We start from the raw sequence: 63,199 nt of genomic DNA on the forward strand, positions 1-63,199 counted from the left end.
CTATGCCATGGCCATGGTCTTTGGACCAGGATCATTCGGGAGGTTCTTTGCAATTATAGTGCAGAATGCATGTCGACAATTTTGTAGTCTTTTGATGGTTCTCCGAAATCTAGATATTTGTGCATGTTTCCGTGTGTAGATCAGACATACGTGAGATCATCGTATAGATGATTATTTACCCATGATAACTATTCGCAGTTTCCCAATGCGGTCAAGTCTAGGTATTCCGATGTCCCAGTCATTGTGTGCACTATTGAGCTGGGTTTGTGGAGGTTACCCTTCCACTGGGTGTATATTACCCATTTGGTATCTATCAACGTGAAGTTGAATTGCATTTACTGATTTTTGAGAGTATACTCAGAAGTTTTCTTTGTTGCTTGCGAGGAGCTGAATCATGTGGTGTGGCCATACTTCTCCCGTGTATTAAATGGGGAGTTGTGTGGTTTTTTATTGGTATCTCCATTCTTTCAGGCACATTAATTGCATGATTTAAAGGATTTGTATGATACCTTTGTAGTCAGTAAATGAGTATGGCAGATTATTTGCAATGTGTTGCAAATGAATGATTTTCTGAACTAGAGGTTCAGATCCTTAAGTATGTGGATTTGAGGAGAAAATGTGTTGGACATTAATATTGATTTCCTGGCATTCTTTCTGGTACTTGAAATCTCCCCCTAATGCCTGGAAATACTCCTTGGTGAAATAGACAGTGTACTAGCTATAAATAACTCCCCCTTATTGGGGCTCAAGGTATTTGTAAATACCGGAAAATACAGTTATTCCTCACATAGATCGCGAATCTGTGAGGGGCCATTGATGTACGCTGGAGTGGTGATATCGGTATTTAACCGAATAATCGCAGATGGGAAATCTTTGGTAGATGTCCACGTATAAATAGGATAGGGGAATTATTACAATATGCAGTTGTTCACTTATGAATTAAGTCAGTAGTGTGTAGAACTGCGTGACCTAACATGAGGTTGATAAGTTGCAATTCATTAGTAAAAATCATGTGTAATGAGCTATATCCTTTGATCAGATATTCAAATCAAACCATTATGAGTTTGGACATATGGGACATAGTGTTGAGCTTCAACCCCCCAAAACCATGCAATAATCATTGAAAGCATGTAAGAAGAATTTTGCAACAATGTCAATTCGAATTGATTTAATTCAATATTCAGCATTATGAGCTTGTAGTTTACTATATTGACTCATTATTTAGCATATACGTGGTTTCGTGTGGATAGAAGACACACGTGAGACATCGTGTAGATGAACTTATTGAACCATGAAATACAGGGAAAGTCCAGACCATGGTTGTATGCAACCACAATTATCACTTTGAATGTGCTCAAGGAATTTGAGTGGTTTTGCTTGTATTTTGAGATATGAAGGTCTCAAAATTAACTTTCATGTAGCACAAATAGTGCACTTGAAATCTGAATATTGAGGAAATTTAGCAGTATTTAAGCCATGACTAACAGATTGGAATTGCTAGTAATTTTCCACATCATCCCTAATCCAGAGTGACAATGGCGACTATGCCATATTTGGAATGTAGTGACATTCTGAAAAATTACCTTATACGCAACATTTGCTACGGGTGTGGTGTATGTGTAGTACAATCCGGACGACAAAGAAATTTTTCAAGAATTTGGTTGCCATATCCGTTATATTTGTTGGAATGAGAAATTCCAATTTTTGTCATCGTGGGTTTCAATATGAATCCCATTTGGACGGATATCTCTATAACTTATTAAAGTATAGAGTTCATGGAGCCGTTGTCCACTAGGCAAAATTCTTCATCCATTTTGGATTGACTCCCGTAGAAAACTATATATTGAAGATGAAGAACTTTAATAGAAATTCTTAATAGATATATAGAATACATACAAACTTTATATAAGTATCAATGTGATGATACAATATCGTAATTTACAATACATATGTCAAATATGTAGGTACCAATATGTCGATACAATAATGTAATATTACAATATAGATGACAACATTTACTATAAATATTTACAACAATATTTGGACATAAATATAGATAATACCTATTTTGGAGATAGGTAAACTAGCTTAGGTCTCCATACATGTCATTTGAAGTAAATTCAACGATCATGTTCTCTGTGCTCATTGGATCCTCGGACGATCGAATTTTTGGGTTGTTGCTTGGTGATTCATTGACATCTTGCGAACAACCGACTTTCTTGGAATTGTCGGATTGGAAATTGAAATGTGATTCAAATCTTGGTCCTTGATGAGCAGGTCGCTTGCGTCCTACGGATTGTAGGTACAGATCTACCACATGACGAGGGGTACGGCATTTCGTTGTAATGTGCTTGTAGCACCCACATTTTTGACAAACTTTAGATTTGTCGTATTGTGATTTGGAATTGCCTTTCCCCTTTTCCTGTACACGTGGCTTGTTTTTGTTGTTATTGCCCTTTTGCTTGCCTTTGAAGTTGTTTGGTCGATTATTCGATCCATTGAACCTGTTATTCTTCTGAAAATTAGCATGTACTTCAGGTAAAGGTGCAGCGCCTACCGGACGCTGATGATGATTTCTCATTAGAAGTTCATCATGCTTTTCGGCCTGAAGTAAAGCATGGATAAAATCAGAATATGTAGTAAATTGGCGTGCATGATATTGTTGCTGGAGGATCCTATCGGCCGGAAGCATGGTGGATAAGGTCTTTTCGATCTTTTCCGCTTCAGTAGGTTCCTTCTCGCAAAATTGCAATCTTGAACAAATTTTATGAACGGCAAGATTGAACTCTCCAACAGATTTAAAATCTTGTAGGCATAGTTGAGTCCATTCATGTGTGGCTTCAGGAAAAATTACGGCCTTCTGTTGTTCATATCTAGTTTGAAGGGCAAGCCATAGTGTGTATGGATTTTCTTCCATGAGATACTCTAATTTGAGATCAACATGGATGTGGTTCCTTATAATGTATAAGGCATTATATTTGTGTAGATCTGTGATGGGCTCTTGTCCCTCTATAGGAGGTTGTATGGCCGCTGAAAGTCCACGTGACGCAAGGCTCACTTTTACGTCCATTGCCCAAGTTGGATAGTTTCGACCGTCGGGGGTGAGTTCATCAGACTCTTTCCCGGTCATTTTGTCCTACATGGGATTGAAAAACCATTCATTTTGTCAATTACTAGTAGGTAAAGCCAAAATATTGTGGTCATTGTTGTAAGTAAATTGCAATAAAATGCAAGAAATTCAATCAATGTTAAATTCATATAGTGTAGACCTCAAATAACACTTTGAAGATAATCACCGATTTATTGGTGTAGATCTCTCAGTTGTACGCGAAATAATTCGCTGCTTTCAATAAGGTGTATGTTCCCATGGAACATTCAACGCAATTATATCGTTTTACCGTTATTGAAAGGCTGTAGCACCTTGTGTTATTTAATATTAGAAGAGCACGGTGAAGATGGTCATTGTGCGTTTTTACACAATGTAGACCTCTCAGTACTACGCGAAATAATTCGCTGCTTTCAATAAGGTGTATGCTCCCACAGAACATTCAACACAATATATCGTTTTACCGTTATTGAAAGTCTATAGTACCTTGTGATTCGTATATATTAAATTGAGGTAGTCACATGGTGATAATTTTTGTTTATCGCTGATGGAGATTTTTCTTAAATCAAGTCTAGTTTGGGCATTTTTGGTGCCATTTTGGGACTTAATTGTTGAAGCAAAACTCTCAAAAAAAATGCAAGAAATAAAAATCTCAATTGCAAGGTGTAAATATCACATGTAAAAGGGAATGTATATTATACAAACACATTGAACACGACAATATTTACATTGACATTTACATAGGAATATGTCTTTAGTAGGAATATATCCTAAAAACCACTGAAATCTAAATAAATATAAGTGCAGGCTACTGTTCAATAGATACATGGACCAAATCGCAAATAGCCAAAACTTCTGGACTTTTCTGCAAAATGGCCTAAACAGTGGGGGGAGGCGCGCACGATATTGGGCCTCGGGCGTTCATGGGCCTAGGCCTTTTCGGCCGGCCCGTTAAGGACGGAAGGGGCGCGCGGTTAACAGGGGTGGGGGCGTGGGCGGTTAGGGTTAAACCCATCCCGCCGCCGCCGCCGCTGCCCGTCCGCCGCCATCCCTCCTCCGCGCATGCTCATTTGGGGGATGGCCCCCTTTCGACGGAGGGGAGACCAAGGGCGGCCGGGTTCCACCCGCCGGCGCCCGTCCCCGTGCGATGGGCGGCCATGGCGGCCGCGTACTGGCGGAGGATCCTCCGCGCTTCCGGGGGCACGGCTTCGAGCCCCCCGTCGTCGTCTCGTCCATCTTCAAGGTCGTCGCCGGCGGTGGTGTTGACGTCGACGCCTGGAGGAGTCGCCGACGGAGTTGGAGACGGAAGTCGTGGTGCCGTGCCGTCGCGCGTAGGGCATGGCCCATGGCCATGGATAGGGCAGTAGAGCGGCAGTGGAGGCGGCGCGAGGGCGAGGATGAAATCGTCTTCTTCTCCGATCATCGGCGCCGCCGGTCCGGCCATCATCCACTCCATGGTGGGTTCGTAGATTGGGGAGGCTGGGGGCGCTAGGTCAGTGGGTGCCGGGGCTGGCGACGCAAGGACCGGCGAGCCAACGGCCAGGGGCGCAAGAACCGGCGCGGCGGCCACGGATGCAAGGGGCCGGCGCTGCAGGCGCCAGGGGCGCACGCGGGCGTGGTGTGGGTGGCGAGGCCCCCACCGACAGGGCGAGGCCCACCAACGGGGCGGGGCCCACCGGCGGCGTGGGGCCAGATGGCGGCGTGGGGCCCACCGACGGCTGCTTCCTTGATGGCCAGGGAACTCAAGAACAGGAAGGAAAAATAGAGGCAGATCTTTAATTGCCATGATTCTAACCTTTTGATTGTAGAGCAAACGTGGCTGATGACGTGTTGTGAAATGAAATGAATAAGAATATGTATTCTATTACATTGATTGATGATGATATATATACAGGTTGAAGGGGCACCAATACATGCATTGGTGTTCCAAACTTTTGTGTTCGCGTCGCAAGTTTTGGGACACAAACGGTTACAGTAACTGGCTACTAATAATTAAACTAATTGATATATATTATTCTCAACAAAAAGCTTGACTCACCTCGTTCACTTAACGCTGTGAGTACAGGTACTCATCTGTCACCTCCTTTTTATTACTAGATGTTTTAGTTTTGTCTCAAGTCAAACATTTTAAAGCAGATTGAACAAATTTATAGAACAATTTACCTATATATACACATATACCTTCGTATTTCATACTATACTTCTTTGATATTGACCAGGTGCCTCGAAGATGGTGGTGGAGCATGGCGAACGCGGAGGACCTAGCATCAGATACCGGCCATAGAAATGATGTGTTACTTCCTATACTGAATTCAATGGGTTAAGCGGATGACAGGCTAGGCAGATACTTCATACATCGTTGCCATCAAATTTCCATAGAGGATTTGTGGCGGTGCCATTTCTGTACGGTTGATCCAATCCTATAATAAAAAAATCATTTTGCCTCTAGGACGCGATGAACATGTACAACATACCCATCGGATCGACCGGACCAGCGAGCGAGATCATTTATAAGAGATAAACAATGCGGATAATCCGATAATGTATGCAAACCTTAGCAGCAAAACGTAGTAACAGCTATAGGCTGTGAAGTGTTTACCGCATGGCAGGAAACAAGAGGCTGACAAAATTACTCGCATATATAAATAGTTCATTGCGTGCATCGTAGGTGACTGAACTAGTACGGATGTAACGTCGCCGTGTATACAAGCAACGTATTCACACCCAAAGTAACTACAGCTGCTGTAACGTATCATATGAGTCCTTCAAATAGAAGTTGCATAAATCGGATATTAAAATGAGAAGCAGTTGACCAACTCCACCATCAGACATTCTCTATGATCGTCTAGGTTATCCCTCTCCATCGGAGTCCTGAAAATGTGAGATACAATCAAATAAATATATTATAGAAAATTTTGTAAGAGAGATGGTAGAAAAAGATGTCACTTAATTTAAAATATATACCTCACTGATACTATCCCACATAAATGGGAACTCGCAATCCTCATGACCTCCAACATACAGACCTTCGCCAGCTGGATGTCTCAAGTTCACAGAACCTTGATTCTTACAACCGAAGCAGGGTCCTGTAAAAACATAAACAGACATTTGGACTTGACTTTCCAAATCATGATAAGAGAAAAAACTAGAGCCTACAAATCTCAATAATATCAATAACCCATACATAGTAAGTTTATGAATTGGTAACAAGTTGGAACTCTGAGCTACAATGGGTTAACTACCACGCTAATTGCTAAAGATACTGTTCACCCACAGATGATCCCGGCAAGCAGAAACCATGCATCTGCCGCCAAATGCAAAACATTGCTCCGATATCGTCGAGCTCACCCTCTCTCCCTACATCCTCCAATTGGTGACCCCACGCAACCTCGAGGCCACCTTCCCATCTTTCTCCATCAACGTCTTGACGGCCAACTTGAGGATATAACACCCAGCCACGGCCTCCCTCAACCATCCGCACCATCCTGATGGCCTCACACACTTATCGAAGAGATTCTAATTTACTACTCTCTCCATCCGGAAATATAAAACCAAATCCTAAATCTGATATTTCAAAAAATACAAGACCGTGAGTTAACTTGTTACTTGCCCTCTCGCATCCCCGTCATAAAAAACTCATCGTACTCGTATCTTAATTGCAGATTGGTGTGCGTGCATGCATGCATAATTTAATTGCTCATTGTTGCGAGAGAAAATCGAGCGGTTCCATTGGCTAAACCAAAAACCAAAAAATCTAATTGTCGCACGCTAGTCATGAGGATTTTCATTTTCCTTGGTCCGTTCATGTGATCATCAGAATGGGCCTTGTATTTTTGGATGGAGGGAGTATGTTCTATTGACCGAGATAATATGATGTCATCGAGTATATTTCAAGTTTGTACTAGAATTGAACTATTCTTATGTGGTTACATATAGTAGTCCAGAATAGATTGGAAAAATGACTAAAGGTCTTGAAAATTGTTACATAGTCAGGATGTGCTTTGCAAACACTGCAAGAATCAAATTCCATAAAGATGGCGACGGCAATGCAGTGGAGCTGGAGGCAGAGCCGAGACGTGGACAGATAGGGATGAAGGGAGGAGGATGACAACAATTTGTCCTCTAGCAGTGTAGGGGTGGACAAGGAGACATGCAGCAAGGAGGCGAGGGCCATGGGCGGAGCTAACGCACGGCAACCCCGGGCAAATGCCCAGGGCTCACGATCTCTATGCCTCTTACCATAGAAACATGAAAGCATGGGAAAAAAACTTCGAGCCATAATTAGCCCGGGCAAAATAGTATGGGCTCCCCTCAGTTCAGTAATGGGTTTCTTCTATTAGCAGATCAGGACTTCAGTTGTTAACTGGGCCAAAACTAGAAGCTCAACAGTCACAGCCCAATACGAGGACATACCATACAATTAACCATAGAGCAATTTAAGACATACCATTGTCATTGTAATCCGAAGGCTTGCAGCAGAGAACATCGCAAGTTTCTCCATCATCTGGGATCACTTCAGCAAAAAATAGAATTATGGAACCAGCCTGCTTAGCTGTAAAGTTGTAGTGTTCATAGAAATCCAAACCTCCTTCCACAATGAAGACAACTTCTTTGATTTCATCAAAGACAAAGCACATCTCCTGAAAATATTTCTCAGATTATAATATGAAAAAAAATGCTCAAAATAAAAAATTAACTGAAGGGAAAAGAACACAAACCCCGGCAAGATCTTCTTCACTATTATACTTCTGTAAGGCAGATTTCATGTATTGTTCCTTACAATCATTATCCAACTTTATCTTCTCTTCTTTAGAATATTTCTTCTTCTCTATACTTGGTTTACTTGCTTCATCTTCAAGGTGGTTTTCATATGCTGCCTCCAAATCATTTAACCTCCAATTTGTTAAATTTCCAAATCTGTCGGTAAGAAAAGGGTTACTGATGTCCTCATCATCCAAACTGAAACAGATTACAAATGATTTCAAACAAAATTCAGGAAACATAATTAGGCGACTATCAAGTGAAAACTCTCATTGAGTGCAAATTTGCAAACTAGCAATGTAGGCCATCGGATCGAGAACGTATGGTTCAGATCAAAGGTGGGAATCTAATCAGCCACTTAAAAACACTTTTATGTTCTCGATCCGATGGCCTACAACTTATTGGATATACATGAACTATATTAAAAATAGTCTCATTTAAATTTCCAATGGTAAAAATCTCATCCAAACACATTTCTAGTAAGAATATAACCAAGCCACCAAGGGTCATGCACATAAAAAGAGAGCTGTGCTGATTGTTTTTGTAAGTGCTTGGTCCATGTGCTGATATAATATTTCCAAAATGCAAAATGCCTGGAGCATCGCATTCTCTTTGCTCCATTATGCATGCAAATCCATGCAACGGAACCCAGGCATACCACGTAATGGAAAGAGCATAAGAGAATTAATAGAATAATAGTTCAATATCATGGTTCAATATGAGATACTTGAGAATGACAGTTACTTATGCAGACAAGCGCACATCATTGGATAAACTAATTCCGACCTATATTGAGGAAGGGCATAATAATGAGCATTGAGCATACCCGTCAAATGACTCGAAGTCAGGATATGAATCCACCGACAGTAGCTTGAAACTTGATAGATCATTGCTGCAAACCATGGTCAGAAATACAACATACAGTTATGACGTAAGAGATTTTATTCTAGAAGTTTAGAGCAGATAGAAGTGTCAACAAGTCCATCCATCTTTCTTCAAGGCTTTTAAGTGGATCCTTACATGTCTAAGCATCCTGCATAATGATGTGCTAGTGCAAAGCTGGGCTATCCTATATATTTCCAACCATTTGTTCTAAACAAACAAAAAAGAACTTTCTTTATTTACGCATGCATGCTATCTTTCAACCAAACTACTATTAGAGATGTACCACCATACAAATCACTGGACAATGCTGTTAATACAATCAGGTGATTAATAAAGTAAAAAAAATATTTGGCATGCAGAGGTGCTAGCTGCAGTTGCTCACAAACATAAAAATAGACCAAATCTCATGTTATAATTACAACTCTAATTGAAAGATTCATAATTCACCAGGTTATTTTAGCAAATGATTCACAGTTTTCTTCTTCCTTTTAAATCATGCCTTTTCTTCTTAAATGATATTTTTCTTCATTGCACGCGAAGATATATAACTTTATAGAGTGATGTCGTCAATCTGTGCTTCTTTACATAATTGTTTAGGTTCAAAGTTAACGTGTTGGTTAAAGGCTTAACCAGACAAACACCTTAGGATTAGAGTCAGTCAAAGTGATTTAACTGCTCTAATCTGAAGATTAAACTAACCTATCAGAAAGATTTAAACCAGCATAACTAAAATCTTGTAGATCTATTTTTTATTGCCAACCCAACTAACTTACTGGAACACCTAATAGAAATATCACATAACGAATAAGTTAATAAAAGCTTAAACCCTAACTAGGAGGTGCAAATTAAGAAATAGATGATCAGTGTTGCTTACACCACTGTTGACTGTGATGTCCCCCGAGGTCGCCTAGGGCGCGCAGAATAAAGGCAACTCTGGCGAATATGAACACGAAGGGGGCGCGGCGGGGGAGGCGGAGGCGGAGGCGGAGGCGCGCCAGGACGTCGACGGCGCGAATGCGAGCCGGAGGACCCCTCTCCCGCGGACGACGAGTGCAGTGGCTCTGGCTCTCCTACTCCTAGTCCTAGGACGCGGGATAAAGCATCCTGAACAGTATCAAGAATTCCACTCCTAGCACGCCTGCGACGGCCGGTGCGGTCCGAGGGTTCCATCGATCCGGAGCAGACGCGGTGTGTCATCGGAGGAGGCTATGCACTAAGGTGAAAAAATTCCATCGATTGGTTTCTGCTTACCCGTAATACGTGGATCGCTCAAGACGCGGAGGTCAAGTCGCACGGTGGATCGACGTGCATATATATGGCCGTGCCTCCTCCAGGTATGTCCGATACACAGACGTTCTCGGATACAGACTGGAGTAAAAGACTTTGTGCGAAACAAAAATTCAAGATCGACGAACTCGTGGACACAAATAGAGTCCGTTGCCGTACGTGCCTGATCAAGGCGGCCGACTCGCACGCAATCTCTACGGACTCATGCACTCAGCATGTATAAATAAATTCTACACGAGCCGGGTACCAAATACTCCGTACATCAATCCATCGATTGGAAGCAACCCGTAGTCAAGAGAAACAACACGCCAGGAACCAGCTCTCTCGCGCAACGACTCGCCTCGTCCTTGCACTCAGAGGCGCTGGTTGCTACGGTTTGTTCTAGGATAGGTGTGGTTCTTTAGGATATTAACTGCTCCCTCCTTCTTAAAATAAGTGACGTGAAATTATATAAATTTTTATATAAACTCACGTCACTTATTTTGAGACGGTGGGAGTAGCTACTGAATATCTTGGATGCATGGCTTGGTGTATACGTCTACTATACGGCCTTGTTCCGAGATAGTTGTATCTAGCAAACGATTTCTTCATCAATGACGACCACGTCGACGCGTGTGTAGATATGTGTTGTTGTGTTCAACGTTTTGGCACAGGTCGATCTACATGTTTCGGGGCGTTTCATCTATAAAGGAGTTCACTCGTCACCCAGAAAAACAGACAAAAACACACCATACATGTGAAAATTGCCACTTTGTTCCACAGCATTGCATTTTCCCCATCCTGCCTAACAGTGTACACACCATGAGACCGCACAGTAGGCCTCGAAAACCACGCCTATGGAAAATGCGACTTCTTACGCTTTGTATGGACGACCCTTAAAAGGGGTATCACATCTAACGGGTCATGAAGTCGTGGTGATAATGTCACCACCCACACCTGGTTACTACTGTGGTTCCCATATCCGTCAGAAGAGAGGGTTTAAGAGTTGCCAGGTGGTCCCTTCACCAAGGCCAAAGCTGGAGATAGCAGAGCCACGTGTCATCTTAAAGACGTGCCATGTGTCCCTAATTAGGTTGTAACACTACCGGGCCTCAATATTATTGGGCCGATTGAATGGATCATAAATGGATTGCACCCGTACTTGGGCCAAAGATGATGTGTCATCCCGCCGACATGCCGCATGGCACTCGTCGGTAGGCTTGACCTAACGGATCGTAAATGGGCCGCATCTGCACTTTGGCCAAGGATGACATGTGTCTATAGAGAAGGATATGACGGGGTTAACTCCATGTAGCAAAGAGGTCACACAGTTTTCACGCGCTCTGGTGGCTCAATCTCCCAGAAGTGAGGCCAGCGAACGATCGGATTCAATTCCAATGAACCTATCTGCAAGCATTAAAGCCGATAGTTGGACAGCCAGGAAGGGTAGCATTGCCGATAGCTAGGTGGACGTCCACGATTGACTTTGTCGGATTTTGACAATTGACAAGGATTTATACAGCTTTAGGCCCTCTAGTAAGAGGTAATACCCTAATCATGTGGTTTGGTGTGTCGTATTGATTTTGTTACGGTGTCACGTATGCAGGTGGCATTTAATGCCTGAGAGAAATTCAAATATCGCTAGGAGTATGAGATATGTCCTACCTAACCGGTGGCCCCTATCCCACCTCTTATAGGTGGTCATGGGTAGGGTTACAGGAGCCCAAATAGGTTTATAAAAAATTGTCTACCTGATTCTTCGGCCCGGCAAACCCTATGCTCAATGGGTCGGCTTTGTCCTCGGTGATATCTGCGCGCATGTCATCGTCAGTTTCACAATGTTGGCTGATGCACGCCCTAGAATACGGTCCATCTCGTAGTGTACCATCGGTACAAGGGATCTGGTATGGTTCCAAATGGCCTGTGACGAGTCTTTATAGATGAATGGGTTTGCACCCGGTCATGGAACACTTATAAGCGTGCCCTTGCCTGTCGATCATAACCACTAACGGATAGGCTCTTGTTTATCGACGGTTGACTAATATAACAACTTATCGGCAAAATGTTAACCGACATAACCGGTCAATGGTTAGCTGACAGGTCTTCAGGCGGGCAATGTTTCACTGGAAGGGTACTTTGCAAACTACATATGCAATGCAGTGAGAAGGACGCTTGTGAGAGAAAAAGTTTTACATAATGGTATTTTGAAAAATATGTGGCTATATCTCAAGCGCCTGATTTTTAAGAAAAAAGCTTATATCTCAGTCGGTATTATTAGAGCTGTCAAATTAGTATCTGGACAGCATCCCTACTCCCTCCTCTCCATCATTCATCCCAGATATTAAAACACAATAAAATTCCAACGGTTAAAGAATCAACTTATTTCTAACTAAAAATCTTTAAAAAAAAATCCTGAACCGCGTGCGGCCATTGCACTACTACAAACAAGCGATCCTGTCTATGGGAAACAGGATATGTTCGTACATAAAATATGGCTGCCCATTTGTACAAGCACATGTGATATTGCAAACATAGTTCCAATCTAAGCTATGATTATATAGTTAGAACACAACGAAATAACCCTGAATCACTTTGAATTTGAGCGCACTAGTATATACCAGTTGGAATCAATCTCAATTTCCTTCTTCTTACTGCAGTAGTACAAGGCTGGCTACCACATCTTTCTCCCCAGGCGGCAGGGGCGTCAGCCGTCAGGCGTTGTCCCCCCGCAGCAAAAATGCAGCAGCTCTGCAAAACAGTAAAAGAAGAGCACTGCGTTTGAACGGCCTCCATGACCAGGTTCGTCTTTTATTCCCTGATCAGAGGGGCTGCCAAAGGGAATCTCTGCGCCGCAGACCCCCAGTCTTCCAAAGCAACAAGGCAGCAAAAGCTACCTGTGGCTGGCTTTTCCTTAGCAATGCAGTCCCCCGTGCACAGCGTATGGTCCGGCTTTCCCGACCCTTCCGTATCGTCCGGAGAAACAAAGGCCGCACCGTGATCGACTGAACAGCTGTGACGGCCGGTACAAACCTGTGCTGGCCTGCTTGGTGTGATCGATCAAAATACCGATTTACCATGATGGCATTTTACTGCTGAGTAATTTGCACTAAGCTCTCCAACAAAAAGGAAAGGATGAACGGGCACACAGAGCAGTGAGAGACAGGAGGCGAAAGTTTCTTTTACCGGATCGGAGCTGCCAAACCTGACTATAAAATGCCAACGTATAATTCATTCACATATATGCAAACTAAATACGGAGTACAATAGAATTGAAATGATATTGAGAATCAACGTTTGGCTGGATACTTAGGAGTTAGGGTGGGGGTTGTACCCCCAGCTTTGAAGTGTCCTCCATGTGATGGTGTGCGTGAGTGTGTACATCTACATTGTAACCAGTGTTTCTTAAAAAAAGAATTGGAATGATGTTAAAATACAAATGATATAGTAGTGATATTTTAATGAAATGATTTTTCAAAGTAACATAATGACTAACTGATATGAAACTAATACGGAGTACATAATAAAATTTAATTTATATTCAAATTTTAGGCTCAAGTTGGTACCGAAGCCGGTAAATACGCTTGCGTCCAACTTGCAACTATGTGTTTTGCTGCGCTTTTGAATTATGCGAGTGGACGACAGTGTATAGAAGGACTCGCAGGACGCTGGACAAACGAATTATCCCCCCATCAAAAGATGGATGCAAAATGTTTCAAACCTGCCGCGCGTGCCACAGAGACGCCTAGAATATGTGTGTTTTGGTTTAAATGCCTCTTGTAGTAGGAGGCTACCGATAAGCGCATGCACCAGGCCAGCTGGGAAACTGCAAAAAGCTTCTGGCTCTGAATCTTCTCCCTTGTCCTATCTAGAACTCGATCTCCACGCACTTGCTTTCCCCGGCCGCCTCCCTCTTCTAAACCCAGCCCCGTCTGCCTCTTCAAAACCCAACCGCGGTAAGGGCCCGGGGTGGGCGCGTCGAACCCTAAAGAGAAGCTCCAGGAGCGGCGCCTCACCGGCATCAACTCTGCCCGTGCACCGGTCGCTCGAGGTGCTGTTTCCGAGCCAGCGACCGCAGCCTCTTCCGCAACCGCGGGCCTGCGGCGCGGAGGCATCAACTTCGCCGTGCACCGGCCACCCGCCGGTCGAGGTGCTGCTTCGGAGACGGCGTCTTCGTCTCCCACACGCGGACGACCTCGCGCTTCGCCGTGCACTGGTCGCTCGAGTCTCGAGGTGCTGATTCGGATCCGGCGACCGCTGCGTCTTCTCGTACCGCAGCGCGTAGGCATCAAGCCATCAACCTCGCCGTGCACCGGCCGCTCGAGGTGCCGCCGCGGAGACCACTGCAGCGTCACCATCTACTGCCACCGCGGCGTGGAGGTACCAACCTCGCGGTGCGCCGACCGCTCGACTCGCTGTTTCTGAGCCGGTGACCGCGGGGTCCTCGTCTACCCCGAGCACGAGGCCTTCGCGCTCCCCGTGCACCGACCTCTACGCGCACTGCTTCCGCCGGCAATCGACTACGCGGCGCCTCCATTTACCGAGCAAAGGCTTTTGGTGCCCAGTTCCACAAACATCTCGGTGAATTAATTGTCTCCAACCTTTCCCTAATTTGATTGTTAAGAGAGATCCCTTCCGTATGTGCTTGTGATCGAGAGATACCGATCATCGATATCAATATAGAGAGAGAGAGGGACCGGAGCTACCGCGGCGTTCCAGCGCGCGCGCTTCGAACGTGTGGGTGCAGGCCGAGCGAATGCCGATGGCGAGGTCTGCGCATGGTGTTGGCGGGGAGCGGCGTGGGTACCGGATCCGCGCGGCGGCGCGGGCGCGGCTACATGCAGGCGCTGTAGAAGACCGCCAAGCAACGCGATATGCAGAGCTGCAGACGGTGCGAGGCCAAGACGGCGCTATTGCGCGAGCGAGGTGAGGAGGTAGTCACGGAGCCGAGCCGGCGCTTGTGGGCGTGCAGCGAATTCGTGGCCTGTTCGCCGAGCATATCGTTTTGTGGAGTAGGATGTCTCAAGTTTCTCAAAATTTGAATGTATCTAGATTTGACTTAGTGTATAAATACATTCAAATTTAGTTAAAGTTAAGACATCTTTTGTTGGACGGAAGGAGTAGTTTTTTTTGGCTGCCCCTCAATGGCTCAATGAGTTAGTCTGAGCTTTATCCAAGTTCTTTCTTTCTTCAAGGAATAAATGAGTCAAGAAATGGAAGCCAAAGACATAGAGATCAATCTGAAACTTGACCCATACCACGGGAAAATAGTTGTCCCAGCCGCGCGACGCCAACAACCCCGTAAGTGTATATACTTTATATACAAAACATTATTTTATTAACTAACGAATTTTTGTTTTCTCTATACGTTAAATAATGTTGTTGTTTTTGTTAAAGATACGTGCTTCATAAGTAGCAGCTCCACTTGCGTGGAGTCAAAATACAAGAGGAAAGGGGCACTCCAAGACCCTCAGGAAGATTTCGAAGTAAGGTTGTCAACTGAAGATTTCATTGCCATGTATGAGAAGGTAGATTTTAGCTAGTAGTACATACCTTTTTTTTGCGCAAATAGTAAAAACAATTTGTGATGTAAGAACTTGATCCCCTACGTGTGCCATATTAATGTACAGGAGTACGGCCCCATAGGAGGAGAAGCTGAGCTGCTTAGTACTCATGGTGGGTTTGCTCGATTAACTAATGCTCTGGAGATACTAAAAAAGGAAGGAGTGCCAGGAATCAAAGATAAGGTAACTAATTAAAAGGTTCAGTTCATTACTAGCGAACTTACTGCGTGAAGTTTATATGAACACGTAATTTTGGTCTGTGCACTTCTGCTCTCTTTGCATAATCCTCAAAATTCTTCATTAGAAAGGGGTGAGTAAAAATATAAACTGGGTTTTTGTTTCTCCCAAGCCACTATATATTCATATTTTCTGTTTTCTTGCACATTTGCATACAGATTCCTAGATAATTTCTGGCATGTGCACATCTGAATTTAATTTGTTAAGTATTTGTTGAAATGCACAAGTGTGTAAAGCAAAAGCAAAATGGGTTCAGATGAACCGAAGATCATAACATTCACATACAGAGTATTGAAAACTAACTGATATGTGGATAGCTTCCTTAGTTAGGTTCAGTTGACCCAAGTAGCCAGTTAAGGCACATCACACAATTTTGTCGCTATAATTTTCTTCCTTATTCATGAACTGATTATTGCAATCTCCTCTTCATGCTGCAAACCTGGCGGGTCATGAATTATCTAGAGAAGAACGATTTTTACAGACAAGTGCAGTTCTTCCTGCGGACGTTTGGATGCAATAACTGTTAATCCTACACCTGAGTTAACAAACATTACACCGGTATCTATGTTGAAAAAAATCATTACAGAGGAATATAATATCTACTCTCAAAAGAAGAACAGGATAGGCCGGGTAACTTAAAAAAAAAAGACAGACACATGGGGTAGATTCAGATGTAGTAGCTAGTAATTAGAAGGATATCATCCGTAACTACTTTTCTGTCGTGCTGTTGTTTTGAATCGTGTCTCTTTATGTGTTTTACATCATGACCTAATAATGTTTCATTTCAGCATAACAAATGCTAATCTACCTGACTCTTCTTACATCTTTTATCGGAAAAGACTAATCTACTGACTCTTATGTAGGAATTGAGTGGCACCTTCAAGATCGCTGGGTTTTATGAAAAGAAACCTGTTCATACTACCAAGGCCAGCACATCTCGCACCAAGCCAGAAAAAAAGTTCCCCCAGGACATCAAGAAACTCCTCAACCTGGCACATGCTATGCTGGGTACGTTCAAGATTTCCAAGAATTATAAGACTCTGAAACCTGGTGATATATATGTCTACGACAGAAACAACCGTGAACTCGTCAATGGCCGGACCTGCTCTCATGCTGTGGCTATCATCGGCTACGGCTGTAGAGGTGGGGTTTGGTATTATGTGTTTCAAAATAGTTACGGTGAAAGTTGGGGTGAAGATGGAATTGGAAGAGTGGCTGGAAAGTGTAACACATCTCATCGAAGTTAAGATATGATCGTACAATCTCGCAGTCAGTTTGTATGAGGACGTCAAACAATTGAATTTTGACCGTGCTGATGTTTTCAGAATATGTGGAGAAATTTCACTGTATGCAATTATTTGTCCAAGATGGTAGAATTACCAATACAGTTTCCATGAATGTATATATCGCATACAATTGTGTAGCCCTCCTCGTGGATGTTGATGCTACTCTACTCATGATTTACGTATGTCTGATTTTGCCTCATGTCCAAGATGGTAGAATTCTGCAGAAGCCTATCAGCCATAAAACATATGCAGTGATGTTTTGCCTGCTATTCTACTCATGATTTACGTGTGTCTGACTTTGTCTTCTTTGCTGCTTGCTCTAGTCCAGACAGATATATACATGTTTTTATTAGATCTTGATTTTGGGGTGCAGCGTTTTGGCTCTGGGAGCAGATGCTCCCAGATGAGCAGTAAAATCGAACTTTGAAGTGTAAAAACAGAAGTCTAATTTGTTCTCACACATGTGTACCCTTCGTATGATGTGCTCCTGGTATGAACAGTAAAATCCAAAGATATGTACTTAAGTGTCCTTTATATGCCTGCATATTTTCATGATAAAATGAGCACTTTCGCACCCTGAAAAAAAAAAGAGACAAGGGGCACGTATTCTATCTTCTTTTCATGAAAATTCACAGGCGTATAGAAGGAATGGATATGTATGTGGTAAATTATTTCAAATTTTTTTACATTGAGAATGGTTGTTGTTTGTTCATGAGAATAGTATTTTTTTTCGTCCTTGAACTTGTCGTAAACTTCGTTTTTCATCCCTCAAAAAATTTCATACTTTTTTTTCGTCCTCTAACTGTTAAAATCGAACACTTTTGGTCCCTCGACTCGAACCGAACCGGTTTTCTTATCCACGTGCACAATTTCACTTCCGGGGGTTTTCAAATCTTCTCAAAATTGTTGCTCTATGAATTTTGAACACCAACCAATTTTGTCAAATCCCTGAATCTTAATCCACCAAATCTGTAAGAGAAACCGGACATCTAAACCATGAGACTGCTTCGGTTCGACTGAGGGACCAAAAGTGTCCGGTTTTGATAGTTGGAAGACGAAAAAAGTGAAATTTTTTTAGGGATGAAAAATGAACTTTCTGGTAAGTTAAGGGATTAAAATAGTACTTTTCTCTTTTTTTTTCATCCAGGGCACGTTCCTCACTGCCATTTTTCCCCAAACGTTCTCACCACCACATTGAATTTCCGCTTAATTTGCACCACTACAATATGTAAAAAGAGATATTATTTGCTTGAGCTTTTGGAATTCTCAAGCTTCAGACAATACCATGATTTGTGGGATTCCTATCAGACTAGTCATACTGGGAGTAACAAAAGTGGTAACTAGAGTGCCAACAAAGCAATTTTGGTGATGTGTCATGTTATTAATGAGGAAAGAGAGGGTTGGGATAACTAGATATGTTACCATCACATCACACTTCCCAAGATACAATGAGTCTATAAAGCTAATAAATAAGGCTTCTATGTTACCAGAAATATGTTACTACCCATTATTGAAGTAATAACATAGACTAGTAATATATGCATGTTAGTAGCTTATGTTACTCCCCACTATGACCAGCTTCAGGATATGATGAAGCCTAGCTAGCTAATTATATACTCCCTAAGATCTATAATAAGTGTCTCAGGTTTTGTACAACTTTGTAGTAATAAGTTGTATTAAACCTGAGACACTTATTACGGATCGGATGAAGTAATAGAATAGTCGAAGTAGTACCCCCGTGTTAAACTTGGCTTGATTGTGTAATCTTATGTCGGTCTAGTAGTGTGTCGGTGCTGAAAACTCCCTCTATGACTTAGCTGTTGTCCGCAACCCGGCTTCATGGCAAGCTAGAGCATGGGTACGAAGTTATTGAACACATGAAAAGCGATTGTGGAAACAAACAAACGAGCGAGCCGAGATGCGCATTATTTTCTCTAACCTAGCATTCCTTTTCTATACCGGGCATTTCCAGGCGTGTTTCATGAGTTTAAGATTTTTTGAAAGTTCTATTCTATGACTTCGTGATTCATACGTCGAACGCCGACAAGGCAGACAAAGAGCCGAGGTCATATAATTTAACCAACAGAAAAATAAACTCGGTGACTCGGCTGGGAGCTCGATAACGAGTGGCTTAAACTGATTCAAACCATTGTGCATCACAATGAGACTACTTCAAAGTATTTACATCTGCACCCGGCATCTGGGGGATCTAACTATTTTAAAGAGTTTTTTCCGACATCAATGAGCAAGACTTCAGGCGGTAGGATCGTTGGTGCCGGCGCTCGGAGCATCTGTCTCGGCGGGAGGTGAATCGGCGACAATTTCTTCATCCACGTCCTCTTCTTCTTCCTCGGCCACCTCTTCGTCTATGTCTGATCTCGGACCCTCCACAAAGGAATGCACATCAGCATATTGGATGAAAGAGTAGGCCCGTTCTTGACGTTTGGCAACCTATTCCGGATCCGAGCGGAAGGGAGAGCCGGCACGCATGCAATGCAACACGTCGAGGTTAATGCCATCGTACCAAGAGAGTACGAACGGCAATGCCTCGACGGTGCCGACACGAGCGGCTGACTCCCGCCACTCGCTAAGCCGGTCCTCCACCTCCAGGAGACGCTTGGCCAAATCCGGGATGGCACTCGGCGCTTCCTCTCCCGGCCAAAGAGCTCGGAAGACGCGGATGTCGGTGTTGAGCATGTCGATCCCGAAAGCCTTCAAAGGCTTGACACGGGTCCAGATGATGATGAGATAGTCATCCACATCGTACTCCGATGGCTATGCCTTGGAGGAATCCCTCTTTCCGCGAGCTTTAATCACGGCGGCCTGAGCAGCTTCGGTAGAATGCGGGAAGATTTCTGCCAAAGACAGAGAAGAAATGATAAATCCCGGCACATTGCTATTGTCGGTCAAATGATCAAAGGGAAAAATTAGGGTTAGGGCAACTTACTGCCCCGGCACATTGCTTACTAGGGATGTTTTGCTCAAGAAGAACCGGAAAGATTCCCCTGATTGTGGCAATTTTTTGCATGGATGCATGCATATCTCCCTAGTGGTGATAAGTTTTTTGTGGTGGGATTGGCTGTTGTGTTATGGGCAACCTAGAAGTGTAGGAATCAAGTTACCTTTGAAGCATATCATCCCAGAACCCCTTTTGAGATTGTGTTTGCTTCTTGTACATATCTTTTGTCTTGGGCAGGTCTACAGAAGGGTGCGAATGCTAGGATGCTGCGCGATGGTGCCAAGAAGCTCATTGCAAACACTCAACAGTTGATGTGCAATCTGAATGAAGGTTCGCCGATGGTGCCTGTGGATGCTGCGGTGTCAAGACCGATGGAGAGCTGAGTGCTTCTGGACTTTTGGTTGGTTGTAGTTGTAAGGGCAGGTTTTTGTCCCATGGTAGGTTATTTGGGTTCTTTTTCTACCCTTAGAAACTTTCCTCCCCTGTTATGTTGTCGAGAACTTTGTATTTCGGTTGCGAAAGTAATGGAAAGAAAGGGGCGAGGCCCGGGTTGGAATTGCATTTCTAATCTCTGATGAAACAAACATTTGTGTGCAACCCTTTTTTAGTTACTGAAAGCACCCACGGACCGGGACCGAGATCCAGTGGCCTCCTAGAGCAAAGGCACAGCGTGCCCTGTGATCCTCTATCCACCGTCAAATTCAATCCAACGGCTAGCAGCCCACGGATTAGTCAGCTACGAGCCTAGTCGAGCGCAACTGAGGGAGCGGTGACGGTAAAAAAGAAGGCTTCACGGGCGAAATTTCAGCCTTTTGGGAGGAGAGCAAGCTCCTCTGCATGCGTGTAACGAACAATTTTGCGTTGCCTGAATTTGAATATAGCACCTGCTGCTTGCATTTAAAGGCAGAACCTCACTTACAAGGAAAAAAGGTAGAATCCCTTAAATGACATCGATCGTGGACCCGATACGCCAGATGCAGCTCTTATTATCTCCCATACCAATGGCTCTCCATTGAAATGTACTACTCCGTTCCTGGCGCCGACAGTTTTGCAAACAAAGCCCTGTTAATTTTCAAAATTAATTTCCCAAATTGGTACATATCTGGATATTAACAGGATTTTATTTGCGAAATTGCCAGCGTACAGGACAATTGGAACAAAATGCAATGAGCTGAAGTGGAAAATGGATCTCCGGGCTGAATGGACCGATCCTGACAGCTCCATTTCGAGCCTCTTAAGTGAGCCATCCTGACAGGCCCCAGTTCATCGAATAAAGCTCGTACAAAGTACCAACATGTCTTTTTTCTTCCAAAGTTGCTCTAAACAAGACATGCACGCTATGCATCTATATAGAAAAAGACATAGGACACCAACATCAGAACAAGCACGAGAAAACTAATAAATATCCTAATTGTAAATCATATCACATCATTCCAGATATGCCGAATGCTATACTAGTTTGACTTGGGGCGTCTTCTCCGTACCCTCTCGTCACACTTAAATGTTTGAACAAATAAATCATTACACACGAACAACACAAGTTCAGATTCCAAATTGTTTCCTCTCGAAATCATTGTCCTCCACAGCTATCAATCTCTCAATCACTGTCATCCTGAAAACATTAAACGAAAATAAGTGCTACAGAACAGAAAAACACCGACAACGTGATGCGAAACACTCGCTATAAGAATATTCCTTTAATTTGCAATACCTCACTCTCGCTGTCAATCATAAAAGGGAACTTTCGATCTTCATGGCCTCCCACATACACACTGCTACAGGCTGGATGCCTCAAGCCCTCCGCACGTGCATTTTTGCAACCATAGCAGTGTCCTTCAAAAAGAAGAGTGGGCATGTCTCAAATTTAATTTCAGAATGAATGATATAGAAAAGAATATACAGTCTTTAAAATGTCCATACTTATTCTACATTCACAAGATGGTGATTAAGTAGTTAAGGCAATTAAATAAATTTTGTATCTAACAAGTCACAATTAAAATCCAGTTAGAAAGAATTTAAGCATACCATTATCATCATCCCCTAAAAGCTTGCAGCAAACAATATCAAACTCATCTCCATCTTCTGGGGTTACTTCAGCAAAAAACATACAGGTTCTAGACCTATCTTGTGTAGCTGCAAAATTAAAATGATAATAAAACTGATTGTCATACTCTCCTTCCACGATCCAGCTCTGACTTTGAACTTCATCAAACCTAAAGTACATATCCTGAAAAATATATTTTAAATTATAATCTGCATGCATTAAAAAAATATATGCAAGATGACAAGTTACCAAAAACTGAGAAAGCAAAGACAAACCTCAGAAAAAATTTCTTCAATGTTGTACTTTTGCAAAGCAGATCTCATATATCGCTCCATACAATCACTGTGAGTCCTTAAGTCTTTCTTCTTTTGTGGATTTCTTTTCTTTTGGCTTATTTGCTTGCTCTTCTAAATAATTATCAAATTCTGCATTTAAGTCACTTAATCTCCATTTTGTTCGATTTCCAAAACCATCCAAAAGAAAAGGATTACCAAGACCTCCATCATCCTCCTCATCAGAATCAACACTAGAACTGAAACAAAAGTAATGATATCAACACTTCTTGAATATTACTCCCTCGGCTCCTAAATATAAGATGTCTAGCTTTATCCTAAGTCAAACTTCTTGACCAAATTAATAGAAAATGTACTTATCTCTGTAATATCACACAAGTATACTATATAGATATATATCAAGAAAAATTTAACAAAACTAACTTAGAGTTGCATGTTGGTAGATTTTTCTATAAAGTTGGCCGAACTTTATGAAGTTTGATTAAGGACAAAACTAAAACATCTTATATTTAGGAATGGAAAGAGTATATCGCTAAATCATACATGAATTTTAATAGTTTGATTAGGTAAACAAGCGCGCATCATTTATCACTAAATTACATTTGCTCCATTACCCATGTGATGGAACCCGGGCTTGAGAATTACAGAAGTTTATACAAACAAGCATGTACACATCTTGGAATAAGTTAATCACAGCATATATTGAGGATGCGCAATTGAGCATACCTGTCAGATGATTCAACCTCATTATGTAAAGAATCCACCGACAGCAGCTTGAATCTTGAGAGCTCATTACTGCAAATCACGGTCAGAAATGTAAGAGACAGTTATGATGTAACAGATCTGATCATAGAGATTTAGAGCAGATAATAATGTTGACAAGCCTGCCTATCTTTCTTTGAGCCTTTTTCATTGGATCACCACATGTTTGCTTGTGAAAAGCTTGGCTGTCCAATTCATATACAACCTTTTATTCTAAGGAAATTTAGAGCAGAAGATTATAGAAGTTCAGAGCAGATACAAAATTCAACAAGTCCATCCATCCTCCTTTGAGCTTTTTAAGTGGATGCTTACAAGTCTAAGCATCCGCTTTATGCTGCTGCTTGTGCAAGCTTGGGTATCCTACTTATATCCAGGCTTTTATTCTAAAGAAGAAATTTTAAAATTTACACAAGCTATCCTATTTATCCAGATTAATCATCAAATGTATATGGATGCCATACAAGAATATTTGGTAAACAAGGTCTGGTTGGACTTTTAACTGGAATGTACTCCCTCCGATCCATATTACTTGTCGAAATATTACATGTATCTAGACGCTTTTTAGACATAGATACATCCATATTTGGGCAAATTTGAGACAATTAATATGGATCGGAGGGAGTAGATCAGAACTTCTCAAGAAAACACAACAATGAGTACAACTTATCAATACTTTTATAAGTCACACATGCAAAAAATCAAAAATCAATATGCAAACTGTACGAAAGTTGCAATGTGTGGTTATTCAAATTGTACAAAAGTTGCACTGTGTGGTTATTCAAATCGTACAAGTCATACTTCAGAGAAGAAAGGTTTCATAAACTACTTTCAGATATCAGTAATAAACCGGTGCCTTGAATCATCTGTGTTCCAGACCTGACTTGTAATGACTGAATGAAGTGGAGAAGGGATTCTTCTTCCATTAGTATTTCTTTCTAGTTGTGAATTACCATGCCTGGACGAAATTTGTGATTTATGGCGTCATAGTAAAAATATATATTTCTTTTTGCTGATAGTAAATGCTCCACTTTCTTTCCGTTTGCTGTGACTAACAGATATCTAAGGCCATACAAATAGCTGAACATTGCTATTAATGTAATCAGGTGATTAATCAAGAATAAATTTTCATTTCGAAGCCTGGGTGCTACTTGCAGGCTTGCAGCTGCCCATTAACCTAAGACCTGATCTCATGTTATACCAATAATTCTAATTGAAACATTCAGGATTCACCGGGGTTTTAGCAGACGATTCACACTCTTTTTCTTCCATCTAATTCACTTTTTTTTCTTGACATAATCACATAAAAAGATATAGGACTTTATAGGGTGATGTCGTAAAACATGCTTATTTACATAATTGTTTAGGCGCCGTTTGGTTCAGCGTTAAGGTGTGGGTCAGGACTCAAAAGCTTAACCCACCAAGCTCCTTGGGATTAGACTTGGTTAATTTAACTCAGTCAAAGCACTTTAACTACACTAATCGAAGATTAAACCATCATAATTAAATTTTCCAAATGTATCTTTTATTAATAATAACACGTCAAACGGTAATTTTAGTTAACCGATTTAGTAGCTAACACAAAACTATAGTTAAGTTGATCTACCAGGGATAAAGTTAACATAACTTAACTTCAAACAAAACACAGCCTCAGGAAACCACTCTACATTTTGAATTTGTGATGGAACATCGGAACATCTAGATCTAAGGAATATAGGAACGTTAGCAAGTCCCTTTATCTTCCTTCCGAGTTTTATGTCAACACAGTTCGCTAAACACTGCTATTAGTGCAAAGCATGATCATAATGCAACTTATACATACCTATCAGATGTAAAATCCGACGGTGACCCTAATGTTAATGGATCATTGCTGGAATTCCTAATACGGCGCAGAAAAATCATAAAACGACAAGTTAATAAAAACTTTTAGAAGTCCTAATCAGGAAGTGCAAGTTAAAAAATGGATGATCAGCGCCTCTTACACCACTGTTGACTGTGATGTCCCTCGAGGTCGCCTAGTGCGGGCAGAATAAAGATGACTCTGACGAATATGAACACCGCGGCGGCACGGCGGGGAAGGAAGAGGTTCGCCAGGACGTCCTCCGCGGCCACGGCACGAATGCGAGTCGGACCCCTCTCCCGCAAACGTATGCAGTGAGTCCGGAGCAGTAGCAAGAGGACAAAATGACTGTACTATTCCTGTATCCTGAACAGTATCAAGAATTCCACTCCTACCACGCCCGCGACGGCCGGTGCGGTTCGAGGGTTCCATCGACCCGGGTCGGCGCCGGAGGAGGCTAAATTGGGAGGGTACGCGGGAGGGGCGACGTGCTCTGCGTGGTGCTTGTGTAGACGGTGACGGACATGGACATGGATACAACTGGAGGGCGGCAGCTATGGCTGGCGACGGCGGCGGCCTCCACCACTCATGGCTACTTGCGGAGTGCCTGATTGGGGAAAGGGAATTTGGCCGGGTGCCCCCCGTAGCCCGTACCTCTATGGCTCTATGCCTCTCTCCTTTTTTTTTGAGCGAACTCTATGCCTCTCTCCTAGATTTGTGTTGACAAACACGCCCACGGGCCTCTTCAGTCCCCCCATATGGGCTATAAATCGCGGCCCAAACTTGGGTGTTCTTTTTTCGTTTTTCTTTGCCGTGTACATTATCGATGGGACTGAGCTTGGCCTACACTACGCCCACGTGTGTCTTCATGTGAAAAGATAAACTTTCAAAAACTCACAGCTTCTAGATATTTCATTTAAAAATAAGATTCACCTACATCGTCTTTTTTTTAATACTGAGATACTTGAAATATAGAAGATTTTAGATATATCTGTGTAACTCGGATAATTGTTCCATGGATCACTAAAATTGTCTGTGTTTGAAAAAGAAATGTTGCTGTGACTCCCAAAAATAGTTCCACAGCCTATTGAAATTGTTCATGTACCTTCAAAGAATTGTTCATGTACGGAGTACGTAGTTCATATGAAACGTTCCTAGCACGTAATATTGAAAAAAGAGAGTATACTCCTGGGTCTATGAAACGTCTTCATATATATAGTTCAAAAAAATGTCCAGCACTACAAAAAAAATCAGAATAATAATATTTATAAAATACGTTCACCATGCTTATAAAAAAAATTATTCATAAAAAAATATGCTAATATCTTGCAAATTGTTTGAACAAAGTGTTGTAATACTAAAAAAACTAAAAGTAAAACAAAAACATAAATAAGATAAATAAATTGAAAGGAAAGAAATAATAAACAATTTATTTGGACAGCTTGAACTCCGGTTTTCTGGTGCGAACAACATCATCTCTCAACTTGCAATACCGGGACAATCTATCCTCGGTCCGGTTTAGTAAGGTCAATGCGGGTTTGATCTGACATGGCATATGATAACATGTTGTTTTCTTTGCCACGTAGCCAGATTAATTTTGCGCGGGGGTGTCTCATGTGCGACAAGGTGCCGCTGGGCCATGGCTGGCGGCGAAGGATCAGCTGCATGGCTGCTTTGGGGAGTGCCTAGTCGAGGACGTCAGTGATCGAGTTGGGGAATTTTGTGGGCCGCTTGGGTTGCAGTACGGTCGGCCCCGCTGAGCCGTACTCGATACATTGATCGCACAACCCTGATTCGCATAGCTTTCAAACTGCCGCGCGATCATAAAGCAACCTCATGAAACATCGACTACGGAGTACTATACTCCACTAAAAGTAGAAGCGCGCGAGCATCAAGCAAATTAAGTACTGTACCTTGGTTTTCGCCCTTCGTCGGCCATGCTCGGTCGATCTTCGTCGGCCATAATACGTTGATTCGCTCGCTTGGTTTCTACTCCCTCCGTCACGGGTGCAAGTCACGGGTGCGCGTAAGGTCACGGCCGCACGGTGGACATGCATATATATGGCCGTGCCTTCTGCAAGTTAGTGCTACTACCGGAGTATATGTTTCTTTTTTGGCAGAGACATACAAGTATACGTATTACTGGGTCCGATGCACAGACGTAATCCGATACCGACTGGACACTGGAGTCCGCTGTAACTGTAAACACTACGAGTACAGTACAAGACTTTGTATACGAAAGAAAATACATACATCCAGCCCTACAACTTCTAAAGGGGGAGAGTTGAGGCTTTGTCGATGCAGTATTGCAGTTACGTGAGCTTATCTCAGCCATCCCGGAGCGCCTCGGCGGCGGCGGCGGGCAGTCCTAATCCACCTCCGCGGCGTTCACTTCCACGCACCGCCCCTTCCAGCAGCAGCAGCAAGCGTCGTCGCGCGCGGGTGCACGCGCTCGCATTGCTCCCGCACACGTCGGCGGCGGCGCGGGACCATCACCGTGCCGGGCTGTCCGATAGGCACCGTCACAGGACAGGATACTGCAGTCGCTGTGGCAGGCCGTGCACGTCATCTTCCTCGAAGGAAAGGTCCTGTACTGGTGTGGTGAGCTCCCCTTGCCACTTTGCCACTTCTCCCTCCCTCCTGGTACGAGCTGTGGCATTGCTTTGCTCAATACTCACCATGTGTTTGTTGAAATGCTGGAGCTATTTTTGGTAAATTCTCGGTTGCATTAGTTGTATTTTGTATGTCATAGCCTCATATTGTTTGGAGGGAATCAGTTTCTGAATTCAAAATGAGGGATGTTATGTGCATTGTTTGTATATGCCAGGGGCCAGGGCTAGAGCGTGATGCCTCATCTAGCTGCTGCAGGCAGGCCTTGCTCTGCTCTAGGCTATAGAGAGATGCTCTGATGACTATTACTGAGAGAACAGAAATTTTCGCTTGTTCTTTGTTTATTGACTATTGTGGAGAACATTGCTGCGAGCATATAGTGTGGCCAGGCCACCTAAAAATGCAGTATGATCTCCCCGAATGGTAAACACGGGTAAATGGGATCTGGGAGGGATTTTGGGTTGCTTGTTTATTATAATTTAGCCTGCGTATGGAAGTTGACGAAGTCAGATTAGGTTAGCCCAACTGCTCAAGTAATAAAATTGGAACGAGGTTCTTACAAAAGAAATTAGAACAAACAGGGAAAACATCATAACTTCCTTCAAGATTTATGTTCTCAGATTAACAGGAATAGAAAGGTCAACATAGATCAGTGGAGAGCAGCAGGGGGAGTTGGCTAGTTGGGATTTGCGCACGTTTGGATCTGCTGATCCAACGATCTATGGTTGGGTCGCTGTTCTAATGGGTCGTATAGGATTTTATTCCATTTATACTACTGCTATGGATTTTTTGCAGAACAAGTTAAATCATTGTCGATCCTCTTTAATATTACGCAAATTGGTTTGTTGGTAGCTCCCTGGACGTTTGTCCCCGATGCTAGTTATCTGGTAGACCTGTGCTATGATTGTGGATATTTATCATGTGGTTTTGGTGGTTGGCAATATAAGAAACAGATACCATTTATTTTTTGGCCGATGATTACAATCCCGTATCAATTTATTAGGAAAAATTGGACCTTAGCCTTTTTCCTTGAGGATGTGTGCCAAAACTGTCAGCGGAGAGCTGAGGCTACTCTGTTCTTTAAATTAGGAGAGCACACGCTTTACTCGATTATAATACAAGCATACGGGTGGTACCAATATGTAAATGAGGTGGACCCGATAGATTGTTTTCATAGAGGTCCATGTAGCTTATATTTTGTGGAAGTAATGGAATTGGACCAGAAAACTGGTTAGAACTGATATCCTAAACATCCAAGCCAGCAAATTGAAAAAATGTGGGAAGCATGCCAACAAGCCGATTTCGTGACAATCCAAATATGTCGCATGGTAACTAGAAGTCCAAAACTCAGCAGGTATGATGTCATGTATGCTTGTGTTGAAAATATCAAGAGTTTCAATTGTTGGTTGGATAAGCCAAGCTGGAAATTGGGGACCTAGCATGCAAGAGCTAAAGCTTGCTGAATATAAGCTGAATGGAGTGTTCCATGTATGACTTACCTTCACGGTTAAGGAATTATCTGAAATCAGCAGGACTTGTAAGGTGGTCAGATTTGTGAAATGGTCATCATTGATTGTACCATGTAGGTTGTTTGAATTCAGCCATAAGTCTCTCAAATTTGTCAGTTCTCGTATACCAATCGGTATCTCTCCAGAAAGCTCGTTGTGGTTGAGCTTAATTATGGTCAAGCTGCTAAACTGCCCTATCCAAGCTGGTAAGCTCCCTGTCAACTTGTTGTTGTCGAAGCGCAGCTTCAACAATTCGTCTGGTGGCAACAGATGCGGTAGCTTTATTACGTCCATGCTGATGAAGTTGTTGGATAATTCGAACACTTGTAGTTTTTTCAGTTTCTTGAAGGTTGATGGCACCTTGTCAACAAAGAGGTTTTCTTGAAGACTCGGTTTTCGAAGGGAGGTCAGGTTTCCCAATGCATCAGGGACAGGACCATGGATTCCACAGCTCAACAGAGAGAGCTCCTGAAGCCTAGTCAGAGCCAAAACAAAATTGTTGGCTCCCATAGACGTGTTGAAGGGGTTAAAACTGAGGTATAGGGTCTCCAGCGACGTGAGGTTGGAATGCACCGGGTAAAGCATAGTACTGTTTCGAAGCCCACAAGAATCTAAATCAATGTTCATCAGATCAGGTAGCATGTTGAGAGCATGAACCCAGTCGACGGCAGCGCTGAGGTCCACCTCAGACATGCCAAGCACCTGCAGCTTCTTCAAGCGCGACAACCATGCTAGATCAGGCAAGTACGAGTCGGCCGTATTGCTGAGCTGAAGGTTGAGCAGATTCGAGAGGTTGCCGAGGTGCGGAGGAATCTGACCACTGAAATTGGAGTAAGAGAGGTCTAGATGCGTGAGACTCCGGAGAGCACCTATGAACTCCGGGATAGGTTGGCCGCCGAAGTCGTTCAATGAGAGGTCCAACATCTTGAGATGTCGCAGAGTGAGCAAGGAGGAGCGTATCTCACCTCCTACAGCTTGACTGTCATAGAGACCGCTGATTTGGAGGGTGAATCTGAGACACTTATTATGGATCGGAGGGAGTAAATATCTATGAATAAGTTGGCGGACCTGCATAGCTCTCTCCAGCTATGTAGAATTCTTTCATTTTGTGTTGGGGGAACCTCTGGAACCATTTAACCAGGAAAGTGTATGAACCGTGTGCTGCAAAAGATGAAATGCCATGTCACCTTGGTCAGAAATCCGGGTAACTTTTGTTTGAGAAAAAAAGAGTCACATCTGTCACGCACACATACCGGTTGAATTGTCTCCCGGTGGATCTTGTTCGAATGACGTGTTCGTGTATGAAAATCCAACACCGGCTGGAGAATCCAGGAACAACAAATTGGCAGCTGAAAGTTCATTGGACAGTAAGTTACTTGCTTCCAATGTTACCGTAAAGATAAGGCTTATATAGTTATATATGACATGTTAGTGTTGGTAAGTTTGCACTTGCCTTTGTTCCAGGCATATTGATTGAACTCAAGCTCAGGCACATCTTTCTTCACACGGAATGGTCCAAGCTCCTGTGCCTGCCCAAACCCAACGGTAGAACAGCCCGGTCCTGCAAAATTTGCAGAAAAATACGCGATGTATAGCTAGATTACGTACACCTTTCAGCTACAAAGTCTCTGAATTTTGAATGCAAACACAGTTAGTTAGCAACCTCCATTTAACCACAACACCAGTGGCTTCTCGTCAGGCTTGTCGGCGGCCTCGAAGAGCCAATCGAACAGTGTCTTGCCGAGGTGCTCGTCTGTCGTGACGTACCCAGAGTACTGCTTGAATGCCGATGAGCAGCTTGGCGCCTCTGGAAGTGACACGACAAGGTCGAGCTCTTGGACCGCCATTGTTGCCGCATCAAGTGGCTGGCTGCAGCTAGGCAACAGAATGCCAGTGCAACAGAAACAAGTAGCAAACAAGGTAAGGTGATTACCATCATAATTCAAGGTTTCTTACTTTCTTTTGCTTGGGGTTGTAGTGAAGAAGGCCTGGGAACAAAGTATTTATATAATGAAAAACCTGGAGTAAAAACCTGTTTGTGGAGAGTGGACACAACAGACAAGTAGATCAAGTCATTGGCCGGCTTCAACCTTTCTCATTGGCCTGGTTCTCACTTCATAAGAATTACATCATTATAGTAAGGATTGAGTTGGTAATTGCTGTTAGGTATGGAAGATTAGCAGTGAAAACATTGGCCATGTATAATTTTTTTTTCAACTAAGGATAGCTGTGGGTGCAAGTGTACAATCTTACCACCCAAGTTCGAGTCCAAGGCCGGATTTGAGGCATCTTCTTGCTCTGTTAACAGAGCATTCTAGTTTTTCCTAAATGTTCCACACTTCTGACAGGAAACAAATGCTTGCAACATAGCTAATGTATCGAATAACATACTGTTGAACTGAAATATGTTAATAAAAAACATTGAAAGCGACACACTATTAAAATGATTGTGCAGCCTACTCCAAAAGTATGCAAATAACCAAGCAATAATTTAGTTAAGCGAAGCACCAAAATGAGCATTTTCCTCGGCCTCAAGGTATCATTCACTGGAAAAGGGATGGCAGTGAAAACGACGCTATATAATACACCATAAGAAGGCATGATCAAGTGTGTAACAATGGATACGGTATCAGTTAGACGGCACAGCTGAATCATTCAACTCACTGGTAATGCTGATCTCAAAGTGATAAAGACATGATGATGGCAATCATTTGCATTCTTGTATTATGCAACTTGATTGGTACAGATTATCAGAGTAACTATTTGAACTTCCATGAAGACAAATAGGCAATGGCCCTTAAAATGTTGTATATTCCAGAAAGGTGGGTTGAAAACAAATGATGACCACGTTATATTACATAAAGCATGTCCCATGCTTATACATAGAACTTGTGCACTTAATACTAGCTAATCGGTTCGTATTGAGCTCCTTGTCATGAATAATTCCTTATGCCTCAATCATATCATCAACTCCCCATAAGTGCCAAAAACATATTGTATGTTATTATTGATTAGGGCCATTTGGAAGTACCCCAGTTCAGCCTCAAATCCGGCTGTGGGCTCAATGAAATGCAGTTCAGGCCACGCCGATTTTATAAAATACAAATACATCATGAAGATTGATAATTGACAATTTTCTGAAGATGATGCCCTTGCGGGCCATTATTCTAGTTCATACTAAAAGTAACTACAGCTACTGTAACATATCAGATGACTCCTCCAAATAAAAGTTGCATCAAATCAGATATTAAAATGAGAAGCAGTTGAAGACCAACTCCACCATCAGACATTCTCTATGATCGTCTAGGTTATCCCTCTCAATCGGAATCCTGATAATGTGAGATACAATCAAATACATATTATAGAAAATTTTGTAAAAGAGATACGGAGTAGTAGAAAAAGATGTCACTTGATTTAAAATATATACCTCACTGATACTATCCCACATAAATGGGAACTCACAATCCACATGACATCCAACATACAGACCTTCGCCAGTTGGATGTCTCAAGCTCACAGAACCTTGATTCTTACAACCAAAGCAGGGTCCTGTAAAAACATAAACAAACATTTGGGCTTTACTTTCCAAATCATGACGAGAGAAAAACTAGAGCCTGCAAATCTCAATAATATCAATAACCCATACATACTAAGTTTATGAATTGGTAACAAGTTGTGAACTATGAGCTACAATGGGTTAACTACCATGTTAATTGCTAAAGACACTGTTCACCCACAGATGATCCCAAAAACCAGAAACCATGCATCCTCCGCCAAATGCAAACATTGCTCCGTAATCGTCGTCTCACCCTCCTCTCTCCCTACCTCCTCCAATTGCTGGCCGGGCGCAACCACCGGCTGGTGTTGCCTTCCTTGAGGCCACTTAAGACATACCCTTGTTATAGTAGTATTCCCACTTAAGGAGTCAATTTGTATGGTTTTACACATTTGACAATCTAATTTAAAAGCACGTCGAAAGGTCAACAAATTGACTATACAAACTACTAAACTAGCATGTTATTCATTAATAAATAAATAACAGTTCCTAAAATATTAAAGGTAAATCTTTGCACATTCGTTCGAAAGTCGTTGCATAGTACTACCATACTATTAGCCATACTGCAATTTAAGACATACCCTTGTCATTGCAATCCAAAGGCTTGCAGCAGAGAACATCGCAAGTTTCTCCATCATCTGGGATCACTTCAGCAAAAAATAGAATTGTGGAACCACCCTGCTTAGCTGTAAAGTTGTAGTGTTCATAGAAATCCAAACCTCCTTCCACAATGAAAACAACTTCTTTGATTTCATCAAAGACAAAGCACTCCTGAAAATATTTCTCTGTTTATGATAATAAGAAAAAAGGCTTAAAAAAAAGAACTGAAGGGAAAAGAACACAAACCCCGTCAAGGTTTTCTTCACTATTATACTTCTGTAAGGCAGATTTCATGTATTGTTCCTTACAATCATTATCCAACTTTATCTTCTCTTCTTTAGAATATTTCTTCTTCTCTATACTTGGTTTACTTGCTTCATCTTCAAGGTGGTTTTCATATGCTGCCTCCAAATCATTTAACCTCCAATTTGTTAAATTTCCAAATCTATCGGTAAGAAAAGGGTTACCGATGTCCTCATCGTCCAAACTGAAACAGATTACAAATGATTTGAAACAAAATTTAGAAAACATAATCAAGCGACGTATCAAGTCAAAACTCTCATTCAGTGCAAACTTGCGAAGTATCGTTGTAGGCCATTGTATCAAGAATGTATGGTTCAGATCAAAGGTGGGAATCTAACCAGGCACCGAAACACACGTTTACGTTCTTGATCCGATGGCCTACAACTTATTGGACATACATGGAACAATATTACAAATTTCTCATTTAAATTTCCAATGGAAAAATCTCATCCAAAAACATTTTGAGTGAGAATATAAGTATATGACCAAGGGTTATGCACATAAAAGGAGAGCTGTGCCGATTTTTTTGTCTGTGTATGTGCTTGGTGCATGTGCTGATATTTGCCAAAATGCAGAATGCCTGGAGCACTGCATTCTATTTGCTGCATTATGCATTTAAATCCATGTAACGGAACACAGGCATATCCCGTAATGGAAAGAGCATAAGAGAATTAATAGTTCAATATGAGATACTTGAGAATGACAAGTACTTATGCAGACAAGCACAATATGAGATACTTGAGAATGACAAGTACTTATGCAGACAAGCACACATAGTTGGATAAACTAATCCCAACCTATATTGAGGAAGGCCAGGATGTGCATTGAGCATACCCGTCAAATGATTTGGAGTCAGGATATGAATCATCCACCGACAGTAGCTTAAATATTGATAGATCATCGCTGCAAACCATGGCCAGAAATGTAACATACAGTTATGATGGAAAAGATTTGATTGTAGAAATTTAGAGCAGATAGAAGTGTCAACAAGTCCATCCATCTTTCTTCAAGGCTTATAAGTGGACCCTTACATGTCCGCATAATGCTGCGCTTGTGCAAAGCGGGATATCCTATTTATTTCCAATCTTTTGTTTTAAACAAACAAAAAATGTTTCTTCTAATTTACGCATGCTATCCTATTTATCCAGATTATTCTACTTATGTATATGTGCTTAAATTATTAAGTGTTATTCAAAACTTATACAAGAAAACTTGCTAAGCTAGGAATACGAGCTAAAATATTGTTCCTATCCTATTCTCTGTTTGGTTGGACTCTTGACTTTTAATTGGAATGAAGACCAGTGCTTCCCAAGAAAACAACCATATGAGTGTAACTTATCGCTAAATAATACCTGCACATATACTTTTAGAAGAAAATTACCAAATAGATTTAAAATGGTTTCAAACAGACGCTGGTGCATAGTGCTTCAGCCACTATTCTAAGCAGTGACACATACTCCCTCCGATCCATAAAAATTGTCGCCCACTTAGTACAAAATTTGTAGTAACTTAGTACAAAATGGGCGACACTTTTTATGGATCAGAGGGAGTACAAAGAAGGCATATACATGGAAATTACCTTTCTTGGCAAGTCATGGAAGCACCTCCACCAACACTTTCATCAATTTTATTACCATCATGCCTGAAATAAGTAAGACATGTTCTCGTTACCACAACAACAACGTCAAAGAGATAAAAACAAAATGGATAAATAAAATTTGGGCATACATGGAACTGTATTGAGATTTAAGCTCGCAATGGCAAAAATATAATCCACATACTCTGGCGAATATGAACACGGCGGGGGCGCGGCGGAGAAGGCAGAGGCGCGACAGGACGTCCACGGCGCGAATGAATGCGAGCCAGAGGACCCCTCTCCCGCAGACGACGAGTGCAGTGGCTCTGGCTCTCCTAGTCCTAGGACGCGGGATAAAGCATCCTGAACAGCATCAAGAATTCCATTCCTAGCACGCCTGCGACGGCCGGTGCGGTTCGAGGGTTCCACCGATCCGGAGCAGTGCGGTGTGGCGCCGGAGGAGACTATGCACGAACTACGGTGAAAAAATTGGGCGGGCGGGTACGCGGGAGGGGCGGCGTGGGAGTGCCTTGTTGGGGACGGCCGGTTGGGGACGGGAGACGGGCGCGCGACGGCGTCGGTGGCGGCGGGGAGTGCCTAGTCGGGGGCCGCCAGTGAGTTCCAGAATGTGATCGAGTGGGGACCGGGGAATTTTGACATCGCCGACCGACCGGCTAACCTCGATGTCTCAATGACAAGGTCGCCGTCGCCGACCATTTTATAGAAGTGAAATGAAATCTAATTTTTGGTAGAATTTTATTTGGTTGAATTGAAATTTCGGATTAAAAAATCATGTTTGTCTACCACGTGAAATTGTAGAGTAAGAGACAATTCTAGAAAAACTATAGCTTTTAAAAAAGAATTGAGATTAGTTATCTGTTATTTCATGAAATTGCAAATTGAATTCATATAATCAATTCGGTGCCAACCAAACAAGCTAGTTTTTAAAATTCAAAATGAATTCCACAATTCTAACCTCAAATTGCCAAACTAGCTGTTAAGATCCTAAATATTGCAGCTATCGGAAACCTGATACGGGGTACTAAAGTTCCTAATTAAACAAAGGACTGGAGCATATGAAGGCATTGTAGATCGAATAATTACCTTGGCTGCTCTCGCTCTTGGTCTGCCGTAGTGCTCGGTCGATCTTCGTCGGCCATAGTCCGTTGATTCGATCGGTTTCTACTTACAAGGAGAGATGAGGTAATACGTGAATCGTTCAAGCCGCGGGTGTTACGTAAGGTCAGGTCGCACGGTGGATCGACGTGCAATATGTCCGTGCCTTATGCAAGTTATATACTGGTCCGGACTATATGCATATTGCATAGTAGGTCCGATACACAGACCTTCTCGGATACCGACTGGAGATCGAGGAGTCTAGATTCCAAAAGACTTTGTGCGAAAAAACAAAACCGAGATCCACGAACTCCTGGTCTGCGCACAAATAAAGTCCGTGCGTGATGAAGCTGGCCGACTCATCCAACGCAAGCTCAATATACGGACTCATCCACCCATCTATAAATAAATAAAAGGAAAATTCTACACGAGTTGGGTACCAGCCAAGTTATCCGTGCAACCCATCCACTGGAAGCAGCCAGTGCAGAGAAACACACGCCAGAAGGCAGAAACCTCTCGTGCAACAACTCGCCGCGACGTACGTATAGACCAAGCTAGCCGTACTCGCACGTCGAGAAGATACAAATCAAGGTCAAGAAGATTGCCTTCGACATCGGGCCCACGGACACGGTGGACGGGATCAAGGAGCGCGAGGCATCCCGCCGGTGCAGCAAATTAAGGCTTATTTTCGGTGGCAAGCATGTTGCCGATGAGGCAAAGTGAATTTAGGATACGAGGTTCCGAAACCAACGATCTCCATTGAAATTTACTTTACAGGACCACTGAAATAAAATGCAATGAGCTAAAGTGGAAATGGATCTCCAGGTTGAAGGGACTTATCCTGACAGCTCCATTAATTTCAAGCCTCTAAAGTGACCTATCATGACAGCCCCAGCTCATCGAATAAAACTCGTACGAAGTACTAGCAACATAGTTTTTTTGTTACATAGTTTCTCTAAACAAGACATCCATGTCATACTCCCTCCGTCCCATATTAAATATCGAAATATTACATGTATCTAAACGCTTTCTAGACATAGATATATCCATGCTTTGATAAATTTGAGACACTTGATATGAGACGGAGAGAGTACTAAATATGTTCATGCCGAATGCTAAACTAGTACGACTTGGAGCGTCTTCTCGTACCCTCTTGTCACACTTAAATATTCAACAAATAAAGCATTACACACCAACAACACAAGTTCAGATTTCAAATTGTTTTTTCCCGCAATCATTGCCCTTCAAAGGTATGTATTGATCTCTCAATTACTATCACTGTCATCCTGAAAACGTTACACGAGAATAAGTGTCATGGACTAGAAAAACAATGACAGCGTGATGCAAAATACTCACTAGCCAAATATTACTTTAGTTTGCAATACCTCACTTTCGCTGTCAATCATAAAAGGGAACTTCCGATTTTCATGACCTCCAACATACATATTGTCACATGCTGGATGCCTCAAGCCCTCCGCATGTGCATTTTTGCAACCATAGCAGTGTCCTTCAAAAAGAAGAGTGAGCATTCTCAATTTCAATTTCAGAATAGATGATCCTCCCTCCGTCTCATATTAAGTGATTCAAATTTGCTCAAATATGGATGTATCTATGCTTAAAAGACGTCTAGATACATGTAATAAAAAATCAATTAATATGGGACAGAGGAAGTAAGAGACAAGAATATATGGTCTTTAAAATCTTCATACTTATTCTATATCTACGAGATTGTGATTTTGTAGCAGGGCAATTAAATAAATTTCCTATCTAATAAATCACAATTCACATCCAGTAAGAGGAATTTAATTAAACATACCATTATCATCATCTCCTAAAAGCTTGCAGCAGATAATGTGAAACTCATCTCCTTCTGGGGTTACTTCAGCAAAAAAGATACAGGTTCTGGACCTATCTTGTGTAGCTGCAAAATTAAAATGATAGTAGAACTGATTGTCTTACTCTCCTTCAACAATCCAGCTCTGACTTCGAACTTCATCAAACTCGAAGTACATATCCTGAAAAATATTTTTAAAGTTATAACATAAATTGATTTAGCAAATTTGAAATGACAGGTTACCAGAGACTGAGAACAGTGATTACAAACCTTAGAAAGTTTTTCTTCGATGTTGTACTTTTGCAAAGCAGATTTGATGTATCGTTCCATACGGTCACTGTGAGTCTTAAGCCTTTCTGCTTTTGTGAGTTTCTTTTCTTTTGGTTTATTTGCTTGCTCTTCTAAATAGTTATCAAATTCTGCGTTTAGGTCACTCAATCTCCATTTTGTTCGATTCCCAAAACCATCCAAAAGAAAAGGATCACCAAGACCTTCATCGTCATCATCATCAGAACTGAAATAAAAGTAATAGTATCACATTTGTTGAATTTTACTCCCTCCATTCCTAAATATAAGATGTTCAAGCTTTTTCCTAAGTCAAACTTAATGTTTGACCAAGTTTATAGAAAATGCACTAATATCTATACATAAAATGGGAATAAGTATACTAGAAATATATATACAAGATGGATTTAAAAAAACTAACTTAGAGTTGTAGATCTTGGTACATTTTTCTATAAAGCTGGCCAAACTTTAAGAAGTTTGACTGAGGACAAAACTAGAACATCTTATATTTAGGAATGAATGAGTATATCACTAAATCATGCATGAATTTTAATAGTAGCACACATCAATTCTCACTGAATTAAATTTGCTCCATTACCCATGTGTGATAAAACCCAGGCTTGAGAATTACAGAAGTTTATACAAACAAGCATGCACACATCGTGGAATAAACTAATCCGGGCCTTATTTGAGGATGCGCAATTGAGCATACCTGTCAGATGATTCGACCTCATGGTGTAAATCATCCACCGACAGTTGCTTGAATCTTGAGAGCTCATCACTGCAAACCACGGTCAGAATTGTAAGAGATAGTTATGATGCAACAGATCTGACCATGGAGATTTAGAGCAGATAAAACATGTTACTCCTACATATCTGCCTCTTACACCACTGTTGACTGTGATGTCCCTCTAGGTGGCCTAGGGCGGGCAGGGGGACATGGCGGGGGAGGAAGAAATGCGCCAGGATGTCCTCCGCGGCCACGGCGCGAATGCGAGTCGGACCCCTCTCCCGCAAACGAATGCAGTGAGTCTCCGATCCGGAAGTGATCGAGTCCGGTCCGGAACAGTAGCAAGAGGAAGAATTGGTCCTACTAGTCCTGTATCCTGAACAGTATCGAGAATTCCGCGCCTACCACGCCTGCGACGGCCGGTGCGGTTCGAGGGTTCCAATGTTCCATCGACCCGGGTCGGCGCCGGAGGAGGCTAAATTGGGCGGGTACGCGGGAGGGGCGGCGTGCTCTGCGTGGTGCTTGTGTAGTTGTGTAGACGGTGACGGACATGGATACAACTGGAGGGCGGCATCTCGGGCTGGCGACGGCGGCGGCCTCCACCACGCATGGCTACTTTGCGGGAGTGGTTGGGGAAAGGGAATTTGGCCGGGTCTCATGGAAACATCGATTACGACTCCACTGGAAGCAGAACACGCGGTTTAAATGACTGGGACTCATGAACACGGCATCGAGTAATGATAATTAATAAGAAGCGCGCGAGCATCATGCAAATTAATTACAGTACCTTGGTTTTCGCCCTTCGTCGGCCATACTCGGTCGATCTTCGTCGGCCATAATCGATCCGTTGATTCGCTTGGTTTCTACTACTCCGTACTCCACTCAAGGAGAGACGAGAACGTTCAATGCAATTCACGGGTGCACGACGTAAGGTCACGGTCGCACGGTGGACAGATGGCCGTGCCTTCTGCAAGTTAGTACTACTCAGTATTTGTTTCGTTTCTTTAGGGCAGAGACTTACGAATACTCCGTATATGCATGGGTGAAACCGGATGGAATAATTTCCGGCCGAATTCGGATCCGGAGCCCGGTCGGATAGGATAAGGGTGATGGTTTTATCTATCCAGTCGGATATGGATACGGATATCGGATAATTTTGTCGCATTCGGAATAGGAAACGGAATCGGTATTATCTGCGGATACCGGATTATCCGTATTGTTAATCGGTTATCCGGCACGTGTAATTCGGAATTATCCGTTTTCGTTATTGAGCCGAGAAAAAAAAAAGGTCCAGGCCGAGCTCCTCGTACCCCCACGCTGGCTTCCTCGTTCTGAACAGAGGAGGAGTAGATTACGTACTGTGTTTTCTCTTTCAAAACGGAATTACGTACTGCTTCTGATTTGCATGTTCTGAACGTTCGGCAACATAGGAAAACCTCATACATCCTTGTGCATTAGTTACTGTTAATTCAAGATAGATTAGATATGTGGAAGGGGAGAGGTTAGTCAGTTTTACAAGGTGTTTATTTTTGTTGTATTGACCGATCTTGTTTGTCCGCATCCGTTCCGGTGCCACTCCGGTACCGTACCATCTTCATTTTCGATATTATCCGTCATATTCTGTATTTGTTTTCGCATCCGATTCCAAATCCGATAAATAAATATGGAATAGATACGGTACTGGGTCTGATACACAGAAGTAATCAGATGCTTAGTCGAGTCGGGTGTAAACACTACTGCACAACGGTACAAGACTTTCAACATACATACATTCGGCCCTACAACTTAAAGGTGAAGAGTTGAGGCTCTGTGTCGATGCAGTTCTACGTGAGCTTATCTCAGCCATCCCCTGGGAGATGGGTGTTGGATGCAGCGGGTTCTTCGGGGATCGCCGGTGTTTAGGCGCTGCCGTATTTCTTTTCTCGCTCCGGTACTGCTGCTCCTTCTGCTTTCTCGCTCTGGCAGGGCGGGTTTTTTCTGACGAGATGCTGAAGAAGATAACGGGGCTGGAGGAGGGCCAGGTGGAGCTCAAGCCGGAGATAGGCAAGCTCATCCCGGAGAGCCTCGGCGGCGGCGGCGGACAGTCCTCATCCACTTCCACGCACCACCCCTTCCAGCAGCAGCAGCAGGCGTTGTCGCCGCGGGTGCACGCGCTCGCCTTACTCCCGCACCGCAGAAGTCGGCGGCGGCGCAGGACCACCACCTTGCCGGGCAGTCCGGAAGGCACCGTCACAGGTTACTGCAGTCGTTGTGGCAGGCCGTGCACGTCATCTTCCTTGAAGGGAAGGTCCTGTACTGGTGAGCTCCCCTGGTACGAGTTGTGGCTTACTTTGCTCAATGCTCATCATGTGCTCGATGAAATGCTGGAGCTATTTTTGGTAAATTCTTGGTTCCATTAGTCGTATTTTGTATGTTATAGGGTTGTGCGTTGTTTGGAAGGAATCGGTTGCTGAATTCAAAATGATGGATGTTCTGTGCATTGTGTGTATATGCTAGGGGCCAGGGGTAGAGCGTGATGCCTCATCTAGCTGTTGCAGGAAGGCCTTGCTCTGCTCTGGGCTACAGAGAGAGGCTCCTATGATCTCTCCGAATGGTAAACACAGGTAAAGGGGATCTGAGAGGGATTTGGGTTGCTTGTTTATTACTCCCTCCGTCCAGCGGTATCAAGTGTCACAACTTTGCATAGATACGCATGTATCTAGAGTCTAGATGTGTTTTAGTTTGTAGATACATGCATATTTAAACATCATGTCTTCCTTCAAGATTTATGTTCGCAGATTAATAGGAATAAAAGGTCAACACGTTGTGCCTGATGCTAGATATCCGGTGGACCTGTGCTTTGATGGTGGATATTTATCATGTGGTTTTGGTGGCTGACAATATAAGAATTTTTACAACTACCATTTATTTTTGTGGTCGGAGATTACAAGCCCTATCAATTTGTTAGAAAAAATTGGACCTTAGCCTTTTTTGTCCTGAGGACGTGGTCAAAACCGTCGGCAGAGAGCTGAGGCTATTTTGTTCTTGAAATTAGGAGAACAAGCATTCGAGTGGTACCACAAGTTTATATGTTAATTAATTATTAAATCGTACTCCTGGATTTCATCCTTGCCTATTAGATCGATGTGTATACAACTACTTTCCTGTTTCACTTTGTAGATATTATTGCATGGGAAGTTACAAATCCATGTATCATAGTACCATGTGGCTTCAGGATAGTTCTGAACGGCAGGATGCGAAAAATGTATTAATATATTTTCTTGTGCAAAGTTCCGATGTAAGATCAACTCCATCTCTAGCTATGCTTCTATTTGTCACTCATATTTCATTCTGTTGGACTATACATTGTTTCAGGTGATTTTTGTCCCTAGGCGTTTGAAAGTTTGGCTGGAGATGCTATTTAGCTGCCTCATTTCAATTCCAATCCTTACTTGATATCGTATATTAGATAGTATTCTTGCATGCTGGGGGTTTAGTCGAGTTCTATCTTTCAAATGGCTATATAATGTTCCTTCGGTTAAGATCCCAGCCTAGAGTTTCGAGTGTAAACTGAAATGTATTATGACTTATTTTCTAATATATGCTGCTCAAAGGTGTATATTTATGTGGGTTCAAAGCAATTGTTTCTAGGTAAGCAAGTGCTAACTAAATTTTCTTCCATCGCATGCAGTTTTTGACAATCATCTCATAGCAGAGCTAAGAAAACAAAGTAAGCTTATGTGACTCTCTGTTAAAAAAAGAATAACAAAGTTTCCGCATTACCTAGTTGCTTTACTTGCAGTAATGCACGTTATGTGTAACAAGCTTAGGACATTGTAAAAGTGCAACACTGCACAATTTTAGATTAACAAGGTGAGCATCACAAGCCACTAAAGCAACACAAAGGCTACAATGTAATTCAGGAGCTGAAGTTTAGATTGAAAAAAGAGAGATTATTTTCTCCTGAGTAAGACTGAGACAATCACATCATGCAATTGGCAATTGTTGACTGCGCAGCAAACCCCAAGTAACCATCTGAATACATCATGCAATCGAAAATTATTGATGGCGCAACGAAGTAGGAGTAACCATCTAGTACAAGCGATTGATGGTTTTATCCAGTACTTGTTGGGATGGTTCGGGCAATACATACATATACGATTGGACCAACAATGGTTTGGTTTATGTCTCACCGAAATGCAATTTTCTGCACTTCAAATTGTTCAGGCGTTTACAGTTTTAGCCTTTTGGCCAACCATATATCTAAATCAAGCAATAGTTACACACACTTTACAAACAATACAAAGATATTAGCTGCCACAATTGACCACACTAACTTACACACTAAAGAAAAATATTACACACATAAAGCAGTATCGATACTATACTCATAACATAGGTACCAATAGAAGCTCCAGTGTAATCTCATCATCGACAGATTTTTCTTGCCAGTGAAGCCTAACCCAATGTCATTTGCATGTAAACCAGTCATAGATGTGGTCAGAAAATGAGAAACAGCCAGCCCTCCATCTCCTCATGAATAAGAAGCCACAAAAGGCTATCCAAAGACCTACCACAAATCCTATGAACATGCCAAGGTAAAACGAAACCACATCACTCATGCCTTCATGCTCTTCTTGGGAGAGTGGTGTTATGCCAATTCCTAAACAACTTTTTGTAAGAGGTGGACCACATAGACCTACGTTGCCAATGTAGATGGATGCTTGGTCCTGTAGAGTTCTTAATTGGTTCCCAGATGGTATCGTTCCTGTCAGATTGTTATATGACAAGTTCAAGTGGGTCAATGATGTTAGAGCTGATAAACTTGTAGGGATTTCACCGGAGAGCTGATTATGTGAAAGGTCAAAAGATTCCAATGCCGATAGCTCACCAACACTTGGGGGCATCATGTTGCTCAGACCATTCCAAGACAAGTTTAAATTCTTCAATGCAACAAGCATGCCAATTTCTTGAGGAATCTGTCCTGTTAAATTGTTGCAAGAAAAATCAATGAATACCATGTATGTGATTCCTGTGGTATATTCAAGCTGTTGACCTTTTGTGTCCACCACGAAACTATCAGTGTAAGCATGAAAGTACATGTCGAGAGAGGGCCATGCAAAGTTAACGATTTGGGAAAGGCCACCGGTATTACTGGGAGTAAGAGTCATAGCCATAAGATTCCCAAGTGATTGTGGTATGCTCCCTGAGATGTTGTTGCATGCAATGTCTAGATACTGAAGCCACTCCATCCTGGTTAGTTGACCAGGAATATCACCAGAGTACATGTTTGAGCGCAATCGCAAAAGTGCCAACTGTGGTAACTTTGACCCGATCCATGTTGGTAAGCTCCCAGAAAATTTATTGTATCCAAGATCAAGAAATTGCAGTTTTGTGCACTTTTGAAGAAACAAAGGGAATGCTCCTGAAAGACTGTTGCTATTCAAGTTAAGCATGGTAATCTTTGAGGTTTTGTTTCCTTGAGGACAATTGGGCAATGTCCCACTTAGTTGGTTTTTTGATAGGTCTAGAAATATTAATCGTGGCAACTGAAGCAAGGAGCAAGGAATAGTTCCAGAAATGGAATTGCTGAAGAGAAGGAGTACTTCTAGCATGGATGCTCCAATATGTGAATGCAATGGACCTGATAGATTATTTTCAGAGAGGTCCAGGTAGCTTATATTCTGTGGAAGTATTGGAATTGGACCAGAAAACTGGTTAGAACTGATATCCAAAACATCCAAGCCAGCAAATTGAAAAAATGTGGGAAGCATGCCAACGAGCCGATTTCTTGACAAATCCAAATATGTCGCATGGTAACTAGAAGTCCAAAACTCAGCAGGAATGATGTCATGTATGCTTGTGTTGGAAATATCAAGAGTTTCAATTGTTGGTTGGATAAGCCAAGCTGGAAATTGGGGACCTAGAATGCAAGAGCTAAAGCTTGCTGAATATAAGCTGAATGGAGTGTTCCATGTATGGCTTACCTTCACGGTTAAGGAATTATCTGAGATCAGGAGGACTTGTAAGGTGGTCAGATTTGTGAAATGGTCCTCATTGATTGTACCATGTAGGTTGTTTGAATTCAGCCATAAGTCTCTCAAATTTGTCAGTTCTCGTATACCAATCGGTATCTCTCCAGAAAGCTCGTTGTGGTTGAGCTTAATTATGGTCAAGCTGCTAAACTGCCCTATCCAAGCTGGTAAGCTCCCTGTCAACTTGTTGTTGTCGAAACGCAGCTTAAGCAATTCGTCCGGTGGCAACAGATGCAGTAGCTCTATGACGTCCATGCTGATGAAGTTGTTGGATAGTTCGAACACTTGTAGTTTTTCCAGTTTCTTGAAGGTTGATGGCACCTTGCCAACAAAGAGGTTTTCTTGAAGACTCAGTTTCCGAAGGGAGGTCAGGTTTCCCAATGCATCATGGACAGGACCATGGATTCCACAGCTCAGCAGAGAGAGCTCCTCAAGGCTAGTCAGAGCCAAAATAAAATTGTTGGCTCCAATAGACGTGTTGAAGGGGTTAAAACTGAGGTCTAGGGTCTCCAGCGACGTGAGGTTGGAATGCACGGGTGAAGCAATAGTACTGTTTCGGAGCCCACAAGAATCTAAATCAACGTTTATCAGATCAGGGAGCATGTTGAGAGCATGAACCCAGTCAACGGCAGTGCTGAGGTCCACCTCAGACATGCCAAGCACCTGCAGCTTCTTCAAGCGCGACAACCATGCTAGATCAGGCGAGTACAAGTCGGCCATATTGCTGAGCTGAAGGTTGAGCAGATTGGAGAGGTTGCCGAGGTGCGGAGGAATCTGACCGCTGAAATCGGAGTAAGAGAGGTCTAGATGCGTGAGACTCCGGAGCGCACCTATGAACTCCGGGATAGGTTGGCCGCCGAAGTCGTTCAATGAGAGGTCCAACATCTTGAGATGTCGCAGAGTGAGCAAGGAGGAGCGTATCTCGCCTCCTACGGCTTGACTGTCGTAGAGACCGCTGATTTGGAGGGTGACGACGTGGCCGCCGGTGGTCCGGTTGCTGCAAACAACACCCGTCCACTGGCAGCAGTCCGCACCTCGCCATGACGACAGGACGTTGCCGGGGTCGGTGAGGCCGGCCTTGAAGTCGAGAAGCACGTCCCGCTCGAGGGGAATGCAGAGGCTGCCGGCTGGTAGTGTTGGTGAGGCTGGGGCCGGACAACTCCGGTGGAAGAGGAGGAAGGACATGGCGAAGATCATTTGAACTCCGACCAGCAACCTCCGCCCTGCCATCTCTGTTTTTGCGTTTATGTGACAGACGTGAAGCTTTTCTCTCTTTTTGTACGTGTGGCCTCTGGCTTCGTTCGGTAGCAACGCAGTGGTATGATTTATGAGAGAGATTGGTGCCTGTCAACGACATGCCCCGTCCAAGAAGTTAGCATGACTCGAATGAGATGGCAGTGTATATTAATCTCCAAGGGGAAGTATACAGGTAGTCCACACGGGACGGGACAACAAAATGACTTGAATGAGACGGTCTCTAATGAGACGGTCTCTAACGACCTCTGCGCGCGTGACCCCAGATCGGTGATGTGACTTCGGAACCAGAGCATTCAATCCACACCCTTGAACGAGGGGCGAGGCACATGTCATTCTGTATTCCACATGGACGGTCTGGTGTGACCACGGTCCCTTAATTCCGCTAAAAAATCTCGAGCACGACGGCTTTTCACACGCACCGACGAGGCGCCCGGGCAAGGACGTACGTGTCCCGTGTCCTGGCGCGTGCTCCTCGTCATGCTCACTCATGCTAGGTGGGTAAGGACTCCTTGGTACGTTCCAGATGCCCACGGACGGACGTGTCCAGTGTTCTGGCGCGTGCACACGTACCGCTGCAAGCCTCCTGCCGCGCGTACGTGCATGCCACATCGACCCAGCCCTCTGCCCTGCACCGCGCCCGCGTGTCCTTCCCACCGCCACCTGTCATCCCGCATCTACGGCCCCGCCGGCTGCCGCCGCTTAAGCACGGCCATTTATAGGCTCTACACCTCCGTGCTACGATCGGCATCCAGTGAGCGAGCGATAATATAACGCCGAGAACAATCGTGCGAAACAGCGCGCTGTGCCTGGGCTTGTGGACGCCGTAGACGAGATGGGCGGCTGCGACGACAAGTGCGGGTGCGCGGTGCCGTGCCCGGGAGGCGCGACCTGCAGGTGCACGAGGAGCGGCGCGGGCGCGTCGGCGGGGCAGCAGCACACGACGTGCGGGTGCGGCGAGCACTGCGGGTGCAACCCTTGCGCTTGCGGGCGCGAGGGGACGCCGTCGGGGCGGGCAAACAGGACGGCCACCTGCTCCTGCGGCGCTGCCTGCGACTGCGCCTCCTGCCGCTCCAGCTCCACCGCATGATGCACGTATGGAAGCTGGCTGCTTTAAGTTAGCAGTAAATAAGGCCGCGTATATGCCACATGCCAGACACATGTATGTGTCAATGTGTGCGTGTAAACTCGTGTTTCCTAGTCGCACTTCGGTGTGTAAGAACGAATAAGAAGTTGTATACAGTATGTAAGTTGGGAGTTCATCAATGCGATTTGCCTGATGCTATATCACACGTAAGCCTTTAATTGTTACTAAGATCGAGCATGGTACTTCCTCCGAGCCTAAATTGTGTCGAAATATTACATGTATTCAGACGGTACGCCGTCTATTCTTTCCATCTAACGGTTAGTCTCGCATGGTACTCCGTTGCAAATCAGTGCCCTCTCCAAAACTAAGGATAGTCTCCTAGTTGCAAATCTTAAGGAGTGCCCTCTCCAAAACTAAGGATAGTCTCCTAGTCTCACATGTACTCCCTTACTAAGAATAGTCTCCTAGTCTCACATGTACTCCCTTGCGAATCTTAAGAAGTACCTCCTCCAAAACCAGGAGTACCTTGATGCTAGGGTAGAACTGTAATACATTTAAGGAAATAATATTCTATTGTAAGACAACTAATTCCCAAATCATGGTGGATCTCTGTGTTAAACCATGGTGGATCCGTAAGACAAATAATTTGGGAATCTTGCACAATCTTCTGCGTTAAACCCAAATCATGGTGGAGCTCCACCAGCGCCCGGTGACAAAAACGAAGGATACGATCAGGAGCAGGACACCTATGTGCAGGCTACACACTGATCGCACATGTTCATTGCTTGATGCGCACGGCCGCGCGGAGGTGGAGCCACGAGAACCATCGAACGATTGCGTTCATGGCGGCGGTGACATAGGTGTGTGGCGAACAAGCGAGGAACCCGTGCGTCCATGGTGGCAACGCTGACCAATTTGATCGCGATCCGCGAGGCCGACCGATTCGATCGGGAGCCAAGCACAAATTAGTTAACATAAAAAAGTCTAATTTATTCCTCTAAACATACGGCTAGGCTAGATTTCTTAGTCTCAACTCCGTTAAAGAGGTACCGTAAATTTCTCTCAAGAATAGATATATTCATATTTTGACAAATTTAAGCTAAGAATTTAGGATCAGAACAGGAAGTACTAAAGTTCTCGCCAGGAAGAGTGAGAATAGTACAATCCCAACAAGGTGGTAGTGTAAAGTTCTCTGAGAAGACAGAGAATACAATCACGTGCTAGGTAACATTGACGCATTCTGAAATGAAAGAACATCGATGCATTTGGAGATATAATATGTATAGTCGTTTCAATATTTCATTGGATCTTGACAGCATTAAATTAAATGTCTAGATCCGCGCAAAAAAAAATGTCTACAGTATATTAGAAGTGCGATGTTGAAACTCAATTGCATTTGGAAGAAATAAAAAATATAAAAAAGAATACACATGTGTTCCGCCATACATGCAATTGAGCTTAGATGTAATAGTCACAATTGTAGTTTCTTTTCTCTTTCTCTCTATCCTCTGTGCCATGTCATCTCCTTTCTCATTCCTGATGAACAAGCTGGATTGTCAGTTGTCAAATCCATTTGAAATCAATAAATTCAAGATACGGTCTAATCTCGGCTCATGTACGGCCATTGACGTCTCAGCATGATTGTAACTGGAGTTGCGGAAGGGGTAAGGTGGCCACCGAACCGGCCGGCGCGTGCACGAAACCATTTCGTGATGTGCCAGGCTGGCCCACGCGCCTGGATGAAAAAAAACCGCCCGGCCCGAGTCCCGGCAAGGCGGCTAGAAAGCCCAGCAGCCCCACTAGGCCCGTTCCCCGTTAAAAAAAAAACAGAAATTGGTCTGGGGAAGACATTTTTTTCGTGCTTTCCAGGTCCGTTGTGCCGGGCAGACGCGTGTCGTGCCGAGCCCGGCCAGCCCACGTGACTAAAATGTGAAAATAACGGCCTACCATGCGTCTCGTGCCTGACCCGGCCCGAAAATATCCATGCCGGGCCGTGCTTTGACCGGCCCGATGGCCACCGTTAGGAAGAGCCGAAGAGGGGACTTCGTGCTAATGGCGTAACGCGGCGGTGGCCGCGTCCCGAGTCCTTCAGCCCCCGCCTCCCCTCCCCTCCCGCCGTTAGCCTCCCGTCCTCCCCTACTGCCAAGCACATGTCCTCAGCCTCCCATGCCGCGCTCTCCCCTGGCCCCGTTGTCGCGGGCGCCTCCCGCGCTGGCGGCTCCGCGCAACTCCACGTTTTCCCACCTCTTCCAGGTCTGCGCCCACGCCGGCCGCGCGGCTCTCGCCGCCGGCCGCGCAGCGCACGCGCGCATGCTCGTGTCCGGGTTTGTCCCCACGGCCTTCGTCTCTAACTGCCTCCTGCAGATGTATGCTCGCTGCGCGGACGCCGCCTACGCCCGCAGTGTATTCGACGCGATGCCCAGCCGGGACACCGTCTCGTGGAACACCATGCTCACCGCGTACTCGCACTCTGGGGACATCGCGACCGCGGTATCGCTGTTCCATGAGATGCCGAACCCGGACGTCGTGTCGTGGAACACGCTCGTCTCGAGCTACTGTCAGCGCGGCATGCATCGAGAGTCAGTGGGTATGTTCTTGGATATGGCCCTCGCTGGTGTTTCCTCCGACAGAACGACATTTGCTGTCCTTCTGAAATCGTGTGGTGCTTTGGACGACTTGGCACTGGGTGTTCAAATCCATGCGTTGGTGGTAAAGGCAGGGTTAGAGGTTGATGTTCGGACTGGGAGTGCTCTTGTGGACATGTATGGCAAGTGTGGCAGTTTGGAAGACGCATTGTTCTTCTTTTACGGAATGCCCGAGAAGAACTGGGTCTCTTGGGGTGCAGCCATTGCTGGGTGTGTTCAAAATGAGCAGTACACACGTGGGTTCGAGCTGTTCACAGAGATGCAGAGGTCAGGGATGGGGGTGAGCCAGCCGGCTTATGCCAGTGTGTTTAGGTCCTGTGCAGCAATGTCATGTCTGAGAACTGGTAGGCAGTTACACGCACATGCCATAAAGAATAAGTTCAACACTGACCGTATTGTTGGGACAGCTATTGTGGACATTTATGCTAAGGCTAATAGTTTGGTTGATGCTAGAAAGGCATTCTTTGGTTTGCCCAACCATACAGTGGAGACATGCAACGCCATGATGGTTGGTCTTGTACGCTCAGGGCTAGGAATTGAGGCCATTGAACTGTTTCAGTTCATGACCAGGTCTGGCATTGGTTTTGATGCCGTCAGCTTATCAGGGGTTTTCAGTGCTTGTGCAGAGGTTAACGGGTACTTTCAAGGGGTGCAAGTCCACTGCATATCAATTAAATCGGGTTTTCATGTGGACATCTGTGTCAGGAATGCAATTCTTGATCTGTATGGGAAGTGCAAAGCATTGGTAGAAGCATACCTTATCTTCCAGGATATGGAGCAACGAGACTCGGTCTCTTGGAATGCTATTATTGCTGCTCTTGAGCAAAATGGACGCTATGAGGACACTATACTTCATTTTAATGAGATGCTGCGCTTTGGTATGGGACCTGATGATTTCACTTATGGTAGTGTTCTTAAGGCTTGTGCAGCTTTACAATCTTTGGAGTATGGACTGATGGTTCATGACAAGGTTATCAAGTCAGGACTTGGTTCAGATCCTTTTGTAGCGAGCACTGTTGTTGACATGTACTGCAAGTGTGGTATGATTGCAGACGCTCAGAAGCTTCATGACAGAATTGGGAGGCAAGAACTTGTCTCATGGAATGCCATCATATCTGGATTTTCACTGAACAAACAGAGTGAGGATGCCCAGAAATTCTTTGCACAGATGTTAGATATGGGACTAAAGCCTGACCGCTTCACATATGCTACTGTTATTGATACTTGTGCTAACCTAGCCACCATTGAAATAGGGAAACAGATCCATGGTCAGATAATCAAGCAAGAAATGCTGGGAGATGAATATATATCTAGCACTCTTATAGACATGTATGCCAAGTGTGGTAACATGCCAGACTCACTGCTAATGTTTGAAAAGGCACAGAAACGTGATTTTGTGTCATGGAATGCTATGATATGTGGCTACGCGCTCCATGGCCAAGGAGTAGAAGCACTCATGATGTTTCATAGGATGAAAAAGGAGAATGTGGTGCCAAACCATGCAACATTTGTTGCAGTACTTCGGGCGTGCAGCCATGTTGGGCTGCTGGATGATGGATGCCGCTACTTCCATGAGATGACCACCCTCTACAAACTGGAACCACAACTGGAGCACTTTGCTTGCATGGTAGATATACTAGGCCGCTCAAAGGGCCCACAGGAAGCTCTGAAGTTTATCAGCACCATGCCTTTTGAAGCTGATGCAGTCATCTGGAAGACTCTCCTAAGCGTTTGCAAGATCCATCGGGATGTTGAGGTGGCTGAACTAGCTGCTAGCAATGTTCTGCTACTGGATCCTGAGGATTCTTCGGTTTACATTCTTCTCTCAAATGTATATGCAGAATCAGGGAAATGGGTTGATGTTTCAAGGACAAGAAGGCTAATGAGGCAGGGACGGCTTAAGAAGGAACCTGGCTGTAGCTGGATTGAGGTGCAAAGTGAGATGCACGGTTTCCTTGTAGGAGATAAAGTCCATCCGAGATCGAGGGAGCTGTATGATATGTTGAATGATTTGATTGATGAGATGAAGCTATCTGGGTATGAGCCTGATTCAGCTTCTTTGGTTGACTTTGATGAAGAGGGGCATGCATCTGAGCAAGATGAGTTACTTGGAATTGTTGCTGGCTAATCTGTTCTTTATTGAAGGCTATTTCATAAGGCTTTTAACTTAAACTCCCTTCCAGCAGAGACAATGATGCTACAAAAGATGTGAGGCAGAATCTTCGATCTGTTTTTACTGGACATGTCTCTGTGCCGCTAAACATGGTTTTGTTGATCTGATGAGTACATGAAACTATGAAGTGACAAAGTTCTGGTATGAAAACAAGTCAAACTGTTGCGCATTTGAAGCTATTATAGACTCCCTCTGTTCTACAATGTAGGGTGTATAACTTTTGTTGACCGTCAAACTTTCTCCAGTTTGACCAACTTTATAACAAAAAATATCGACATCTGCGGTGTCAAGCGAAGATCATTAGATCCGTTGTGAAATTTATTTTCATACTATCTTGGTTTGACACCGTAAATGTTGATATTTTTTGCTATAAAGCTTGATCAAACTTTAAAAGGTTTGGCTGTCAACAAAAGTTATACACCCTATATTTTGGAATGGAGGGAGTATATGAAGAACTTAGCAATTGTGAATATTTCTGTCATTTCCTCCTTACTCATGTGTGTGTTGTTAATAAGTTAGAAAGTTAAAATATCTGTGGTTCTGAATCAAACCAAGAGAGCCCTTCTGTTCTGATGTTTTTGTTCAACTTATTTCTGGATAATACTAAACTTGTGTTGTGTAACTGTCTATGTGTGGACTGCATCCAACAGATAGAGCAAGGACCTGAATTCTAACTAAATTCGGATAGATATCGCTGCATGTTTGGGTTGCACCGTCTCCATTTGCAGTTTCAGACTTTTGGGTCACAGTGTGATTCTTATATTGACTTGTTCAGTTACATCATCCAGCATTTTCTATGAATAAACAAGATTTTTTGTTCCCATTTTTGCCAATTTTCAACTGTTCCGTCTCATGCATGCTACCTCTGCAGATATGAATTATACATATAGAAGTTTCAAACAACGGCAATAGACAATCAAATGAGCAACAGTCTGATTTCCACTCCAAGGATTACTTTGCAAACAAGCAAGTTCCCGTGACTGGTGTGCTACACAGCAGCTGGACCAGCATCTCAATGGATAAGTTGTTTTTTATGCTCCTTAATGGATGTTGTGAACTCATGATCATGTGTCTTGACCGTATCACTCTATTCTGATAAGGTTGTTGAGATTTAGAGTCAGATAATGCGACCTGTAAGGCCGTGTTGCATGGTTATCATCTCCTTGATCATGCTAATGCCCACACCAAAGGTGGAGCCCTTGTGGCATCTCCTGTGCCACCAATACGACGCCACCAACCAAAGGCATGGATTAAGTATCGACAGGTATGCACTCTGCCTTCTTTCTCCTTGACCAAGCTGCTTTTAGATGTTGGATGTTGAGACTGTCCGCTAATCTTACACGTCTTTTTCCTGTGCACTTGTTTAAACTACTCGGTACCATGGTTATAGCCAGCATGACATCTGAGCCTGGTAGGCTGGTAATCATTTATTTCCTGATGCTGAAAGCCTGAAACTTGACAAAGATAATCCTTTGAATTATCGTTTTGCCACCGTGGAACTTGAATAGTCTATTAATGATAGGATCATGCAGACCTCTGTGATGGTTATTTCCATTTATACCTGAGGTACTGTTGCACTACAAGAATCACTAAACTACGCTTTGAGTGTTAAATAAGTGGTATACCGTTAGATATGATTATTAGTAAATTGTTTTGTCTTCCTCGCAAAAGGTACCTTTATTCACTTGATTGGGTTGAGTTTTGAGGAAAGATCAAACCGTATAAGCCTCTCCACTGTATGATCAGTTGGACTGAGCTCGCGTGCCGTATGTACACATACAAGTACTGCAACCACCTTGTTTTTAAATCCTGCACTTGCTATCTGCCAAGAAAACAAATCATCTATTTAGCAAATAGAACAACATCGTCAAAAATTGAAATATTGAGGGGTATAAATTATGCCCCCAAATAGCATTTGGGTGAAATGGCTCAAAAGGTAAAACATGTAACATTAAACTATAATTATTTATATAGTTCGGGACTGTTAAGCTCATATACTAAAAATTTGTAAAATATGATCTGCTCTGGAGTTTGCACGAGTTATATGAACTAAACCTGTCATTGACTGTTTATGTGTTCAGTCCACTTGTTAGGTTTTAGTCAAACCAAACTCAAGGAAAATTATCAGATCATTAGTGCAGATATCACTTGTCCAAACGTGCCTTTGGGTAAGGTGGTCAGAGCGCATAAACTGCAGTAATTTCTCTAAGCATATACATATGATACATAACCCATCTGTGTGATAAAGTTGTATGGAACAAATTATTTAAAACCAAAGTTGTTTTGCCGGTCAGTAATGTCATCTAATTTGCTATTTTTTCAGGGAGCGATTGCTGGCTTTTGCCTCACTGTACAACAAGCACCTGAGCCTATTGGGATTATTGGATGTAAGTGCTTATCTAGCTATGGGTACTTGTTATAACTTACATGGTAATCGTGAGTTAAAAAGCTACGGGCACTTTCTTATCTAGCATTTATTTTTTGGTAAAAAAACTCTTACGCGATAATCGTGGATGCAGAGAACTTAGTGATAATTCTTGGATACCATGTTGTTTTCGACAGAGAAAACATGAAATTGGGCTGGTACGGAATGTAAGTCAGAAACTACTTAGCAAGAAGTTGGGGACAAAACTCTTCCATCGTCCTAACAAAGCGTTCGCCATCCAGTTAGTCCATGAAATGTTAATGCCCATTCCTTGTATTGCAGGCCATGATCTTGACAACAGCATGACAGTACCCTTGGGTTCATCGCAGCATGGCATCCCGGAGGATCGCTACCATCAGACGAGCAGCAGACATCTCCGGCTGTGACACCTGCAGTTGCAGGCAAGGCACCGCCACAGATTCACAGTTTTTGCTTCAGTTTTTGAATTTGTTAAAAGCAGGTCGAAATTCACAGGTTTTGCTTCAGTCCAGTGATTTATTAAAAGCACTCATTGTACTAATTGGTTGAGTCCAGTGATGGTGCTTCAATTCGTGACATGGCTAAATCTCACTGCTGCAGCCCACAGAATCCAACTGGGAAGGTTTTTCGCGAGGAGGCGTTGCTTATTATTTCTCAGGCTTGTCAGTAAATGGACTGCTTTGCTATTGCTGATGAGGTAAATCAGCATGATGGTTTGGAGTTTAGACAGCAAAAGCTTGTAGTAGACAAACATCTAAACCATTTTTTCGACTCTGGAATTCTGGATATGTTCCAGGTTTACGAGTATATTACTTGCTACGAGAACAACCATACCTCACTGGCTTCTCTTCCAGGAATGCAAGAGGGGACCATACATCTAAACCCTGTCGAAAACTTACAGTTTAACTGATGGATACTACTTGGTTGTATATCTAAGCTCATAGTACAGCTTTGCCATTTTGTGGAAGAATTATATACCTCTAGTTGATTCAAATCCTTATAAGATATTTGGGATGTTAAGGAATCACTATCTAAATTGACTAGGCTGGAGAGTTGGTTGGGCTTGTGTTTGTGGTATTTTAGTTTTTCAGGAGAAGTAGATGATTGGCCGTGCATTTTCTATGAAATTTCAAATTTGTTTATATGCCTCTTGATTTGAACTGCTGTGATTTGGTCATTTCTTACTCTTAGAATAATCATTCCCTGTGAGCTTACAGGCTTGGTCTTTACTGATATCAGCTTGGAAAAATCTGTTAAGTTTGATGATTACTTCCAGAGTACCCATAGCTTTCATCAAGTCTGAAGTTTGTTATCTGTTTGGCAGTGTATTTTGTGATTTTGGTCCAGTGTTTGTGTATTGGGTGTTGATGGAGAGGAATTGTTGCATCTATCGGTAATGACAATCCAGCACTTGTCTCCTGTGTTGATGATGAGCGTTTTCAGGACGGTGATCTGGTTTTCTCCGAAGTCCATCCACTCTTTCAGAGTTACGGTAGTTAGTTCCGAGTGGCATGTTCTCTCTCAAGTAGATCAAATATTTGTTAAGAACGATAATAACATTTGTGTTTTTCTTGGTACCCTGTTTTCTGTGCCAGCTTTGACGCTCAGAAGTTAAACCAGATTTGTATGGCCCATATTACTTATCGAAATATTGCATGTATCCAGACGTTTTTTAAACATATAGACATTCATATTTAGGCAAATTTGAGACAACTAATATGGGTCGGAGGGAGCACAATACTCCTACTATACAGTGAAACAGTCTGGTGGTATTATATTTTGCAAAACGGACAAGCGGGCACCACGCAAGTGTACTGTCATCAAAGGGGTGCCTTGAATGTCATCTGGGCAGAACCGGCACCAGTGACTTGTCTACCTGAATTCAGCGTCTCAAACATCTGCTATAATTACTTCAAGGGACTTTTATTTCTGTGCCCTTCATTGCTTAGTTCTGTTCAGTTTTGTCCAAGGTTAAGACATTGCTCGCTTCTACCCTTCGTTCTTTAGACAAATGATCACAAATACTCTCACGGCGCACCTATTAACGGTCAAAACGCTTTGACCGTTTGCTGCTGATGTGTGGAACCAGGTTAAACCTTGACTGGTGGGGCCGACCTAGCTACTAACATGTGAGGCTGAAGCAACAGGAAAATGATCCCTTTGACTGTTAGAGGAAATGATTAATTTGCAAGTGGGTCCGCCGTCGAAAGGGAAAATCTGGCGGCTTCTGGCCACTGCCTCGCCGACGCTTTGCCGTCGCCGGAGTTGGTCTCCCACGCGACACAGGCCAGGCAGGGGGTGGGGTGTCTAGAAGGAGCAAGGCCGCTTCACTCTGAGGTGGCGCTTGAGCTTCTCGTTGCCGAAATCTTGCTGGCCGCGGGCTTGTGCGGCGCGGCAGAGGGCGACGCTAGGAGGCGGGGCGATATAGAGCACAGGAGAGGCAGGAAAGAGGGGTAAAAGAATGAGTAGGTCATCACAAATCTGACGAAGGCGTTGGAAGGGGTGGAGGAGCACTGTCGCGAGCACCTCGACACCGGCGGGTGACGGGCAAAGAAGAGCAGCGACGCGGGGATGACTCGAACCACGCGAGGCTTGATGAGAATCACCAGAAGGTTCAGAGTGATCAGGTGGAGCTGAGAGAGGTGGCGGTGGAGTTCAAAGGTTGCCGGAGAAGGAGATCTGCTCGGTGGCGACTACCGGCCGGAGCTGAGGAAGAAGATTGTGACGCGGCGATTGGAGGCACCTCGGGTCGATTACTTCCGCAAGAAGGATCCTCAAGCCGATGCAGGTCTCTTGGGCAAGGTGGCGCGCCTTGTGGAGGACGCTGGCCACGATGGCGCACGAGCGTGCTTTGGACGGCGCGAATGCCGTTAGCGTTCCGGCCAGAATAGAGCACGATAGGATGCGCGGCTTGCGGATATAGCTTCAGCATGTCTACGAGGTCACGGCGGCAAGGTTTAGCGGCCGAGGGGAGAAGCGACGGTGTCACGATGGATGGCAGAAAGAGCGGCCAGGAAGATGCCCATCCCATGATCCGGCGTGCGCCTGACAAACTATACTAACCGAGCTAACAACTTGCTCGTGATTGCGTACATGCAGCCAAACACGCAGGCAGCTGCAAACGCCAAAGTAGAAAACAATTGCTCGTGATTGAGTACATGCAGCCAAACCACTTGTGTCATTTTGGCATTATAAACAAACATATGAACTCTGTCTAAAAGTGCACTAAGCAGCATGAAACGATTGTTGCCCCTTCGTCGCCTCCTTCGGTTGCATGGAATGCGCTCATTTGCATGTACGCAAGGTGCGGCCACCATGCTGACGCCCCAGGGTGTTCGATGAAATGCGAGGTGCCTACTTGCACGACCCAAAACCGCAGCGCATGGTATACCAGTCCTCGCAGAAACCCAAAACGTGCGTCTGAGCTTGCCTCCGTGCCTGCGAGATGCCTACCTCCGGCAATGGCACGGTCAGCCAGCCACATGGAACACGCTCGTCTGCATGTACGCAAGGTGCGGCTGCCTCGCCGCCGCCCCCAGGGTGTTCGATGAAATGCGCATGCTGTCGAATCATGTCAAATTTTGAAAACTCGTCGCATGACTTTGTATGAAAGTTCATGCACAATTGGAATTAGTCCTCAATTGTAATCTACTTTGTATGGAAGTTGAAAAAAAATTCAATTGCCTATCTTACTTGGGGTACTTCCTTCATAAAAAATGTCAATTTTGACACCTAAAAAAATTAAATTAAATACGTATAGCTTAAAATTAAAAACTTTACTTGGAAATCTTGTTTAGAATGATAAGACCCATGTCTGTGCAAAATTTAGTGAGGAAATAAAAAATGAGACATGCATATGACCTAAGATTCATTCATTTAGCTTAGAACTCATTAAACTTCATACATGATAGGTCATTTTGTGAAGAGAATTTCTTCCATTATGTTTAATTTGAGGTTTATAATTTTTTTTCTACACAGTAGTACACATAAAATGACTCCATGCAAAAGGATTTCAGTTTTTGATAATTTTTTCATTTTCTAATATTTTTTACAAACCATGGTCAAACTTGCATGCATGACTATTTCATGTTAGGGTTTGGTTCTTTCAACTTTATTTTCTCAGGGTAGGTACAATCATACTAGCACTGCATAAAATGATTTTTTTCCATATTGTTTGAACAATGTATAACACACTTGTAGTTGAAATTTTAATTACATAAGGTAAATGTCTAGAAATCCATTAAATATATTAAAAATAGCACAACACCTCCAAAAATCATGAAAAATCGGCATTAGACCTCCATTATAATGTAATTAATATTCAAGTTGAAAAATTCAAACTATCAATCTTATTTCAGGTACTTGTTTCACAAAAAATGTCATATTTCACACTTAAAATTTTTAATAAAAAGTTTATCACATAAAATTAAAAACTTTAGTTGGCAATCTTGTGTACAATTGTGAGATCTATGTTGGTGCAAAATTTGGTGATGAAACGAGAAACTGAGATATGTATATGCCATATGATTGCCTCCAAAACCCCAGCTCCAAACCCCTCCAAACCCAGCTCCAAACCCTCAGCTCCCAGCTCCAAACCCCCGGATCCAAACCAAGCTCAAAACTGGATTTTATAGCTTAGCTTCATCTACCCATGTCCCTTCTACCCTTCTTCCTCTCTTTCACTGCGAGTGGGCCTAGCCGCCTAGGGACCCTGGCAGCCTCTGCCCTCCCCTTCTTCCTAGCTCATCCCTTTCCTCTGCCACTACTTGCCATGGCTGGCACGCACTGGCCACGCGCAGGCACCCCGAGAGTTGACCTCCACGATGTCGGTTCTGCGGTTGCTCGCCACCTTTACCATGTTGGAAAGCACCTCAGCGTCCCCCCTTTTCCCTCTCCCGCGCCACGCCCGAACTGGCACCAGAGCTCGCACGTCGCGGGCGCGACGCGACAGGCATGAGTCGCTTGTGCACATCCCGCGTTCAAATTGGTGTCCACCGCGACGCCGTAGAGCTCCCCTCTGACCCCGAGACTGCGCATCATGTGCCCCAAGCCGCATCTCCTATGGTTGCCCTCGCCACCGGGAACACGAGTGGCACACTTTTCGTTCAGCGCACGTCCGGTGCACGGTCGTGCGCCGCCGCCTTGAACGGCCGGAACACCGAGCTCCTCGAGCCATGCCACCATGTCTATAGACTCGCGTCGCCGCATTGAGCCACCCCATGGAGGGAATCTACCCCAATCGGCCCCAATCTCCTGCGCCTCGTCCATCTCCCCCAAATCCAGCCAGCCGCGCCGCCAGGCCAATCTCCCCATCCAAAGATCCTCAGACTGTGTCGCTACCTCCATGAGCTTAGTATCGTCAAGACGAACCAGACAGTGCCGTTGAACGAGTCTCCCGCGCACTGAATCCCCGTGCTGATTCCATGCTCATGCCGCCGACCACCACCATTGATGGCCATGCTTTGGCCACCCATGCCCTACATGCGCGCCACCTCTCGCCCGACGATGCACGCCGCCTAAAGTCTCTTGTCGGGCCCCTCACACACCTCGTTGACGAGCCCGGAGCTCCGCAGCTACCTTCAAATGGCTCGAGTCGGAGGAAGAAGAACGTGGACGTGGCAAGTGGTCGGCCCCACCGGTCAGGGTTTAACCCGGTCCCACACGTCAAAAGCAAACGGTCAAAGCACCTTGACCGTTAACAGGTGCGCCGTGAGGGTATTTGTGAGCAGTTGTCTAAGGAACGAAGGGTAGAAGTGAGCAATGTCTTAAGCCTTGGACAAAACTGAGCAGAGCTAAGCAATGGAGGGCACAAAAATAAAAATCGCTTACTTCAAACTAGCGGCGTGACCCGCGCAAACTGGGCGGCTAGACATTTATAATGGAATGATATTCTCATGTAGTATTGTTTTTTGGGATAGTCACCGCCTCTGCCTCGTTGATTCTTACTGCCATCCGGTGGCTCCCATCTCCTGGCCTCCCTTTGATGACTTTCTCGTCTATCAGCCGCCACCCATCTTTTACATTTAAATTTGTGCAACAACTTTTTTAATCATCCATCACTGATGTATGTTTTTTAATCATTAATTATTTCTTTTAATTGTCCCGTAAAACTTTTACGATAAAAACTCCCTTTATTTCATCGTGTATCTTAATTGATTCCAGATTTGAAGTGTCTCATTTATGCATATGAAGGTTTGTTTGTTTTGGTTTATACAACACAAAGACGGCATATCGCCGCTCGATACGATGGTATGACCTGCACATTTGCGCGGCTAGATAGACTTTAGATTTTTATGGTGTTTTTTCTCTGATTATTTTCTGGCCATGATTGACGATCAACATAATTTAGCTTGTACGTATGAATATGTGTTTCTTAGATGGAATAAAAATTTCTAAACTCAGACTAACTTTTTTTATCAAACCTTTTAATTGAAGGAATAGATTGCGTTTTGTCGCATTTGGGCGGCCTGCTTTGCTTATACTATTTAGGAAAAGAAAAAAGGTAAATGGCTTACGCTTGCTGCTTGGGCCTCGCTGGAACGTATGCACGCGCAGCGCCCCGCGCAATCACAACCGCCAGCGAGGAAACTCCCTTTTAAGTTCTCACGGATTGGTTTCTTACCGATTGGTTCTGTTCCTATTCCAATTCAGTTTCCAGACTTTCCACCCATGCCGATAAGATTTTTGATTGTTTCCAATATCCATGACGATCAGATCAGGGGCTGCAGCACGGCCGCCGGCAGCTAGGGTGTCTGCGTGAAGCCGTGAAGAGGAAGTTTTTTGATTTATTTATTCTCAGCCATACGATAACTTTGGAACAATCTACGTCATAAAATTTCTTCTACTTTAATTAGATACTAACCGAAATGCCCGTGCGCTGCCACGGTCCACTCCACATATTTGAAAAGATTTTGAATTTGGCTATGAGAATACCTTATTGGCTCAAAAATATTTCGTTCAGCCTTTGTTATTTTTCGTTTATTTTTCTGGGTGCATTTGATTTTGAATTTGCTTTAATTTTTTAATTAAAAGGAAAAAAATTCATTGCTTTGGGCCAACACCCATCCAGTCCAGTTTCTATCCCCCTCCTCTAGTTCCAGCCCAGCTCAGCCACCACGCATCGTCTTCTTCGGTCGAGAGACACAGAACAGCACGCGGACGCGCCTGCCGCCGCCTCGAATTCCCCTTCGATTCTCTTGCTCCCGACCATTTCTTTCAAAATCGAAACCACCAAATTAATTCTCATCACCTGATGGATGGATTCGGGTTTTCAATCGTAACTTTCGTACCTTTAATCTCCCTGCGCGGCGCCCTTGCTCTACTCTCCTCCTCGTTCTATCTCTACATCGTGTTAACCCCAAGCTCTGGGATCCCAATCGCGGCCCTAAGCCCAGCGCCTCCAGCCCAAGTCCAACCACAAACCATATCTGAGGAGGAGTGATGGTGGTAGCGGTGAATGAGGAGCCGGCGGTGGCGCAGGAGGGATGGGGTTGAAACGACGTGGGAGGTACGGTGCCTCCGCCATCCGTATCTCGCAGCCACGGCACATGGAAGAGACGTTTTTTGTTTTAGGTGCGTGTGAGAGGGGCCAGAGGCGCGTCACGGCGTGTTGGATCGGGATTGCCCGCGGTTTGACAAAGGGGCTTGACGAACGACAAAACCGCGTGGTGAAGGAAACGGTTCGTATTTTTTAGATAGGTGTAGATTAGATTCTGACGTGTGACAAAAACAATCCTGCACTTTGCCGTCTGAACTGAAATGACTAATCCTTGACTGGTCTTTTTCAACCATGCAGCTTACCATGCCCAGTAAGTGCCACCTTCAATCTTTCACGTTTTCCCCTTTTGCGGCCAAACGTAAAGGTGTAAACCGGCAGCGTTCTTTGAAGCATCACGGTCGAGGAAAATCTTGGCGTGAAGCAGCGAAAGCACCGTGCTGGTCGAGCAACGATCAGATCAGTCAGGCAAGGAACGACGGTGACTTTCGCCAGGTTCAGCAACAGCGGGACATGAGATTAAACTCGCCAGATCGTCTCAAAGTAAACTGGAGAAGCGCCATATGTGCACAGCGTTTGGAAGACTGTTCTTGCCGGTTCGGCCACACAAGCTCACCGTTTTTTCAATAAAGCTTTGCTTGATTTTTCTCTGAAAAGTGAAAACAGTAGTACTCAAAACTAGCTCCGATCCATACTAAGTGTCGGGATATAATATACTAGATCCTAGATCCCGACACTTACTATAAATCAGAGGGAGTAGTTTTAAGCTTCAGTGCTTCTTGCTTCACACAGGGGTACCGTTCTCAATTATCGTTATTTTCTTTTGAAATGGTACCGTTCTCAATTGGGGTAGCATGTATGGTGTTTTTCTACCTCTGTCGATTTCACCGGAACCAGATAGACGGAGGCTGAGGTCTCTCTTCCAGTCGAATGCAAGCGACCACCAACGGACGGAGCCGACATGCCAACCGCCACAGCAACCGACCCGCCGCAGCCCACGGTGCCGCCAGCA

General features: G+C 43.8%; 9 protein-coding genes across 19 annotated transcripts; 3 read left to right on the forward strand and 6 right to left on the reverse strand.

Annotated features, from left to right (window-relative positions):
- Positions 1-5,746: 5,746 nt before the first annotated feature.
- Positions 5,747-8,770, reverse strand: LOC100834214. Its single transcript, XM_024461426.1, has 5 exons — positions 8,694-8,770; positions 7,825-8,023; positions 7,554-7,746; positions 6,071-6,192; positions 5,747-5,977 (listed from the first exon to the last, which is right to left on the reverse strand). Exons 1-5 carry the CDS (start codon positions 8,768-8,770, stop codon positions 5,957-5,959), a joined length of 612 nt encoding a protein of 203 aa, XP_024317194.1. The 3' UTR covers positions 5,747-5,956.
- Positions 8,771-21,284: 12,514 nt separating this feature from the next.
- On the reverse strand, positions 21,285-25,652 carry LOC112271397. 4 transcript variants are annotated; one of them, XR_002964276.1, is made up of 7 exons: positions 25,140-25,652; positions 24,980-25,036; positions 23,125-23,193; positions 22,381-22,637; positions 22,087-22,288; positions 21,773-21,894; positions 21,285-21,673 (listed from the first exon to the last, which is right to left on the reverse strand). XR_002964276.1 is itself a non-coding variant. In XM_024460393.1 (6 exons), exons 3-6 carry the CDS (start codon positions 22,438-22,440, stop codon positions 21,659-21,661), a joined length of 399 nt encoding a protein of 132 aa, XP_024316161.1. In that variant the 5' UTR covers positions 22,441-22,637; positions 23,125-23,193; positions 24,980-25,111; the 3' UTR covers positions 21,285-21,658. The 4 variants fall into 4 exon arrangements, 2 of the variants coding, with proteins under 2 accessions (XP_024316161.1, XP_024316160.1); XR_002964277.1 differs by lacking the exon at positions 24,980-25,036 and having other exon boundaries at positions 25,140-25,651; XM_024460393.1 differs by lacking the exon at positions 25,140-25,652 and having other exon boundaries at positions 24,980-25,111.
- Positions 25,653-28,746: 3,094 nt separating this feature from the next.
- LOC106866403 (receptor-like protein EIX1) lies at positions 28,747-30,464 on the reverse strand. The gene is made up of 2 exons (XM_024460942.1): positions 30,369-30,464; positions 28,747-30,276 (listed from the first exon to the last, which is right to left on the reverse strand). The coding sequence occupies exon 2, from the start codon at positions 30,187-30,189 to the stop codon at positions 28,798-28,800; it is 1,392 nt and encodes a 463-aa protein (XP_024316710.1). The 5' UTR covers positions 30,190-30,276; positions 30,369-30,464; the 3' UTR covers positions 28,747-28,797.
- A 1,587-nt stretch (positions 30,465-32,051) lies between these two features.
- On the reverse strand, positions 32,052-35,801 carry LOC100835119. Of its 2 annotated transcripts, XM_024460944.1 has the most exons (7): positions 35,356-35,801; positions 35,154-35,216; positions 34,409-34,477; positions 33,518-33,758; positions 33,253-33,442; positions 32,543-32,664; positions 32,052-32,444 (listed from the first exon to the last, which is right to left on the reverse strand). In XM_024460944.1, exons 2-7 carry the CDS (start codon positions 35,168-35,170, stop codon positions 32,433-32,435), a joined length of 651 nt encoding a protein of 216 aa, XP_024316712.1. In that variant the 5' UTR covers positions 35,171-35,216; positions 35,356-35,801; the 3' UTR covers positions 32,052-32,432. The 2 variants fall into 2 exon arrangements, with proteins under 2 accessions (XP_024316712.1, XP_024316711.1); XM_024460943.1 differs by lacking the exon at positions 35,356-35,801 and having other exon boundaries at positions 34,372-34,477; positions 35,154-35,171.
- A 1,361-nt stretch (positions 35,802-37,162) lies between these two features.
- On the reverse strand, positions 37,163-40,110 carry LOC112271565. 3 transcript variants are annotated; one of them, XR_002964691.1, is made up of 6 exons: positions 39,273-39,767; positions 39,098-39,166; positions 38,371-38,614; positions 38,083-38,281; positions 37,652-37,773; positions 37,163-37,552 (listed from the first exon to the last, which is right to left on the reverse strand). XR_002964691.1 is itself a non-coding variant. In XM_024460945.1 (6 exons), the coding sequence occupies exons 1-4, from the start codon at positions 39,950-39,952 to the stop codon at positions 38,222-38,224; spliced, it is 423 nt and encodes a 140-aa protein (XP_024316713.1). In that variant the 5' UTR covers positions 39,953-40,110; the 3' UTR covers positions 37,163-37,552; positions 37,652-37,773; positions 38,083-38,221. The 3 variants fall into 3 exon arrangements, 1 of the variants encoding a protein (XP_024316713.1); XR_002964690.1 differs by having other exon boundaries at positions 39,258-39,767; XM_024460945.1 differs by lacking the exon at positions 39,273-39,767 and adding an exon at positions 39,903-40,110.
- Positions 40,111-40,794: 684 nt separating this feature from the next.
- LOC100835734 lies at positions 40,795-42,731 on the forward strand. Of its 2 annotated transcripts, none has more exons than XM_010236651.3 (3): positions 40,795-41,493; positions 41,612-41,718; positions 42,470-42,731. In XM_010236651.3, the coding sequence occupies exons 1-3, from the start codon at positions 40,972-40,974 to the stop codon at positions 42,471-42,473; spliced, it is 633 nt and encodes a 210-aa protein (XP_010234953.1). In that variant the 5' UTR covers positions 40,795-40,971; the 3' UTR covers positions 42,474-42,731. The 2 variants fall into 2 exon arrangements, 1 of the variants encoding a protein (XP_010234953.1); XR_001406598.2 differs by having other exon boundaries at positions 40,797-41,413.
- A 500-nt stretch (positions 42,732-43,231) lies between these two features.
- On the reverse strand, positions 43,232-46,502 carry LOC100836042 (receptor-like protein EIX2). Its single transcript, XM_024460936.1, has one exon. The coding sequence runs from the start codon at positions 46,357-46,359 to the stop codon at positions 43,564-43,566; it is 2,796 nt and encodes a 931-aa protein (XP_024316704.1). The 5' UTR covers positions 46,360-46,502; the 3' UTR covers positions 43,232-43,563.
- A 398-nt stretch (positions 46,503-46,900) lies between these two features.
- LOC100836352 (EC protein I/II) lies at positions 46,901-47,695 on the forward strand. The gene has a single exon (XM_003571975.4). It carries the CDS (start codon positions 47,219-47,221, stop codon positions 47,471-47,473), a length of 255 nt encoding a protein of 84 aa, XP_003572023.1. The 5' UTR covers positions 46,901-47,218; the 3' UTR covers positions 47,474-47,695.
- A 1,805-nt stretch (positions 47,696-49,500) lies between these two features.
- Positions 49,501-56,371, forward strand: LOC100836657 (pentatricopeptide repeat-containing protein At3g02330, mitochondrial). Of its 4 annotated transcripts, none has more exons than XM_024460940.1 (7): positions 49,501-52,429; positions 53,160-53,552; positions 54,612-54,675; positions 54,808-54,880; positions 54,996-55,187; positions 55,293-55,389; positions 56,017-56,371. In XM_024460940.1, the coding sequence occupies exon 1, from the start codon at positions 49,637-49,639 to the stop codon at positions 52,241-52,243; it is 2,607 nt and encodes an 868-aa protein (XP_024316708.1). In that variant the 5' UTR covers positions 49,501-49,636; the 3' UTR covers positions 52,244-52,429; positions 53,160-53,552; positions 54,612-54,675; positions 54,808-54,880; positions 54,996-55,187; positions 55,293-55,389; positions 56,017-56,371. The 4 variants fall into 4 exon arrangements, with proteins under 4 accessions (XP_024316708.1, XP_024316706.1, XP_024316705.1 ...); XM_024460938.1 differs by lacking the exon at positions 56,017-56,371 and adding an exon at positions 55,489-55,834; XM_024460937.1 differs by lacking the exon at positions 56,017-56,371 and having other exon boundaries at positions 55,293-55,834.
- The last annotated feature ends 6,828 nt before the right edge of the window (positions 56,372-63,199 follow it).

The sequence above is a fragment of the Brachypodium distachyon genome, chromosome 3, assembly GCF_000005505.3.
Source record: "Brachypodium distachyon strain Bd21 chromosome 3, Brachypodium_distachyon_v3.0, whole genome shotgun sequence".
NCBI classification, from domain to species: domain Eukaryota; kingdom Viridiplantae; phylum Streptophyta; class Magnoliopsida; order Poales; family Poaceae; genus Brachypodium; species Brachypodium distachyon.

Bases quoted from the DNA above. Each gene is read 5' to 3' on its own strand.
- LOC100836657 (XM_024460940.1), top strand. From the start codon at position 49,637: ATGCCGCGCTCTCCCCTGGCCCCGTTGTCGCGGGCGCCTCCCGCGCTG.
- LOC100835119 (XM_024460943.1), bottom strand. From the start codon at position 34,475: ATGATCTATCAATATTTAAGCTACTGTCGGTGGATGATTCATATCCTG. The intron at 33,443-33,517 runs GTTTGTGTTCTT...AAATATTTTCAG, and splicing joins GTGAAGAAAACCTTGACGGG to GAGTGCTTTGTCTTTGATGA. The intron at 32,665-33,252 runs GTATGTCTTAAA...ATGTTTTTACAG, and splicing joins TTTGGATTGCAATGACAAGG to GACCCTGCTTTGGTTGTAAG.
- LOC112271397 (XM_024460392.1), bottom strand. From the start codon at position 22,440: ATGGAGCGATATATGAGATCTGCTTTGCAAAAGTACAACATTGAAGAA. The intron at 22,289-22,380 runs GTTTGTCTTTGC...TATATTTTTCAG, and splicing joins TTGAAGAAATTTTTTCTGAG to GATATGTACTTTAGGTTTGA. The intron at 21,895-22,086 runs GTATGCTTAAAT...TTCTTTTTGAAG, and splicing joins TTTAGGGGATGATGATAATG to GACACTGCTATGGTTGCAAA.
- LOC112271565 (XM_024460945.1), bottom strand. From the start codon at position 39,952: ATGGCCGACGAAGATCGACCGAGTATGGCCGACGAAGGGCGAAAACCA. The intron at 39,167-39,902 runs GTACTGTAATTA...CGTGGTTTGCAG, and splicing joins GACGAAGGGCGAAAACCAAG to TGATGAGCTCTCAAGATTCA. The intron at 38,282-38,370 runs GTTTGTAATCAC...AATATTTTTCAG, and splicing joins TCGAAGAAAAACTTTCTAAG to GATATGTACTTCGAGTTTGA.
- LOC100834214 (XM_024461426.1), bottom strand. From the start codon at position 8,770: ATGGTTTGCAGCAATGATCTATCAAGTTTCAAGCTACTGTCGGTGGAT. The intron at 6,193-7,553 runs GTATGTCTTAAA...ATGTTTTTACAG, and splicing joins TTCGGATTACAATGACAATG to GACCCTGCTTCGGTTGTAAG. The intron at 5,978-6,070 runs GTATATATTTTA...TCACATTTTCAG, and splicing joins TGTGGGATAGTATCAGTGAG to GACTCCGATGGAGAGGGATA.
- LOC106866403 (XM_024460942.1), bottom strand. From the start codon at position 30,189: ATGCAGGTCCGCCAACTTATTCATAGATATTTACTCCCTCCGATCCAT.
- LOC100836352 (XM_003571975.4), top strand. From the start codon at position 47,219: ATGGGCGGCTGCGACGACAAGTGCGGGTGCGCGGTGCCGTGCCCGGGA.
- LOC100835734 (XM_010236651.3), top strand. From the start codon at position 40,972: ATGGGTGTTGGATGCAGCGGGTTCTTCGGGGATCGCCGGTGTTTAGGC. The intron at 41,494-41,611 runs GTAAATTCTTGG...TGTATATGCTAG, and splicing joins AAATGCTGGAGCTATTTTTG to GGGCCAGGGGTAGAGCGTGA.
- LOC100836042 (XM_024460936.1), bottom strand. From the start codon at position 46,359: ATGGCAGGGCGGAGGTTGCTGGTCGGAGTTCAAATGATCTTCGCCATG.